This window comes from Camelus ferus, chromosome 21 (genome assembly GCF_009834535.1).
Source record: "Camelus ferus isolate YT-003-E chromosome 21, BCGSAC_Cfer_1.0, whole genome shotgun sequence".
Lineage (NCBI taxonomy): Eukaryota > Metazoa > Chordata > Mammalia > Artiodactyla > Camelidae > Camelus > Camelus ferus.
The window spans coordinates 26,950,099-27,005,268 of NC_045716.1; the positions used below are offsets into that span (position 1 = coordinate 26,950,099).

General features: G+C 51.8%; 2 protein-coding genes and 1 long non-coding RNA gene across 3 annotated transcripts; 2 read left to right on the top strand and 1 right to left on the bottom strand.

The window, feature by feature from the left end:
• The first annotated feature begins 6,791 nt into the window (after positions 1 to 6,791).
• LOC116658774 lies at positions 6,792 to 10,705 on the top strand. The gene is made up of 3 exons (XR_004314077.1): positions 6,792 to 8,357; positions 8,497 to 8,958; positions 10,133 to 10,705. It is a non-coding gene; the product is annotated as an uncharacterized LOC116658774 (long non-coding RNA).
• An 815-nt stretch (positions 10,706 to 11,520) lies between these two features.
• On the bottom strand, positions 11,521 to 26,537 carry EMC8 (ER membrane protein complex subunit 8). The gene is made up of 5 exons (XM_006181993.3): positions 26,056 to 26,537; positions 18,961 to 19,037; positions 13,304 to 13,373; positions 12,485 to 12,579; positions 11,521 to 11,993 (listed from the first exon to the last, which is right to left on the bottom strand). Exons 1-5 carry the CDS (start codon positions 26,284 to 26,286, stop codon positions 11,834 to 11,836), a joined length of 633 nt encoding a protein of 210 aa, XP_006182055.1. The 5' UTR covers positions 26,287 to 26,537; the 3' UTR covers positions 11,521 to 11,833.
• A 91-nt stretch (positions 26,538 to 26,628) lies between these two features.
• LOC102506135 lies at positions 26,629 to 33,905 on the top strand. The gene is made up of 5 exons (XM_032464502.1): positions 26,629 to 26,761; positions 27,911 to 27,984; positions 31,930 to 32,097; positions 32,674 to 32,805; positions 33,651 to 33,905. Exons 2-5 carry the CDS (start codon positions 27,912 to 27,914, stop codon positions 33,785 to 33,787), a joined length of 510 nt encoding a protein of 169 aa, XP_032320393.1. The 5' UTR covers positions 26,629 to 26,761; position 27,911; the 3' UTR covers positions 33,788 to 33,905.
• Positions 33,906 to 55,170: the final 21,265 nt, after the last annotated feature.

A 55,170-nucleotide genomic window follows, 5' to 3' on the forward strand; every position in this document is an offset into this window, starting at 1 on the left:
CCCTCCACCAGGAGCAAAGGATGCTCCTGGAATCAAAGCCTGGAGCCTGGGAGGCAGAGGCGGTGCAGCTGGGCGTAGAGGGTACAGTGTGTATGGGTTCCCACGCTGAGAACACAGCGGCCCCGAGTGGGAGAACCAGAGGCCTTGGCGTTGTTGGCGACTGGGCTGGAGAGGCAGCCACACCCAGGGGCTGCTGCTCGCACCAGGAGCCTCCCTTCCAGGTCCCAGTGCAGGCCATGGGGCGCTCTGTCGCCGCTGTGGGGCAAACTTAGAAATTTTCTTCCTAGAGCTGCGTGGGGCTCTGAGAGCTGGAATGCTTCAGGAAGCCACGTGTGGGGCTGCGCAGTCCTCGGGGGTAACTAAACCCTGGTGGCCGAGCCTGGCCTCTGCCCCAGTATCTCCACTCCAACCACTTCCGATAGATACCACGTCACTCTTGTAACAGAGCTGCTCTAATGCCTGGAGCGGAGGCGGAGCTGAACCCGAGGAGGGAGCCCCAAGGCGCAGCTGGAAGTCGGGAGGGAGATGGCCGTGGTGGCAGTTTTCCCAGACTTATCCTGGCTTCTAGAATTCTGTTGTCACCACACGCATCAAAGCGCCAGGACAGTCCTGGCACTGGCCCAGCTCCGCTGCTCCTCTGGCCCCTCTGCTTGGGGTGGGAAGGGCCAAGTAAGGACACGGCTCTCTCCTCGGCCTCTCCAGTGGCCGGCAGTCTAAGTCTCTGGGGCCAGCAGTCTGGGGCCAAGCCATGAGTGTCACCGCAGGCCTGGCCGAGCCCCGAGCTGGCGAACCAGTGGCTGTGCTGCTTCCTGCCGCAGGCGCCCCTGGAGAAAGGAGGCCCCTCAGCTTGGGGGTTTTGTACCGTCAGAGCCTGGGTTGGCAGGTGGTCCAGTGGGGTCGGTAGGTCCCAGGGAAGGGCCCCGTGGCCACACCTCCTCTTCTGTAGTTGACTGGGGAGGCTTTGCTTGTCCTAGGGCCATGGAAGCTTCTGGCTGGTGAAAGTTAAGGGTGCCACATGGTTCTCCTGGCCCTGAGAGGGTGCGTGGGGCAGGTGGATGGCGAAGGCTGCCTCTCCGAGGGGTGGAGAGGTGATGAGGTGCGGTGGGACCCACCCAGGTGGTGGCGCCAGGACCCACCCAGCCCTGTGACACTCCTTTCCAACGACTCAGCAAACAGCAGTCCGGGCGGGACCGTCTGCGGAGCTGGGAGGTCTTGCCCCAGCTGATTGCTCCCTGTGGAGTGGGGACCATAAATGACAAGATTTATTCAACTCCAGGCTTAGCCAGTGACCCTCAGTCTCCAAGTCAGCCAAGGGCAGTGAGACAGACGGCCGGGCTCTGTTAGAGGCGCTTGTCAGAGGCCTGTATTTCCAGGGCTTTCCCCTCAGCGTCTGCCTCCGGGGGGTCTGGTGTGGGTCCGACAGGTTCCCCCCGGGTGGTGCAGGGAGCCGCAGCCGTCAGAGGTGTCTCGTGGGAGCTTCTGGGCGAGGTGGGAAGTGGGCGGGCACGTGCTCCCAAATCCACGGCCTCTCTTGTCACGGGGAGCCCGTGCCTGTTGGCACAGAGGAGGGAGACCGGCACGGAGAGCACTTCCCTTCCCTCGAGTCACTGGGCTGCTCCCTCTCTTCCTGAACTCCTCTCCTGCCCCGTGGAGCCTGGACAGACAGCACCCGCACTTCCTGCGTGCTGCACGTGGGGGACGCTGCCTGGTCTGGATGTCCAGGTTCGTGAATCACAGATGCACACAAACGCTGAGCCAGCTCTCACGCTGGCTCCCAGGCCTGATCCCTCGCGCTGACGGTTCCCACACCCGCTGCCAGGCCCCGACACCGACCCAAACCCCAGACCCACAGGGATGGGGCAGTGGCGCTGTCGGGAAAGCCCAGCAGTGGAGAGAGGCAGCGGCCAGGGGTACCTGCCCAACCCACTGGGGGCTGGTCCCTCCGTGCTGCCACGCCCTGGCTTTCTTGTGCCCTGACTTCCGTGCTCCCCGGTGTTTCCACCAGGTGGACGGCCCTCACCTGGGGACTCAGGCTCATCCTACCCGTGCGCCTGCTCTGGCACTGAGAGCCTGTGGGCAGGCCTGCAGCTCACTCTTCTCTGTGCCTTCTGCTCCCTGCACAGCGTCCAGAGGCCTGAGTAAAGGAAGGACCAGCAGGAGTCAGCTGGGTTAGAGGCTGCGGTGGGGGGAGTGGCTCCGAGCACTCACCCCTGATCTTTCTGCAGGCCGAGGGAAGGGGTGGGGCCCACAGGGTGTCTGAGGCCGTGCCCACATGGGCCTGGTGCCCAAGATGGGCTGCTTGGGAGACACATTTGGGAGGACCGCCAAGGGATCCCTTGCTGAAAACAGAAACATATTTAACCTCCTTTGTGTCCCAGGCTTCTCCCCATCTGCTTTGCCTCCCAGCCTCCCCAACCAAAATGCACTCCCCTTTTCTCTGCTGCCAGCTTGCCCCACTTTCTCAGGTTCAGCCCTGCCTCAGTTTCCCTCTCCCACATAAGAGTGACAGCCCGGCGCGTGGCTTTGTCTGCAGGTGCATCAGCTCACCTAGGTAATCACGCTCCTATAATTGTGAACACTGTCCCTTCTGGATAATCCCGTAATGCCTGGACGAATTGTGCCTTTTTTCTGGGGCTCCAGCCAGCACAGAGCCTGCTGGTAAAGGCACCCCAGGTCTCGGTGAGTTTTGAGAACTGCCTCTTTGCCCAGAAGTAATTTAGCAGAGAGCTCAGCTGACCACGGGACAGCCATTATACCAGCAGGATCTGCAAATGGCTTTGAGCTCCTCAGAAGCAGGTGCTGAGTAAATTCCAGGCATTAGGGGTGACTGACAGAACAATTCAGCTCTGGCAGGACCGGCTCTGAGCTGCAGGGCAGGATGAGGAGGGAGGCCAGGATGGCAGGGGCAGCCAGTGACATCGATAGTTTTCCTTAAAAGTCTCACAGAGGGACACGTCCTTAGCCACAGCTGAGCGTCTCAAACCAAGCACTGCAGCTCCCTGTTTGTGGAGCCCAGGGATAAAGCCGAGTCTCAAGAACACGCCGCCCCAGCACCAAAGGAGCTGCGGAGGCTGCCGTGTCGGGTGCCCCTGGCGCCACCACGGCGTGTGGGGCTGTTCTGGGAGGCCTGGGACCTGTGAGCTGCGGGCATGGAGGGCGCTGAAATTCTGCTTCGTCACACTGTCTTCCCGTGACAAAACAGACTCTCAGGTTTTCAGTGTGTTTCTCCTGATGACATTAGTTGAACACATTTTCATATGCTTACTGGCCATTTGGAAACCTTCTTTTGGGAAGTGCCTGATCAATTGGGCTGTCTTTTAAAAAATCTGACCTGTAATTTTTAATATATTTGGATGGATATTGGATAGAAGTCTTTTGTTGGGTGACTGTATTATAAATATCATCTCTTGCTTTGACCTCCCTTCTCCTAGTCATAAATTTTTTTTAACGAACAAATGTTCTTGACTTTAATGTAGTATAATCGATCACATCTTTATGTGTCTTGTTTAAAAATCTATGCCAAGCCCAAGGACATGAGTGTGTTCTCTTGTTATTTTCCGGAAGACTTATTTTACTTTTCCTATTTAGACCAATATTCCACGATACCACTACACACCACCGAAACGTCTAAAATTAAAAAGACTGACCACACAGGGTTGTTGAAGACATGGAGGAACTGGAGCTCTTACAACTGCGGGCAGGTGTTCAACTGGTACAACCCACTGGTTCAACTGGCAATGTGCCCTAAAGAGCTGAACGCACAGCCCCCAACGAGATCACTTGTGCACATAATCCTGAAAGAAACGTGCACCTATGTACAGAAAAAGGCACATACAGGAATGTTAACTGCAGCAACATCTGTATCTGCCCAAGTCTGGAAAACATCCGGATGTCTATCAACAGTGAAATGGATAAACTGGGGTACGCTGATACAACGAAATAACACACAGCAATGAAAATGCACAGAAAACTGCTACAGGTAACACCATGAATGAATCTCACACAGTTCGAGTACATGCTATATACTTCCATTCATATAAAGCTCAAAAGCCAGGCAGAACTAGCCAAGGGCTTGGGTACGAGGGCACTCCTGGGTGCTGGCAGGGTTCTAGTGTTCTGTATTTTGAACCTGGTGGTGGTTACAAGAGCCTGAGCCCACCCGCTTCATTCACTCTGTGAAAATTCACTGAGCTACTTACTTGTGCTTTGTGTGCTTTGTGTATACATGTTGTACCTCAGTAAGTAAGTATTTAAAAAAAAAAACCTCTTGGGGGAGGGTATAGCTCAGTGGTAGAGAGCGTGCTTAGCATGCACAAGGTCCTGGGTTCAATCCCCAGTGCCTCCTCTAAAAACAAACAAACAAATAAACCTAATTACCCCCCCCACACCAAACAAAAATCCTCTTGCAAAATATGCCTGAGATGGGAACACAGAGAACATAGGATGTGAATACAAAAGGCAAATGTAATGGTTCTGGAAATGAAGTGATTAAATAATCCAGAAAATATAAATTACAGTTCTTTCAAAAAATTTAAATCTAGGACTTCAAAATTCACAAATGAAGAATTCTAACATGTAGGGGAGAGAGGACCAGGATGTTCAGCGAGTGGGGAGATCCCAGATGATTCTGCATCGTAGCTTTGACCAACGGCAGGGCCCTGGGAGCATGTCCTGCACTCATGGGGGCAGCTGGACAGAGAGCTCCTGCCAGAGCGCCTCCGGAAGTGGGGAGTACTGACAGGGCCGAGGTGGAAAAAAAAAACAAGAATAGGCCTTCCTAGGCGTTAAGGAGCCAGACATCGTCCTCGCCCTGCAGTCCCGGGTCCGGGGCCATGAGCCTGCTCAGAAGCTGGCAGTCTGGTGTCAACCTGTCTGCTTCCCGTTGCTCAAATGTTAAAGGCGCGTTTGTGCATTTTGTGCGAACACACTTTAAAAGAGAAAAAAAAGAGCTTCCTGCTGAGACTGAGTTCACTCAGGAGACCTGACTCCTGCCAGGCTGAACCCTATGGAACCGTGATGCTTGAGCTGTTAACCTGCTGACTTGTTGACCTAGCAGTTTCCCAGGGGTCAGCCTAATGGTCGGAGTCCTCTGGCCAGATACATACATTGGGGAATTGCTTCAGTTCTGAGGATCTTAAATTCTTAATAATAAAGCATGGGTTTTGGTCAGAGATCTGGGTTTTTTAAAGTATAGGCTGAGTCCACCTGCTGAAAACTGACTTTTGGGCCCAGAATCTCAATGAACTTGGATTCTCAGGGCCTGAGCCCAGGAATCTGCACAAATTTTCTAACGTTTACTTGTAGTTATGCCTTTTACCTCTTCATTTGTAGTGTAAGCTGCTCAGATGTAGGCCCCATGCTTCCCACTTCCTTGCATTTCAGTATTTGAGACATTACAGGTCTCAGGAGATCTTGACAGAGGCGACAGCTTTCCCCCTTGTCTTCGTGAAGAGGGCGCCAGGAGGACGGTGGGACAGGGGAGTCTTCAGTTTCTTTTTGCTTGTCCACCATGATCACACGCTGACATTGTGGTTTGTAGTTAGGAAGAAAATGCATTAGGACTGGGGTGGGGGGCAGGAATGAGGACGGGGGGTGTGGAAAGAGGAGGAATCCTTTGCTCCTTGTCTCCCAGGGGAGGCCATACCTTCTGGTCTGGTCGTGTGAGCCCTCAGGAAGCCACTTCTGCAGTCCAGGCCTTGGTTCCCCACCTGTAAAATGCAGACCATAATACCCTGACACACCCCCGGCTGGTTGGGAAGGCCAGTGTAAGTGAAGGGTAAAAGAAATGTCAGCTCCTGTTACTTCTGAGAACAAATGCTTTCATTCATTCACTTATATTTCGATAAACATCCACTGAGTGGTCACTATGAATAAGCACTTAGGTCTTTCTTAGCAAAGGACTAAGCAGTCCTTCGCCGTGGGGGTCAGCCCGGCAGACAGTACTTTCTAGACCCGTTAAAACATTAGTAGCTAAGGACCTTTCTCAGTGTAGCCCAAACACATCCTACTAGGAGCTGGCACACGTATTGCTCCCTCTGGTCTTCAGGATGTCCCTGCAAGTAGGTGTTATCACCCTGCTTTTCAGATGAGACATGAGAACCCCAGCTGGGGTTCACCACACACACCTACTCCTGCTGGGGGACACCAGGCATGGCTGCAGTGTGGCGGAGCTGAGGCGGGGGATGAGCACTACCGCGGGCAACAGGAAGACTAATTTTTGAGAATGTCCAACTCTGAGGAATGATCACGTCTTCAATAATGAGGTGAACACAGCAGAGGAGGGAAGCCGGGGGCACTACAACTGGATCCATTTCACACACTTCACTTAATCCTCAGCGCCCAGGTGTACCCAGGGCTCTTGGCAAACTTGGCTAAGTGTCTTGACTCGGGGCAGATTCCCCAACTATGCGGGCTGTGCCAGGCCAGCAGCCTTGACCGGAGAACTTGACGACTACAGGCAGATCTCATTTGATTGCACTTTGGAGATACTGCATTTTTTTTTAAAATGGCAGGTTTGTGGCAACTCTGTGTTGAGTCTATCAGTGCCATATTCCCAACAGCATCTGCTCGCCTCAGTCACATTTTGGTAATTCTCACAGTATTTCGAACCTTTCTGTTATTGTTATGGTGATCTTAGATTTTACTTTTGTAACTGTTCTGGGGCACCAGGAACCACACCCACATAAGACAGCAAAGCTAATCAATAAACCGTGTGTGTCCCGACTGCTCCTCCGACCAGCCGTCCCCCCATCTCTCCTCCTCGGGCCTCCCTGCTCCCTGAGACACAACGATATTGAAATTAGGCCAATCAATGACCCCGCAATGGCCTCTAAGTGTCCAAGTGAAAGGACGCGATGGACGCTTCTCACTGAGAGTCAAGAGCTGGAGACGACGGTGCTCAGCGAGGAGGCGCGTCGGACGCCATGGCGCCTGCCGCCCAGGAGGAGTCCTCGAAGGGGGTAAGCGCTGCGCCGGCGGGCGCGCTGCAGGAAGGGGGTCCGAGGGGCCGGGACACAGCTCCCCCTTAAGCCGGCGCCCCGCCCAGCGCCGGGCCCCGCTCGCTCCGCTCCGGGAAGGCCGCGGGAGGGGAGGCCGCCGCAGACGGGCGTGGGGCTGCCGGCGCCCGCCTCCCGAGGCGGCAGGGAGGCCGCCGCCCCGACGCGCGGCCGAGGCTCCGGCGCCGAGCCCGCTCGGCTCGTCCGCTAAGGGGCTGGGGCAGCACAGCACCCACACCCACCCCCACCCCCACCGCAGGAAGACGCCCCCGGGGCTCCGGCGACAAGAGGAGGGGTCGGGGCCTGGCTTCGGAGCGCCCCGGGCCAGGCGGCCCTCCCGCTGGCGCTGCCGCCGCCGGTGACCGGAAGCTGAAGCCAGTGCCCGCGGACCCTTCCGAGACCCCCAGGGCCCTGAAGAAGGGCGCTGAATCTACCCTGCCTGTGCCCCAGAAATGGACCCACGAAGCCTGGACGACAGCGTGTCTGTTTACAACATGGTTTAGTGCAAGGTTTTGGTTCCACTGTTGAGACCCGAGGCTCAAATAAAAGAGATCTTTTCAAAATATTACTGCTCACTGACAACACGCCTGGTCACCCAGGAGCTGATGGAGACGTACGAGGCTCATGCTGTTTTCATGCCTGCGACACAGCAGCCCCGCAGCGCCCAGGGATCGGGGAGCGGCTCTGCCTTTCCTGTCTTAACACTTAAGGGACACACCTCGTGAGGCTGCAGCTGCCACAGCCAGTGATCCCTCTGATGGATCTGGACAAAGTAAATCGAAAGCCCCTGGAAGAGGATTCACCGTTCTAGATGACATTAAGAACATTTGTGATTATGGGAAAAAGTCCAATTATCTACAAAGGAATCTGGAAGTTGACTCCAACCCTCAGATAACTTTGAGGGGTTCAAGACTTCAGTGGAGAAAGTAACAGCAAACGTGAACATACTGAGAGAGCTGAGAGAACAAAGAAATTGGTTTCTTGAGATGAAATCTACTCTTGATGAAGATGCTGTGAAGACTGCTGAAATGACAACAAAGGATGTAGAACATTACATCAACTTAGTTGATAAAGCAGGGTTTGAAAGGACTGACTCCAGTTTTGAAAGTTCAACTGTGGGTAAAATGCTGTATCACACAGCACTTCGTGGAGAAGAGAGATTGTTTATGAAGTCAGTCCATGCAGCAAACGTCACTGTCGTCCCATTTTAAGAAACTGCTGCAGCCACCCGAACATTCAGGAGGCACCCTGATCAGCTGGCCACCAACACTGAAACAAGAACCCTCCACCAGTAAAAAGATTATGACTCGCTGAAGGCTCAGAAGATAGTATGTTTCAGCAATGAAGTATTTTAAAATTAAGGTACGTACACCGTTCTTTTCAGGTACAATGTGTTGCAGACTTAACAGACCACAGTATAGTGTAAACATAACTTCCGTATGCATTGGGAAACCAAAAAATTCACGTGACTCACTTTATTGTGGTATGTGCTTTATTTCAGGGGCCTGGATCTGGACCCACAACATCTCCGAGGTGTGCCTGTATTGTGAGACACACTTGTTTACTATAGCCTTACTGATAGTATCTGGAACTTTTTTCAGACAGCACCAAATAAACGATGCTCATCTGCCTTATTTGGCAACACAAGTTCAAGCCGAAGGTTCCCTCCAGGCAAGCTGACGTGGATGTTCTGCTGGCACTTGTCACATACTTTGAAAGCAGAAGACCAAGGAGAACACAGCTTTTGGCAGTTCTAAAGCTGGACTAGATCCCAAGAAGTTATAAATCTTTAAGGAAAAAAAAAAGCTCTGTAGAAGAATGGGGATTTATTTCAGAGAAACGCAAAACCTGATCAGACTTTGTATCCCATTCAAGGATATCTTAAGCATTTCAAGGAGTAACATGTCAACATTACGAGGACACAAATATTTAAGTTATGCCCTAGATTCTGAAGTGTCTGGAGGTAAGTTAGAGTAACAAACCACCTCTCTGAGAGTTGTCAGGGGGAACACAAACTGACATTTGCTGCCAAGCTTTCTAATGAACTGAAGGAAAAACCCAGTGCTTGAGAGGCACTGAGTTGATGGGAAGTCTCAAGAAATGTCAATTAACAAAACCAAAGTCTACTTTAAAATTCAGCTCTTTTCATTAAAAGGGCTAAAGATGTCTGCAGGGCATGGAGATTAATGTGCAGGCGATTTTTCTTGCTTCCACTCACCACGATGTCATAAAGCAGCTACTATGTTAAGACAGACATGAAACTAAAAAGGGGCAGTTTTAGAAGCAAGTATTTTTCTTTTGAAGGCAAAACAAAAAAGGTAGGTCAGAAAAGCTGAAAATTACTACATGTAGGAACAATAGCTTTCCAAGTACATCAATCAGAAAAATAAGCTATCAAATCAAAGCTAATTATACAGAACTTTTTACACTGAGGAGGCTTAAAAATACCAGATCCCTGGAAGATTTAAATTGCTCAAGATAGTTCTAAGTCGTTTTTTATTCTAGGTCAATCTAATTTCATTAGAATTAACAAGATCAACTTTTCCTTAAGACGCACACTGCTTTTCTGTTCTTTATGAAGTCACGGCCTACTTTTTCATGTTTAGTATTCTCAGTTCTTAAAGGCAACCACGATTAGACATGGAAAATGGCATCTTTATGTAAATCGGTAATTCACTTGTCCTACTCACTCGTGACGGATGAATGCCATGGGAGAAAAATGACCACCAGTATGACTTTAAGCACATAGCTGGTTCTAAGGGGAGGGGCATCTCAACACCCCCCCACCCCTGGCCCTCCAATCCCTTCAGAGTTTAAGTACGGAAGAAATATTTAGGAACATTTTGATTGACAAAGATTTCTTCAATGCACAAATGTACTTTGTGCTGTCCCTTTTTAAGTCTTTTCTATGAAAAGGCAGAGTATGAATCCATTCCAGTGGCTATCTGACAGGCTCTCATTTTTATTCTGGGTGGGGAAAGTGAAGACTGTCTCAGGGCCAAGGAGACTGCAGGTCCAGTGCCCACACAGCAAAGCTCGGGAAGAGGGCTGGGGGCTCGGCAGAGGCTTTTGCTATTTTTACAAGCATCCAGGAGCAGGTATCTGCACTTTGGAAATCTGCTTTTGTTTTTTCACAGATGCATTCTTCCCTCTGGAGTACTTAATATGCTTTCTTCTGAAAATGTTAAGCCTGACTCAGCCATAGAAAGGGCACCCGGTTCCAGGCTGAAATCCAAACTGGAGAAGGACACATGTTCCTGGGAAGCTGGTGGGAGAATCAAGAACAAGAATTCCACAAAGAGATGAAAATGAGGGAAAATAATACTCTATGTTTGCAATGCCTCCAAAACTAGCCTTGGCCACACCTTTGATTCCAGATAGCTCTGCCAGTTCCCTTTGACCCTGAACTGGAGGGAGCCCATGTTTGTTTTAAATCCAGGAAAAGACAGCCTTCTCTGTGGTAAATGCTGGAGATGATTCTTCTCTTGTTTGAAACAAACACAAACCCATCTGGAATGAGACTGTCCACCGCACTCCATCTGTGGTGGTCCTGGCACCCACAGCGAGGAGAGTGAAAAAGATAAAGTGCACTGACCCACCACCCTTCACATGTGTTCCCCACGTGAAATATAGTCAGTTTACAAAGTTAAAGGTAAGAGGTATTTGAAGAAAGAGAATTTGGTGGATCAAATAAAGTGCATGTATTATAACCAATGTCTGAAATGTTTTTCCTACTTGTTAAGAAAAAATAATGAATGCTGTCATAAACCCTTTCAACAGATCACGCCAATTGTTACAAGACAGCAGCAAAGGTATGGTTCTGTGAACTCTGCACAAAATAATTCATATAAAAGAAAAAGCTGCAACGGAACCATAACATTTCCCCATCAATTTCCTATGACTGGGTTAAAAAGCCTGACCAAATGTGTCAAGTACAGTTCCCGACAGCGTGCTGTGAAACTCATGGAGCCTAAGTTCTGTTTTGCTTCTGTTGCTTCAAATACAAAACAACTGTTTTGAAGACATAAATTAGAACCATTTGGATAATCATGCAAGTCAGTTGGGAGTTAGGACTGAGTCTTGCCTTTTTAAGATAATCTTAGCGCAGTTCCATTTTTCCTTTCTGGTTCCGAAGGTTTCCCAACTTTCTGGTTGAGAAGCATTATACTGGGCTCCTATCCAAGCTGCCTTCTCAACGATGTTGGTTTTTACCCTGAACGATGAAGGTTTCTCAGGCAACAGTGGCATTATTCCCACGTGTAGAGTTGCAGCAGCTACGAGAGCCTGGCACCGGGTGGGGCAGTGCTGTCTGTGGCTGCAGCCTCTGACACCAGCACACGGGTTCTCAGGCACAGCTCAGCACCGGCGCACCACGCGCCGGCCCGATCCCAGGACTGGATGATGTTAACTCAAACAGGATGAAAACTCACAATCTCATTTGGGTATAAGACGTGGGTTTTTTGTTTGTTTGTTTAGGTTTTTTAAAAGATAGTTCATAAGCTTAAAAAGTATTCTCTCCAGATTATAAAAGGTTAGTTAAAATTGTTTAATAGGAACAATCTTGGACAAGCAGAAATAGCTTTGATTTGGAGAATTTTAGCAACGTACAGCTGGGAAGGACTCCACAGGGATGGTCAGATTGGAGACTCTGTACCTGTTCTAGAGACTGCATTAGAAAGATGACTGATGGGACATTCTCCCCTCTTTCAAGGCACAGGCCACTTCTGAGAACTGTCAGCTTTCCACACAGGCTATGAGATACTTTATTTACATTTAAAAATAGCTTTTCTTCTTCAGTGTAGTGGAAGTGCCTAGAGACCAGTCACTGAAACCCCTCCCTAACACAGATGCAGAACAGCTTTATTGATCTCTGGGTTTGTCCAGTCATTCCGAATGTCATCCAGGTGGTTATCAAAATCCACGAGCGTTTCGTAGGACCGGCTGTCCAGGAGCGATGCTGAGATCCTCTGGGCCTCCGGCCAGTCTTCACAGTAATCACTACGAGGTGAAACAGGAGAAATCAACCCCTTAATGAAAACAGGCGGCTTTCAAAAGAGTACCACACCCAGAGTGGTGCAAAGGAAGACAACAAAGAACATGAGCAAACATGTCCAGTTAAACACATGAAGATGTACATAGAGATATAAACATGAGATGCCCTCCAAGTGAAATTCTGAAAAAAAAAAAAGATGACTGATGCCTCCTGACTGATTACAAATAAACCAAACCAAATGCCTGGAAGGAGGTATGGCTTGGGGAGAGGCGCCCTGGGGTTGGGGAGGGAAGACCCTTGAGTAACACTCATTTTCTCTTTACCGCTTGGAAACCCTACAGGCCTGTCTCCCAGGAGCCGGGGAACATGCATAGTTTCTGTGTCAGTTTGCACACTCCTCTAGAGAACACATTAACTTAAAAACCCAGGAGGCTGGGACCAGCTTTCCCGCGCGAGATGGGTGCCTGAGCGGCCATTCCAGGCGCGCGGCACTCACTAGTGCGGGTCTCTGCAGCGCCATTTGTTTTCGTGGTGTTCGTACACGTGGATCGTAGGTACCACGCAGTCCATCGTAAACTTAGTGTTGTCTACCTGTGACAAGACAAAGGACATGCTTGTGAACAGAGGAGGCACCTTTCTGCAAGTCGCAGGCACCTCCTTGTGGCTCTCCCAGAGCAATGTCAACACTGCCCACGGCGCAAACCTCGGCTCAGTGCCCGGCGCTGCGAACCTGACGCCACGGCGCGCCAGCGGGGCCTGCCGCACAGGGTGCTGGGCAGGATAAACGCTAAGTACTTTATTGCTGTTTCACAAACGTGAAGCTTCCATGCGTTACTTTGCTTCCCTGTTAGAATTCCACCTGAATGGAGATGGACAAGGCTCTGACATCCATTACCCACCCACCCGACTCCCCTCCTCCCACCACTGTGCCGGCCCATCTAATCCGACAGTCCTCACACTGGAGCATGCATCAGAATCACCGGGTCGCCTATTAGAACAGGCCCAAGGCCCTAGAATCTCCATTTCCAACAAATCTCCAGGCGGTGCTGACTCTGCCGGCGTGGGGACCTCGCCTGGAGAGCTGCTGGGGTCGAATGACCCCCACCTTTGGAAATCCGTGTGCTGTGGCTACAGTGGCCTATGTCCCAGCAGCTTTAAGCCTGCAGCCGGGAGGGGACGCAGGACACAGTACGCCGAGTGGGCCACGGTCTGAAGTCCCCGCAGAAAGGAAGACCACTCACATGATAAAGCCTCCTGCTGGCAAGGGGCCGCTCAGCAGCGCCCCGCACACGGAAGCCCGGGGGGAGGGACTCACCATGATGAGAGCTGTATCGCTGAAGCCCTCGGCGATCCTGGAGGCCACCTTCTCTGCAACCTGGTTTGGACTGTGAAAGAGGAATCAGCGAGTTTACCGTGTTCTAGTTAAGGCTGCTCAGCTGTCTGCCTGGCAGAGTTAGCAAGGATACAAAGACCAACAGCGCCGATAAACTGCCTGTGCTTGTTACACCCATTTGAGTAGCTTTTGGTGACCTCGGTCCTGCCGCAGTGACTTGTGGGGGCAGGGGACGCTGGGAGGGCAAGCACAGTGTAGCAGCTCCCTTGCCCTCCCTCACCAGGAAGCTGAGGTGGAGCGGATCTTGAAAGGGCGGCTTCTAAACAGAAAGGCTCCCTGGAACCTGGTGGAGAGCGCCCCCAGGGCACACGGCCCTAACCTCGGAGCCCTCGGCCCCCCACCTCCACCTGCGCTCACATTCACTTCTTACTGTGTCACTTGCTTTTTAAAAAAAATTTTTTAAATTCCTAAGCCATTCCAAAACTTCTCTGTGCTTGTCAGCCCTGGCCCTGTCCCCATCCCAACCCTGACAAATGACAACTTTCCACCATAAGGCAAGTTGACAAAGTGACCTGGAGACTGGCTCCCACATCACCCCCGCACGACCCTCCCGACACAAAGTTCTGTCTCTGTCCTGTCCAGGAAGAGGCCTCCTCTCCCCAGAGGCCCATCCACACTCAGCCTCCCCCTCGGGGGCCTTTTTTATACCCCACCTTGTCCTCCGCCGTGGGCCCAGCTGCTGTCACATCTAAGCCTTTTCCTCTTTAGGACAAAAAAAAAATGTAACTAGTTCTCTCCAAGCCAATGTCTCTTCTCCCTTTCAACCATACTTCTTCAACTTAATAAGCTGGCATCTTGTCCCTCTCACTCCATTTCCTCACCACACATGCAACCTGGTGTCCGACCTGCCCGGTCAGCTGAGGGTCAGCGCCCCTGAAGCCCCCCTACCACCCGCCACGCCCCCAAGGCCTCCCAGCTGGAATCCGCTGCAGGCAGGTCTGCTTACTTCCAGTCTCCCTGATCGAGGAGACGACCCACTTTCCGCCAGCCCCCCAGCAGGTGCTGCAGATTCTCCCCCTGCCTCTGTTGCCTTCATTCTCCCTGCCACCCGTTTCCTCCAGGCTGTCACCATAGGCAGGGGTTTCTAAAGTTGCTTCCTACCTGCTCTCAATTTCTAGGCTCTTCTTACATGAGGTATTCTGAAAACTGTCTCTAGAATCATTTTCTTGAAATGAAACTTCCATCATGTTCCCCTGGCTCTCACCATCAGCTTCTAAGATAAAAGCCCACTGTCCTCAGCCCGGCAGATCTGGCCTCTCTCACCACTGGACCAGCCACTGTTCCTACTCCCAGGAGCAATGCTCTGTGTGCCTTCAATTTCAGTAAACAGTTTACACAGCATCTCCCTCACACACCCTTCCCTCCCTCATCACTCATACTGTTCCCTGTTTGGAATGCACTTCTGTGCCAGTCTCTGCTCACTGAATTCCTTCCACCTTTAATGCCCAGAAAACACCATCCTCTCTGGATGTCTTGCCAAGCTATCCCAGATGGGGTCCATTTGTCCCTTCTCTAAACACTTACTCCTTGGTATGCAGTTGTCTTTTGTGTGCATCTTATTTTCCATGTACAAGCAGAGTCTTGGCTTTTTGAAGCAGGACTGAGCCATATGTATTTTCGTGGCCATAAAAATACATTGATTATTCGAGTTTATTTAAGGAAACACACTATATAATTATAATCCTTTCCTTGTGGTTGAGGTGAAAAAAAAAAGCAGGTTTAATGCTTTATAAAAATAAATTATCCATTATTCTATTTTCAATTTCAAAATTGAGAACTTACAGAGAGAGATGTGTGAATATATATTTGCAGTACCAGTTTAATATAGGAAGGGCCCCAGGGATTCGTGTCCCTCAGGTCACCCTAGAAAGCTCTCAAAGTGGAGGCACCCCTTCCTGGAGTCGGCACAGCTGCGTCCCCACAGCTCAGACGGCTGGCAGCGAGGAGCAGAAACAGAGCTGTGGGAAGAGACCTGCTTATTCGTCCGCCAATGGTGGAAAAGGCACACCCCGACCGCTCCTGCATCGCTGTGGGTCCTCACTCACTCACATCTCAGGTGCAAAGGGAAACAAAGCCGGCATTTGCTGAGAGCACGCTCTTCCCCCTAGAGGCATCTGCCATGAAGAACCTTGCAAAACTACTATCCTAACATTATAATTATCACAGTACATGGTGATTTTATTGGGAAGAGGATCAAAAAACATTTATTAAAAACAACCACCATTTCAGATGCCCCCCAAACTCAAATTTAACATGTATTCCTTTGAAAGAAGTTAAAACTTATAGCTAATGACTTGCCAAAGTATTTCAAAGAATTACTAATTCTGTTTACTCTTTGTGTTACACGCTTAGTCTCAAACACCAACCTGCTCTATTCCTAACGCACGCTCCTCACGTTATGGTACTCAGGTCAGAACTTGGCTTCCTCCTAGGCTGGACAGAGCCTTGTTCACTGAAGAGTCAGCTCCCAAGTAAGACTGTGGGGACCCTGGAGAGGGAAACCTCTTTGCCAGTCCCCTTCCCAACCAGCACAAACCCAGGCATTAACTTGTGATTGAGACCTCACGTTGACATCTAAAAGCTCTGTGCTGAGTGTCTTCTTCAGGCCAGGGTACTGCACCTGTCAGGGACATCTACCCACATGAAATGCCAGCTGTGAAGCAAAGCACTAGCAATTCTGAAATGACACAATAAAACTTGATGGGATGACCTGAAGCTTAGGAAATGAGTACAACTTTAAACACCTTACATTTCTTTTTATCAGATTAAAACACTGAGTGATCCTTTCTTTGAAAAAAAGTAATCACAGGACTAGGACTAGTCTCAGCCTCTACTCTGAACCAAGCCCAAAGCTGAGCACGCTGCGTGTGGCTGCAGTCTCCCTCCTCACGACCACTCTCTGAGGGAGGAACTCGTGGTTCCATTTTACAGACAAGACGACTGAGGCCCAAGGAGGTGAATCAGTAAGTCACCTAGGACTTGAATCCAAGTCCACCTGGCTCCAAAGCTTATGCTATGAGACAATGTTAATTAGCTGTTATTCCTAGAAGAGGAACAAAATTTTAGCTCGGAGTGGCTGGAGACAGAAGGCAAGGTTTGCAGATAGAAGCAAAGAGTGCTGAAGAAGAAAGCTGGCTTGATCCCAGCTCCTGAGCTTCCAAGCTGGGTGGCTTTTGTGCAGGGAGCGACTCTGGCTGGGGTTTCTTCAGCTGAGTGTCCTTGTGAGGATTCAGAAGGATGACACCAGTAAAGCCTGAGGCTGGGCGCGGTATTAGGGACTCGAGGTTCCCTCCAGACACACTGGAGGGGCGAGCTAGGTCCTGAAGTGTGGCACAGGCTCCCGGTCAGCAGGGATGTCAGGGTTACTGGGCACACCTCTTACCACCCAAGCATCCTCTACAGCTCGACTCCCCTACGGCTGGTAGGTACTTAAACACTGACTTCAGTGACAGAACGAAGACATACTAAGCAGAGCAGGTGAGGGAATTGGGAAGTTCTAGAAGGTGTGACTAGTGTGAAAATGGTGTCTGAGTAAGGTAATTCCAGGCTGGGCTGGAATGAGGTCCAAACAGAAGAGGGAAGATGAAGAGGCCATGAGCCAATTGAGGCACGTGGACCAGACAGCCTGCGCAGGTGCACTCGGGGCGACCAGGTGAGGCGTGGATCTGGGGCTGGGGGAATGGAGGAAAGGGAGGCGTCCACACTCACTCGACAAGCAGTGCTATCACCTCTCGCCTGGGCTCCTCTCCCTGCGCGAACAGCTACGGGGAAGTACTTGCTGGGTTCAGGAAAACCTACTGGGACGACTCCCCACCACTTACAGAATCACGTGGAAGGCCTCCCTCGGATCACCCCCTCCCGCCGTGCCCCACTCCGGCCAGTTTCCAGCCAGCGTCTTCATCACGCCGCCCCCTCCCCAGGCACTCTTCCCTCCTCATCTCTACGTCTGCCCTCGACCAGGCCCTGCCCACCCTCAAGCGCCCAGTTCAAATGACACCCTTCCTTGAAGGCTTGTCTGGTCACCCCAATGAATTTAATTCTTTCCTGTTCCTGCGGGCACAGCCCTCCACACTACCCTCACGGCACAGGGCCCCTGTCCCGCACCACAGTCCTGAGTTTCAGTGCCTTTCATACACAATCTGGCAAATTGGAGGTCAGGGCCAAGCCTCTAGCTTGGCTCAGCACAGTGCCCGGCCAATCTCTTTCATGTAACAAAGACCAAGCCCGACATGGCTATGAACAGGCCCAAGCGCATCACCACACGGGAGGCAGGTGGGATCAAAAGGAGAGAAGGTCCCAGAAGGAGAAGTTAATAAGAGACGCGCCAGAGGGGAAATTAGCGGCCCCTGGGGTGCAGACGGAGAAGAGCCAGAGAGGGAGTGGGAGAAGCTGGAGACCCGGGCTCCAGAGGGCACCGCCGCTGCGGCCCAGCAGAGGCTGTGAGCGGGGGCTGCGCTGCGCCCAGCTCAGTGCTGGTGGCCCCGCTGCCCCGAGTCCTGACTGGGCCCAGTCCTCCAAGGGTAACATGGCTTACATCCCGGAAGGGCTTCGTCACTTTCTGTACTGTTTCCAAAAATGCCACTGAGCCCCATCTCTTGCCCAGGCTGAGCAGGGGGACACGACCCCAGGAGGCACTGGGGTCTGGGCTCCTTCACTGCACGCCCTCACCGCCTGGACACGGGACTCAGGCAGCTCTGGCTGACAGCGGGAGGGTGTCTAGGCGCGGGCCTCTGGCTGGAGAAAACCAGAGGGCGGCCGGGGTGCCGATTCCCCTGGGACCCTCCCCGCGGGAGGGCACGTCAGGCTGGCTGCTGGCCGTGTCCCTCGACCGAAGGGCACCGCTCTTCCTGAGGTGGCTGCTTGCCCCGCCCCCTCCTCACCCCACCAGGCCAGGGCAGGCCCCGGCTTTGGGCCGTGGCTTTGGGCAGCACGCCGGCCTCTCCCAAGTCCTTCCGCGCCCTTTACACCTTTGGAAGCCATCGGCTTATCAAGCCCTCTTCGAATTATCCTTGCTCCAGTGTCCCACGTGTCTTCCTGCTGGGACTTTGACAAAGTTCTCAGCTTGGCTCATTAGTGAGACCCACAGTGGAGGCAAACAGCTGGGTAAAAGAAACCAGGACCTAGCACGAAAGAAGCAGCAAACACCGTATTTTCATCCAAGCATCAGACCCTAAGAGCACCACACCTAAAAGTTGCTTTATTTACCCCAAAAGAGAGTGGTGTTCTTTCCTAATGCTCTGCCCTGCAGGAGGCCTAGTTTGGGAATGGGAAGCATGCACAGCTGAGTGGGGACAGAAACTGGAGGACCTGATTGTTGTTTTCACTGTACGAATTCCCTTCAAGCAAAATAAAGAAGATACAGAACAGAATACCAACATTAATATAAATGTTCAGAATTTGCTGTTCTGGAATCACCCACACCCTAGTCCCCCTTGAACACTGTAAGTAAGCTCAGGGGCTAGGAGGGGTTCTGTTCTCAGATTCACACCCTGAGCCTACAGAGGTTGAAAAGCACATCAGAGATCGTCTCGGTCACAGGATCACCGTGTCAGACCACAGAGGGTTCTGCATGGACATACCTGGCATCCTTTACTCGTTCATTAGCTTGATAATAACCAGCAATCACATAGCTATTATCTTTGCACCATGAATCAATCTGAAAGAAGAACAAAATTTGAGAAGAAAAGATGAATGATCTTCCCTTAAATATCAAGTCTCAATAAATACAGAGCACCCCCTCCCCAACCCTCACCCCAATGCCGGGACAAGACATAATACAATCCCTGCAAGAAAGGCTACAAGAATGAAATGGGTGTTCACGGGGAAGATGGTCACCCCAATCTGCTTTCCACAGTCCACGTGAGACCAGAGAAAGCACAGAAGAGCACGGGCCCCTCACTCGCACTGAGGTGGGACGTCTTCCCAGACGAGGATGCCAACGGCCAGAAGGGGTGGTGTTGGACACGAGGAGGACCTCCTCCCCCTGTCCCAGCAGAAGGCACCAGTGTCAACACATTAAATGGGTGCAGTGCCATGGGTGAGGGGACAACAGCGTAACCCACATTTTCTTACAACAGGAAGCACTGAGGCACTGGGGCTCGAACAAGCCTCAGGACCATTTAAATCCATCCTTCACAGACAGGCAAACTAAAGCTACGAGAGGTTCTGAGTTTGCACAGCCAGGCAGCAGAGCCAGGACAGGAGTCTAAGTCTCTTTCGAAGCCAAGTCCTTTAATACTATACTTGAGGATTCCTAGCAGCATAGCATGAAAAACGTGCCACGCCGGGACACGGGGCAAACAGGCACACGCACGCAGGCGGGCAGGTGCGGGCAGGGGTGCACCTGGCACACCCACACCTCTCTGCAGCCTGCTTTTAAGTGGGAGCATGGCGGCAGACTTTGAGAGTTTTTTGTTTTATAATGCCACTCTTCTCTCATCAGATTTAGCTTCCTGCAGGTCTAATGCTATTATTAAAAACAACAAAAGGTCATCCTGTTTTTGCCATAATGGAATTTTAATAATACACTGAAATAAATTCTATTCTGTCTGCAGAAGAGGAAATAAAATTGATCCTTGATTTTTTTCAGAGTGAATAAACTGGTTAAAAATGTTCTTCCTTTCTTTTCCCTTCTTAAAGCATAGCTCTATTGCTCTTTTTCTCAAATTCTGGTTTGGGCCTCCAGCAGCCTCCTTTATGACTAAAGGCAGACATTACAAAATAGTTTCAGTCCAAGGTTCCCTGGCTCACACAAGGATTAGAATAATAATTCTGGTCTCCTAAGAGCCCACAAATTACCATATTGGGACAAAACCAAGACTCATTGAACCAATTAGATGTTTTGGTCAAAAGATGAGGACTATGTCTCCAAAATATTTCTAATAGCTGTTTCACTGTCACTTTGATGAAAATTATTTCACAATTACTTACATTTTGTTTCTATCACTTCTTTTTTTTCATTTTTTTTGGATTTATAATCATTTTACAATGTTGTGTCAAATTCCAGTATAGAGCACAATTTTTCAATTATACATGAACATATATATAGTCACACTTTTTTCTCTGTGAGCTACCGTAAGATCTTGTATATATTTCCCTGTGCTATATAGTATAATCTAGTTTATCTATTCTACAATTTTGAAATCCCAGTCTGTCCCTTCCCACCCCCCCATCACCTCTTAAAGAAATGGGTTCTAGAAACTTTTACTGCTGCTTACTGCAGCAAATTCTTTCATTTTTTTCTAAATTTATCTCTATGTGGTATCAAAGGGCATAGCCTAGTTCTAAAATTTGGCATGTGGCCCCATTCCCTGAACTCCAACCTGTATGTTTATTTAGTGTAGCCTTCTCGGCCTTTGTTTCTGATCAAAGACCAGCCTCCGGAGTGCGTCCTCACTCGGGCGACCTCACCTCTGAGCACTTCAGCGCTCCTCTCCCAGCTCTTCAGTGTGGGCTACTCTTACAGCCAGAGTCAACTACAGCTTGTAGCCTGAGTTTGGCTACTGTCTTAGCAGCCTAGTGCCCTCCTTGTAACAAGTTACAAAAACATAGTGGCTTAACAGTACAGGTCAGAAGCCTAACATGGGTCCACAGGGCTCATTCCTTCTTCAGGAAGGAATTTCTCCCTTGCCTTTTCCAGCGCCGAGAGGTCTCCACACTCCTTGGCTGGTGGCTGCATCGCTCTGACTCTGCTTCTGTTGTCACAATCTTCTCTGACTCACCCTGCTGCCTCTTACAAGAACCTTCTGGGCCTATCAGATAATCCAGGATAATCTCCACGTCTCAAGATCCTTAACTTAATCTCATCTGCAAAGTGCCTTTTGCCCTGTGAGGTTACATGTTCAGAGGCTCCAAGGAGTAGGATGTGGACATGGAGTGGAGGGCACTTTTTGGCTCACCACAGCCACTGTTAATACAAAGACAATAAAACTGTTTGCTCATGATGATGCCCTGACAACCCCAAGCAGTAGTCTTTAGTAAACAAATGTCAATGGAACCAGACATCCTGAGTGGGAGTGACCTGGTGTGGAGTAAGTCGGTGTGTGGAAGGAGACAAGCAGTGTGGACAGCAGGTGGGGATGGGACAGGGCAGGCAGCCCAAAAGGCTTGCTAACGAAAAGCCCTAGTGGATTTAAGTGGCAGCTTATACAGTAAAGGCAACTCGCTCCCTTCCCAGTGGGGCAGGACAAGGCCAAAGAACTGCAAAGCTGTCTGACCTCTGTTCTCAGTGAATCCATTTCCACCTCCCTTACCTTGCTGCTATGACACCTTCCTCCCCGGACGCATCTTGTGAACAATCAAAATGAGTAAGCTCAGGACAACACTCTGAAACTTGATGTCAACTTAGTAAAACTGATTCTGAACACAGGGTCCAAACTGCTTTTGCTTATGCAGTTTTCCTTTGGAGAGGGAAAGGAGGTCACTTTGTCCTTGGCAGGAGCCCACTCCTCTGCTCAGTGCCCTTTCAGGCTCATTCCATTCCAGGCACGTGGAGAACTACGAAAGGCTCGGGCCCAGCTCACCTGTTCCCAGTTGGACTGCACGCAGACGGTGGCTGCTCTTGGCAAACTTGCTCCTATCTGCATGTGTGCGGCACTTGTAATTTTCAAAGCTCTATCACCTACCTCCCGGGACTGTACAACAGCCGTAAAGCAGGCGAGGAGGGGAGCTGATAAGAGCCCCCTGAGGAGGGCACCGCTCCCATGCCTGCCACTGACAAGCTGGGGGTACCCGTGAGCCTCCAGGCTGCAGCAACACGCAGGCCTCGGTGTCTAAAAGTAGAAGAGGTGTTCGTTTTGCTGAGAAGAAAAGCTCCTCCTCAAGCCGGCCGCTGGGCTGCTGGCTTTTCTACGGCATGGAAAGGGCTGGCTCCATGGGGGAAGAGCTCTGGAGGAAGTGGCATGGGGACAGAGGGTGAAGGTCGGGGGAAGAACTGAAAGGAGAACCCAGAGTGGCCACCTCCCCCTCCCTTATGGTCTGGAGACAAAAGAGGCAGAAGGAAGCAGGGAGCTTAGCAAAGAGCCAGAGGACAGCAGCCTGTGTAAACGAGCACCAAGAAGGCTCCCACGGAGGCAGCAGAGAGAGAGTCCCAGGTCAAAGTCACGGTGACTAAACCAACTGGCGAATAAGGAAGTCATCTGAGCAGAATGTAATGGAAAGCTGCTTCACAGCACTAGGAAACCAACGAGGGGAAAAGGACAAAGAGGGCTTAGAGACAGCAGGTTTATGCTAATTTCCCTACTAACATTTTATGGGTTTTTGCTTTTAGAAATAATTCCATCACTACCTACGTCAAAGGGCTATAAGGATAAATTAAGATAACAGGCATAAGCACTTAAAAAATAGAAAGCACCTACAAATGCAAGGCCTTTTTAAAATGGAAAATTATAATGAAAAGCCTTTCAAAGGAATCCGATGCTGCCCTTTGACAGACTGCATAAAAGTCAGTCTTTCCCACTTACCAACGATACCTCAATACAAAATTCCCTGAATAGAAACAAAGTCATAAGAATCAGGTCTCATGTATACTGTTTCATGGATTTGATGCTTTATTAAAACTACATCTTCTACAGCTGATAAACTATGGCTCTGTACACTGAGATTTTTCATTGCCTTCAGATTATAAAGTTGCTAAGCCAAAAGTTGAATGATGTAATCATAGAAATCTTAATTGTAATACAAAATTTGCAGATAGACTCAAATTGCAAATCTTCCTTTATAACTTTATTCTGAAAGTTATTTAATCTGTATTCAACTGATGCCTTTCTCATATTTGTCAAATGCTAAGTCTATGGTTCAAAGTTTGGGTCAATGTAAGCGAGAACAAACCATCACTGCTTGGCAAGGACAGAACTTTGGCTGTTTGTTTGCAGTGCCCCTGTCTTGAGAGTCAAGGTCTCCCCTGGGCATCTTCCCTCCCCAGGTTAATGGTGGAAGCAGCCCTGCTCCTTGGGGAAAATTCATGTAAAGTGACTCCAATGCAGTTGTTTATAGTTAGTATATTTAAATCACAAGTACTGCATTCATATCTTATAATAGGAACATAATCCTTTAACTCTGTAAAGGTTACTTAAGAGTGAGAAGAATTAGTCCTATTTTGACAAGTCCAAGCGAGTTTCAAGTTCTTTTAAGATGCTCCTAGATATTTCTGATAGGATTTTCCATGGATTTAAAGCAACACACCTTTTCCCTCCTACCCTCTGTGGCTACACCTCGGTTAGTCTGCTGACTCCCCTTCTTCCACCCACTCTGTAAAAGCTGGAGTTCCTCAGGCTTCTGCTCATGGTTCTCTACTTATTACACACAGCCCCAGCCAATATGATCTGCTTTCATGGCTTCAAAAATCATTGAGAAGCTACTGGTTCCCAATCTATATCTCCAGCCCATCCATTCTCTAAGTTCCAGACCCATTTTCCAACTTTCAACAATAGGTCGTCTTCATTTTCCCTCAATGAATGGTACTATTGTCCTCCTAATGCATAAGTCAGAAACCAAGGTATCTGTCACCCTTGTGTCCTTTCCCTATGTCCACACAGGATTAGTCACTGAATGCTGCGGATTCTCCCTCCTGGCCCTGTCTGTCTCCTCTGCATCTACAGTGCACTCAGTTTAGGCCACCTCTCTGCCTCTAGTGTTACAGACACTCCTGTTTCCAACATCCTCTTTGGTGCAGGCTGGAGCAATCACACCAAGACACAAATCTGACCGCACAACTCTCCTCCAGTGGCTTCCTTTTGTCCTCATGACGGAGCCCAAACTCCTCTGTGTGATCTGCAAGGCCCTCTACAATGCATCAGGCCACTGCTCACCTCTCTCTACACTCTAGCTTTTCCCTAAACACCCCTCCCCCTATTTTCTTCTGGTCTTTGCACATGTGGGTCCCTTTGCCTTGAGTGCTGTGCTCTTCCTCCATCCCCACCCCTTGGGTTAATATGGCTGGCCTCCTGCATGTCCCTTTCTCTGGGCGGCCTGCGTTCCCTTACTCTACAAGCCTGGGTTAGCGGACCTCTCACCACTTTCTGCTTAACCCCACGTGCGGCACTTTCTCTTCAGTATCGTACTTGTCCACCTGGTACAGTTGCAACTTCACAGCCATACCCCTCCCGCAGCAGCGGCCTGGCACTGTTGGAGAACTGAATAATCCTGCATTAATGCTACTGGTTAATCTAGTTCCCTGCAAATAAATGCACTTCACATATCCAGTCACCCTGCAAGTCCCTTGATAACAGAATAATCAAGACAGTTGGTTGAAAAGACGTGCATTAAGTGGGGAGGGTATAGCTCAGTAGTTGAATGCGTACCTAGCATGCACCAGGTCCTGGGTTCAATCCCCATTACTTCCATAAAAAATAAACAAACCAACAAACAAATAAATAAACCTTCCCCTCTCCTCTGCCTAAGAAAAAAAGAGAAAAGACATGCATGAAAACATACGTGCATGCCCCAGTGATATTTTGGTACCAACAGTACATTCCTTCAGGAGCTACAATGGTTTACTTCATAAATATCATCTACTTCTTATCTATCTCCTGCCCCAAGATGATATGAAGAAATTCACACAATGACTCAGTTTAACAGGCACTCAAAGATGTGCCCTGTAAGCTTAGGCCAGGACCATCTGTCTAAAGATACTTCTTGTTTACCAAGAATTTACATGGGTGTCATAAACAGCTAAATTATGAAATAGATTCATTTAACTTGTTCATGGGTACAGAGAAGGATTCCTCCCTACATCTTCTCAAACTTACCTATTTTTTTGCAGAGATAAACTAACTTTTTTCCCCCCAGTATTAGAGTTTACATGTCTATGAAAAACAGTACCTCAGCCCAGGTACTGAGGCAGGTCCAAAGCTATAGTTTATTTCTCCCTAAGGTTTTAACTTAAATTTATAGGTGGTCTTTTTTCCTTCATTGGTTACCAGACCTCAAAAACCACTGCCTAGAATTCAATGACCAGCCAGTCTACCCTTATGCGACATCTTTTCCCACTGTACTTCATTAACGTAGTCGAAAGCAGACACAGCAGTGTGCGGGCTGGAAGTCATGTCTGCTCCAGCTTTAAAATTCCAGTCTTTAGCTCTTAAAACCAAGGGTGCGTTCTAGATAAGTTACCAAGGAGAACAGGCAAGTTCTCCATACATAGCGCTCACGCGCGTTCTAGAGCAGCAGTGTCCTTGATGCCAACGCTGCCTTTCTAAACGTGTCTCGAAACTGGGATTCTGGAGCACTAACATTGGAAGAACCACAGCCTTTACACCCACGGCCCTGGGAAGGTATGAAAGAGCCAAACCGCAGTATCAGAACTTCCCGCGACTCAAAATCCCACATACAGTGTCGAATCATCACTCAGTTAACGACGGCTTGTTTCTATGAAGACTACCGGTCTGAGGAAATTAATGTATAATGCGTCGCCTGAAGCACCTCTAAAAACACCCAGGACGTTAAGGTCGCTCCTTCGGCCGCTGCGTGTACGAGCTGCCATCTGCGGGGCGCTTGCCAAGTGCAGGAAAAGACCCACGCGCCCTCGCGGGTCATCAGTCCATGATCACCGCGACCTGGCGGTGGGTCTAGACTCCGGCTGGACCACTGTGAGTCCAGTTGGGACTGCTTGAAAGCCGATCGCCAGCCCGTCTCCTGTCCCGCCGATTCGCAAGGAGGCCCCTTCCCGCGCTTACCAGGGTGAGGGCCACCTCCAGCATGGGGGCGAGGGCCAGGGTGCCGTGGAAGAGGGGGATACAGTCCACGAAGAGGGTGTGGTGGGCGCCTGGGCCGCCCAGGGGGAGATGCTCCTTGCGCGGCTTCTGCTTCTCGGCTACCAGCAGTCCGTTGACGGCGCAATGCGGGTACTTGGCGCCATGCAGCACCATCTTACAGTACGCCTGGGTGGTCAGCTTCACCCCGGGCATGCTGAGCCCGGGAGGGCCCCGGAGGCCCGGCGCCGGCCGAGGCCTGGATCTGCTGCCTGGCTGCGGGGCGCCTCAGCTGAGAAGCGGGACGAGGCGGCGACTGCCTGGCGCAGCCTCGCGGCTGGCGTAAGCCCCACAGACCCGGCCCCTCCGGGAGCGGCTCCTCGGACGCCGGATATTGCCCGGGAGAGGCGACAGGCCCGCCTCAGACTCGACTAGCGCTTCTCCCCGGTCGCCGCCGGAAAACGGTCTCCCAGCATCCGCCGGAAAGCAGCCCGGCCCGGCATTTTACGACGTTCGCCGCACACCCCACTTCCGGTCCTGTGACCTCCGGCTCAGCTGGGCGCGGGGTGGAGTCCTCTTCGATCCCGTGGTGCTCCGCGGCGCGGCTTCGTTCTCTTCCGGTCGCGGGCAGCCGGGGCGTAGAGGGCGGTCGTGGCGGGCACGGTGCGCAGCGGCTGGGAGGCTGCGACAGGTGAGGCAGGCGGAGGCTAGTCCGCACCGCGAGGCTGGGGAGGGGTCGGGCGCCGGGAGCTATCGAGTCTGCGTGCCCACCGCCTAACGCCCGCAGGAAGCGGCGGCTGGGCCTCAGAGCCGGGTGACATTGAGGCCGGCCCCCGAGGCTCCGGTTTTGGGGGCAGGCGCATCGTGGCCTGTGTGCCGTCAGGACGCACCCGGCTTATCCCATCTGCCCTGCCGCGCCCGCAGGCTGCCGTCGGGCTCTGACCTTGGAGTGCCCGCTGGTCGAGGGCGCGGGCCCGAGGGCAGGCCGCTTTTCAGGCTCCCGATCACCCTTTCAAACGGTGTCTGCGCCACCGTCTAGGATGTAACGGGGCTCCCAGGGGAGGCATCCGCTTCCAGGACTGGAAGAGGCTCGGTGTCTGCCCACAACACGGTACAGGCTGAGGGAGAAAAACACGGGAAACGGGGGCGAGTTCAGCCCTGACATCATGCTTCTGTTTATTCTGCCCCTAATGGGAGTATTTTCCGAATGCATTCGTGGTCTTTTTCATCGTCAACAGTCCCCTGAAAGTCTCAGTTTTAAGGGAGGGGGAGGTGGGGGAGATGGGCCTGACTCAGGAAAGGCCCAGGTGAGAGGTCGGTCATCCCGGTCATCCGTTGCCCTGCAGGGATTGGAAGTGGACCTAGGCCGTGTTTGCAGCCTTTCTCCCGTATTTTCTCTTCCTGTCCCATGCACATATTAGGTGTTTAACCAAATAGTGGGTGCAGTGCATGACGCAGTCCCTTTGAGTCGTTTACGTTTTTCCTCTAAACAGTGGAGGCCATCAAGGCAGCACAGTCTTGCTTTTCCAGTCTCCTTTAGAATTTTTTTCTCTTTGCTTTATAAGAAAGCCCGTTTTCTACGAATTGCCTTAAGCGTATACATACTATGGCGCTTGGTTTATAATGAAGCTCCATTAAAATGTACTGACTACTGAGAAGAAAACCTCGTCCTGGGTGGTTTTGTGAATTCAGAGCTGGTAACGAAGAACGAATCAATTATGTTGGGGAGAAGAAAAACAAATTGCATTGACTTCCAAAATGCACTGGGGCAAAAAGAAGAATCATTCCTAATAGACGTTAACCCACATTCATAGAGAAGGGGTACATTTTTATCTTTCAGAATGTTGGCTACCAGAGTATTCAGCCTAATTGGCAGGCGAGCAATTTCCACCTCGGTGTGTGTACGAGCACACGGTAAGTGTAACTTTTCTTTTTGTTCCTGCTGTGTGGAAGACCCTGTGCTGGATTTCAAACACAGAGGGCTCAGATGGTTAAGGTCCTGATCATGTTGAGGTACTTTAGGAGAGGCGTAAATGTTTTAACAGGGCGTAGTTCTAGATTAAAGAGTATTTTTGAATCATACTGAGTACTAGTCTGGATGTTTGCTTATACTGACATTTTCTTCCTTTTCCTTCTTTCCCATGTTTTCAGATTCAAGTTAAAGTTCCGTCGCTTTTAAGAACTCTCCCCCTCCAAAAAACTCCCAACCACTTACCTTGAATACCATTTACATTATTGATTCAGTGGAAGAGAAGGAGCTTGACTTTCTAGCCTGAACTGGGTTTAATCTCATTTCTGTCTTGGACTAGCTACTTAAGTTTAAGAATCTGTTTTCTCACCTGAAATATCTGCAAAGAGCTTAGTTCAGTCCCTGGTGCATAGCAGGTTTATTTTGCGTTTATCAAGCATTTTCTTTGTACCTGACACTTAGGCACTTACAATGAAAAGAATATGAAATATGGAATCTTTCCACAAGAATGTTTGCAGTCGGGAGAGGGACAGATACCTGAGGACAGTGTTTCAGTAAGAGATGGACCCTCAGGAGAAGTATTTGGCCTGGCCTGGGGTACAGGGGAGGCTTCTGGAGGAGAGGCCTTTATACTGAAGGAGCAGCGGGGTTAACTTCACATTCAAGAGGGGAATGGCATTCCAGGCAGAGGGAAAGTAAGCAAAAGGAGGAAATGGCAATCGGCTTGGCAAGTTGTGTTACCGAGGGGTCAAGTGCAAGGCTGGACTGGTGGGTGATGGAGTCGGGGACCACGCTTATGTACCCAGGGACTCAAGAGCTGTTACCTGAACTGCTTTATGTGTGAGTTTCCCCTTGAAATTGTGTCCTTTAATTGGTGATACTGTTGTCTTAGTTTTCTCTATATTCCTTATATTGCAGGGTAACACTATGGACACAGACTCTAAAACAAATCATTATAGTAAGAGTGTTACTGAAATATGTTATTTAAATGAGTAGATAATAAAGAAAAATTAGTTGTTTGCTTAATACATACAGAAACATTCCTTCACTAAAAGTTTAGGAAGTCACCACAAAGGATAAATTTTGTTTCCATTTTGGCCTTGCTAATGTATTTCCTTAGCTCTTTATTTGGTTAATTTAGTTTGAAGTATAATTTACAGAAAGTAAAATTTATCTTTTCTAGGTGTAACGTTCTGTGGATTTAGATAGACTCATACAGTTGTACAACAGCGACCCCATTCACAACATACAGCATATCCATCACCCCAAAAAGTTTCTTCCTGTCCCTTTGGTCGTTCTGATCTGTAAGAAGCCAACTTCTATTTCCTTTAGTGGCTCTGGCCATGACTTATTCTTAGGTATTGATTTTGGCATAGGAAGTAAGAGCTTGTCAGTCCCTTCTTAAAACCCTAGAATAAGAACAGCAACTGGCCTCTCTGATTTCATCACATTGTACTCAGAAGGGCAGATAGCAGCCCAGACCAGCCCTCCCTGTTTGCTCACCGTCCCAGCCCTGCTGGTGTTTTGTTCCTCAGATACACCAGGCTCGTCCTCCTGTCTCAGAGCTGCAGAGTTGTGGATGGTTGCTGCTCTGTAATCACGCTTGGCTCTGACCACTGGTTCTAAAGATGCTCCCTCCTTACCCCACCCTGCCTTGTTTTCCTTAGAGCACCAACTGGTGTGCTGTGGGTTTCTGTGTAGCTCGTCCTCTGTCTCTGTCTCTAGAATGCAAGCTTTTGGAGACCAGGACCTTACCTGGTTCATTCACTGCTGTGTCTCCAGCACACAGTAGGCAGGTGGAGAAAACTGCAGTCCACTAGATGAGTCTTGTCCTTTCGTTTTAAACGTCTGATTGTTCAAGTCTTATCTGAGTACGTGAAGCAGTTCACAAGTAAAACAGGAACACAATATACCGAGTGCTGTTGGTAGCCACTGTCGGCAGCTTGGATGTTTGTGCGGTGATGCGTCTAATGAGGGGGATGCTGTAATTCACCAGGTTTCCTCAGCAGAGACTCCCGAGTCCATCGAGGTTGAGGATAGAACTGGTAAAACATTCAGCAGAATGCTGTCTTTGCTCTTCTCTTTTTAAAAGGAATAGGTGGTGCATTAGCCACTATGTGCCTGTGGTTCTCCCCCCACCAGTTTGCTGGGGGCCAGGCCCAAGGTACTGAAGAGTCCATGGCAGCCCTGAGATTGCGAGTTGGCCACTCTTGGTCTAGAAAATGCAGTCTTGTGCTTAGAGTGCTTTAAGGAGATGAGCATTCATATCTTTATAACAGCTTTATCGAGATGTGATTCACGTAACACATTGATTCACCCATTTAAAGGGTACACTCCAGTGGTTTTTATGTCTTCACTGAGTTGTGCTGTTATCAGTCAATTTTAAAACATTCTCATCACCCTAATTAACATCTATTTTTAATAACATGCATAAACTTGAGTGCTTTTTAGTCCACTCATCATTTTAATAGAATATTAGAATCTTAAAATTGTAATTCTAGTCATTTTCATCTCAGATCCTTTAGGGATAAGGTTGGGTATGAACGTACAAGTGTGCTAGTCATTTGCATGGCACAGATAAGCATCTGGAGAAATTATACTGCTTTGTTTAAGACTTAATGTTTGATTTCAGTACTGTTAACGTGATTTGGGAGATGTTAATCGTTGGGACTAAGCTAATGGAGGTGAAGCATTTTTGTAGGACTTCATACCTCCAGACCAGTTTGGAACACAGTTCTCTTGCAGGCACAGGGTAGAACCAAACACAACTTAGGAGGGAAAGCCCTAAATAAAATTTAAGACATTCCTTTTGTTGTCTGCACCTTTTCCCTCTTTACTGGAGTAATCCATGGATATGTACTCATTTTAAGGCATGAAAATTTCTATCTTTTTGAGCAGAAGTCCCCATTTCATCCTGTCTTCTTTCTACTGATAATGTAGGGTTTACTTTGCCAGGAGTTTTATGTGTTTAGTTACATATACATGTGAGTATGTGTAAGTAACATCTTTAAAAAGAAAACAACCCTGATCACGTTCTGTGACTTGGTGGGCACACACACAACTGTCCTTCCATTTTGAGCACACGGCTCTCCCTCATTCATTTTACTGTTGTAACTTGTTTCCTGACACACGTATACCCTTCATTCCCTTTCTCTGCCCTGCTTTTTCTTTTTTTCCAGAGCCTTCATTTCCCAACACAGTGTCATTTATTGTTTGATTCTCACTCCTAGCCTGTAGACACCGGCAGGAACCGTTGCTGTGCTCACTGATGATCCTAGACTCCAGAACCACACTTGGCATACAGCAGGTGCTCGGTCAGCGTTTGTTGACCAGACGAACGAATGGTTCCGTGATACCCCTTTCTAAGGAGCGCAGTTTCTAAGTCCAGCCTCTAGTGGACATAGCTTATTTGACATTTTGCCGTAGTAAGTAGTGCTGCAGTAGCCATCTTGTGCGTCTTTCTTTCTGAAGTTTGAGCCCTTGTATGTTTTTTGAGTTTATATTGCGCTGGTTCTTCCTCATTAGTTGGAGTCACTTGCAGAAGGGACTTCATTTGGTCCGGCCTCCAGTCTGGGGTGGGGACCTGAGAGCTGTGTCTGACCTCTGCACGAACGCGGTCGGTTACAGCAAGTGCTGCCTCGTTAGCCGTGCCCTGGAGGCTTCTGGTTGGCCGTGGAGAGGGTGCTGCGCCGCTAGCCGGCCCCCGGCGGCCCAGCCTGCTCCCTGTTTCACGCTGCAGCCCTGCAGCTGTTTGGAGTGGTGGCCGCAGCCCCTAGGCGACTGAGGATTTTGGGGTGCACATACTTGTACTTGGGGTTTTAGAAGTGCCACCTTGTGTGTAACTCTGAACCTATGTGAATTTTCAAGTCTTTATCCAATGTGTTTTTTAGGAAGCGTTGTGAAGAGTGAAGACTATGCTCTCCCGAGTTACGTCGACCGGCGTGACTACCCCTTGCCCGACGTGGCCCACGTCAAGACCCTCTCTGCCAGCCAGAAGGCCTTGAAGGAGAAGGAGAAGGCCTCCTGGAGCAGCCTCTCCATTGATGAGAAAGTTGAACGTGGGTATTGCAGGGAGGCGCAGGCAAAGCCTGGGTCAGGAGAGAATCCTCCTGGGTCTGGGCTGCGAGCTCTGGGCTGCTGCCTGGAGAGCGGTGTGCTGGGGAGCGGGGCGGGGGTCCTGGTTCTGTGGGGCTGTTCTGGGCCTGGTCCCTTTGTCTGTGCTTGTGGGCTCCAGCCCCGGGAGGAGCATGAACGCGGATGCAGAGGCGCTGAGTGCATAGCGTGTGAGTGCACCTCCTCGGGGCTCTGCTGGGTAGGCCTGGGCGTACTGTAGGTTATCGGTGGAAGACCAGGGAGCACCGTCAGGTAGGAAAGAGGCATGAAAACACGGTGCTTAAACAGACCCTTCTGCCTCAACTTAGAGAAGAAAGAATGTTTTTCTTTTTTGCACCCAGAGCCAACTCCATGCATTGCCTTCCTTCCCTCACCCCTTGCATGTGTGTGCGTGTGCATGGGTATGTCAGGGCCTTAGGCATGTATTGTGTTCCTGGCTCCATGTGTGCCCCGTGTCATGGGGAGGGAAGTTGGGGCAAGGAGGGGCTCCGGGCCTGCGAGCGCTGTTCGTCTGTCCCCAGTGTATCGCCTTAAGTTCAAGGAGAGCTTCGCAGAAATGAACAGGAGCACCAATGAGTGGAAGACGGTTGTGGGCACAGCCATGCTTTTCATTGGCTTCACTGGCCTCGTTATCATCTGGGAGAAGTGCTACGGTGAGCGGAGCGGGAGGAGGGGCTGGCGCTCGGAGCCTGGAGTTAGCCAGCATGGCTCCATCTCAGTGCTGGGGTGGCCGGCGGGGTGGCCATCACACACCTTGGCCACCTCTGTTCTGGGCTCCATCCAGGGGTGGTTTGCCAGGTTTGGGAAACTGGCTGACGTGGACTGAAGTGGTGTTAAGCCAGAATCTTGAGTTATTCAGAGTGGGCCTTGCTTGGTAGTGAATGACTTAACTCTGGACCACACACCGCATTTCCAGTAGTGGTTTATCACTCAGAAGAAGGCGTAGTGAAGGTTCAGTTGTGGCGAAGGGAACTCTTACTCATCTAAGGGACGTTTCAGCTGTTCAGGACTGTAGCTCAGTAACCAGAGTTCTGGGTATTGAGACCTAACAGTTACTGCATAGCCAGGGTTGGGGTGGCCTGCCAGTTCTGGTGCTGCCTGTCCCAGGTTCTTTGTTTCCAGGTGGAGTAGGTCCAGTCCCCTCTGAGAGGTATAATGTGTCCTCGTGGTCTCCCGTGGACGGGGCTCAGGAGCAGACCCGGGCCTGTCTGACCTCCCCCAAGTACCCTGTGGTTGTGTGTGCTCTCCACTGGCCTGTAGACCCATTATCTGTATCCTAGAGAGATGTTCTGCTTTTAGCTGAAGTATTTTATTGCTAACTTTTACAAACAAAGGAATAATTTGGAAATATCAAGAGCTGTCAGTGCATTTGTGTGGCTGAGGGTGTCGAGTGGCGGGTGACTTCACCACTCGGGTGCCAGGGAGACGGGGAAGACCTAACCCATGTAGCTTGTTGGCTTAGAAACAACTTGCCTCATGAAGTTGTTTTGGACTGTAGTGTACGGCCCCATCCCGCGCACCTTTGACGAGGAGTGGGTGGCCAAGCAGACCCAGAGGATGCTGGACATGAAGGGCAACCCAGTCCAGGGCTTCTCGGCCAAGTGGGACTACGACAAGAACGAGTGGAAGAAGTAAGAACCTGCCACTCGTGCTCCTGGCCTCCCCGTGTTCTGTCACCTCCGTGCAGCTCGGCCTGCTTACTGGGAGCCGTCCTCACAGCGTCAGTGCCAATAAACGAGCCGTTTGCGTGAAATCCTTGTGATCCGTTCTTTGATAACTGAGTGAAATGAAAGTGTCATCTAAACACAATGGGTTTCTCCCAAGTGTCCGTAGTAAATACATTTCGGGTATAAGTGGAATGGCAAAAGTAAACTACAAGGTGATGTATGAAAACTAAAAATACAGAGTCCTGTGGTACGGTAAGTTTTAGATTTTTGACAAGAGGTTTTTATGGGCATTGAATCCCATTGTAGTAGCCAGACCGACAGATGTCACCGTGGCCACCTTTCTCTTGGGATTGTCTCTGTCCCCTTGGAATTGTCAGTGTTGGGGTGTGCGGCCCCGAGACTGGGGAAGGCAGGCGGAGTTCTGAGCTCCCCAAGGAGGTCCGGGTGATGGACTCTTCCCTGGGCCTGCTTGTGGCCGGCCCTGTCCCCTGGGTACTCAGCCTTTTTATCTAGAAGGCAACAAGGAAGTCGGTGCCAGGTCGGGCAGTGGTTGAAGGGTCCCTACCCTGCCCCTGGCAGGCTCCCCGTGGGGCTCGTCCCACTGTCCTGTCCCCTACCCTGCTCGCTCTCCAGTCTCTGCCCCTCACTGGCCGTGGGCCGCAGCATTGGTACAGGAGCGACACCAGGACGGGGGCTGTATGGGAGGAAGTTGGCCCCTAGAGCAGGACCAGTGGAGTGTCACAGGAGGCCTTCGGGAGGTCGTGGGACGACTTGAGCTAACCCACTCAAAATCCAGAGCAGGTTAAATACTGTCTCTGATGGTAGTGTCTTCCTGCGGCCTTAGAAATGCCCTTGACCGTTTGTTCTCAGAGGGCCAGCTGACTCCCGTCGGAGGCCCTCTGGTGGGGACAGAAGATGCTGGGAGCTGCGGGGCAGGAGTCTGCCTGTGAGGCCCAGTGTGCCCCTGCATGGCTTTGCCTACGAAACTGGGGCCTCCCACTGGGTGATGCCATTTTGGCTCCTTCCCAGGGTGGGTTCCTGGGGACCTGGCTCAAGGTTGCCCCAGCCCATCACCTGGCTCTTCCAACCCTTTGATGATCGTGAGTGGGGCCCTAGTCTGGGCCAGGGGCCCCAGTACCACTGTCATTCCTCAGAGGACCCGTAAGAGGAAGGGGCCCTGCCTAGGATGGATGGTGGGACTGAACTCCGCTGGAGGCAGAGGGCTCTGCCTGAGTGGAAGTGAGAGGTGGGGACTGCAGGTCCCTCTGACCCCTAGACTCGGCTTCTACCCACACGGAGTCTCCCTGAGCCGGGGGCTTCCTGTGGGGGGATCAGGCTCTTCTGGCCTCACCACCGCGCAGGAACCACCCTCTTGCACTTGCTAAGAGGACTGCTGCCACCTGTGTCCGTGTCAGATTCCAAGCTGTGACTGTTGTCCTGTCATCTCTGTTTTTGTGTGTGTATGCCTTCAAAAAAATCCCTCTACTGCCATTTTAGTGGGAATTCAGGAGGGAACAGAGTTAGTGCTGGGCCTAAGCCCCTCTATCCTCCATCCTCAAGCTGGAGGCCCGCTGACCATTTACGGGTCATCTGCATGTCATGGGGACATAACGGTGAAAAGGACCCTGGGGACCACAGGAGCGCCGAGGACAAGGGAAACAATGGAGAAAATAAGTTTTAAGGGCACTCTGAGGGGCCGATGGAGGGGCGTTTTGGGTGGGGATGGGCGGCCTCACCAAGGAGGCGGCACGTGAGCTGAGCCTTGACTCACACCCAGGCTCGGCAGAGGCAGGGACAGTGGGGTGCAGGCGTGGGTGGTTCACACTCACAGGACTGTGGGAAAGGCCAGGAGGAGGAGAGAGCTTGCTCTGTTCAAGGACCTGAACGATGACCAAGGGGGCTGTGAGGGAGAGGAAGGGTGTGGGGGCAGGTGGAGAGCTCAGATGCCCAAGCACAGGGGCCTCATGGGCCCCGGAAAGAGGGCAGGCTGAGTCCTCTTGAGGGGCACGTTCTCGTAGCCCCTGATGCCCCCCACCCAAGGGTGTTCTAGGAGAACCTCGTCGTTCCTTTTGTAGCATGAAGTTGGGGGCAGGACTTTGAGAAACACCAAGAAGGCTGATGGTGCAGCCCAGAAGGCTCCCTGGCCCCCTAGGAGTGGTCCTTAATGGGGGTCCTCAGAGTGGGGGTCCCTGCCCGGCCCCGGCACTACACCTCTACCTGGGACCATTGCAGAGCCCTGTAGGCTGCTCCTCACCTCGACATGCAGCTGGCCTGTGGGAGGGCCTTCTGAGCACTCAGGTGGGCCCTTGGGTGAGAACGGGCTCGAGGGGAGGGAGGGTGTCTTACAGGGTGCAGTGTATGACTTCTTTATGTCAGTTTTTTATTGTGGGAGAATCTATGTAACAGGAAGTTTACCATTTTAGCCATTTTTAAGTGTACAACTCTGTGACATTAAGTATTTTCACGGTGCACAGATCACTATCCATCTCCAGAACCTTCTCATCGTCCCAAACTGAGAACTCCGTACCTGTTACACAGTAACTGCCCGTGCTTCCTTCCCCAGCCCTGGTAACCACTCTTCCCCTCTCCGTCCCTGTGAATTCGATGACTCTGGGGAGTTGTACTGTGTGTGACCTCGTGTGTGACCTCATGTATGACTTACTCCACGCAACTTGACCTCCGTGTTTGTTCATGTTGTAGCATATGTGTCAGAATTTCCTCCCTCCTTTTTCAAGGTTGAATAGTTTTCCGTTGTATGCATATGCCTCATTCTGTTTACCCCTCTGTCCACTGATGGACCTTTGGGCTGTTTCCTTTGGCTACTGAGAATAGTGCTGATATGAACACGAGGATACAGATAACTGTTTGAGTCTCAACTTTGAGTTCTTTTGGGTCTATACCTAGAAGTGGGAAAACTTTCTTTCCTTTCAAACAAACCTGTGCTTTTAATCAGGGACGAATATGTGGTTTTCTCTTTCCCTTAGACTGAAAACAGGGGTCAGAGACCTGGGGTGGGAGGGGGACTGGCTCCTTTCACTTTCAAATCTAATAAACACCACACTGCAGCGTCTCTGTTTCCCACTTCTGAACATGCTCTAGGTTGGGAGGTCTGATGCCCTAGGGAAGCAGTGATTCCACCAGGAGACACAACAGTGGCTCCAGGGGACTGGAGATTGAGTCCCCCGAGATGGGGAGGGGCTCCTCATGCCTCAGACCAGCAGAGGTAGGGCTCCTCGTCCTGTGGGATGAGTGGTCCTGACTTTAAACGGGAGACGGCTTTGTGTTTCACAGCTGGCTCGAGGAAGGCTGTGTCTGGAACCCTGGGGATGCTCTTGGGGGCCTCTTAGAACTTCCAAGTCCAACAGTAAAAGTTAACAGAAAACAATAGGACCACCAAGGGTTCAGATCCTATGTGAACGAAGGTCGCTCCAAGAGGTGAAGAACTTCAGCCCACTGAGGCCTGGGGAGGGGAAAGGAAATACAGAGTGGGTGGTGGGTGAAGGAGGCGACAAATGCCGGCCGGGGCTCCACGACTGCCCCGGAAGTGAGGGCTGTAGCAGCGATGCCGTTCTTTTTCCCTGCTTGTCGTGTGTGGCCGTGTGCATACTAACTTTCTCTTTCCTGCCTTCCTGTCCCTTACTATTTTATACAAGTTTGTTGGAGGTTGATTTGCCTTTTTAGTCCCTAGGTGACAGAGTATTCAGATGGCACGGTGACTGAATTTGAGGAGCAAGTCACATGGCTCAGGGATACCCCTCCACACGGACTTCTGGGACTTACTGAGTCCTCATTTTGGGGTGAGGGTCAGAGCGTCTTCCTTTGTATGAAGGATGTCTGCGTCTCGTCTGGTCAGGTCGTAGAGTAGTTTTGATGCTGTCTGGAGGTGCCTAACTGTGCATGATTGCAGAGCAGCCTCTGAGATGGACTGTGCCAGGTGAGTTACTGGCTCTCAGCCTCAAAGCCCCCTTCCGTACCGGCTGACGGGTGCTGGGGCCGGGGTGCTGCACCCCCCGCCTGGGCTTGGCCAGCTGCAGTAGCCTTTGCTCTCGGGGCCCTCAGGGAGCCGGAAGGCTGGAGGAGAAAGGAGCTCTTCCCATCTGCCGCTGCTTCCTGTCTGCCTGCTGCCTGCCTCCTCTCACTTCCTGGGAGCGTCCCCTCAGCACGCCCCTTCACGCCAGCAGCGGCAGCTCCTTCCACAGCAGCCGCGGAGCCTGGCTTTCAGTAGCTCCCGCTCCTGCAGGACCGGCCTAAGCGTGTTTCTTCGAGAAGCCCTGGCACAGGTGCAGAGCTGCGTGCAGCAAGTCCTGGCGTGTGGGGGAGTTTCTGGGGGACCTACAGGCCGTCAGGTGGGGCTGGAAGCCTGAGGTACCCCCGGGCCCCACGGATGTCACAGAGCACTCTCCGGAAGGGACTGTCACCATGGGAGACATGGTTAATTATTATTTTGAAAAGAACAGTTGAATAAGTTGAACACTGAACACTTATTTTTAATTTACTCTCGAGATTGGTGTCTAAGGGGAAAAGCTGTTACTTAGGAGGAGGTCCGCATGTGCGCTCTTCTCCTTCCCTGTGTGACATGCAGCTGAGTGAGTTCCAGGCCCCGCGCAGCGCCTCACGAGCCTCGCACTTAGCGGTCTCCCACCTGGCAGTCTGTGCCTCTGACCCCCTTCCTCCAGCCCCCTCACCCAACTCTGGTAACCCCCTGCCTCTGGTAACCACAAGTCGCACCTCTTTTTTATGAGCTTGTTTTTGTTTTGTTTTTCAAGTCCACATATAATCGAGATCATACAGTGTTGTCTTCTCTGTCTGACTTACTTTGCTCGCATAATACTTTCAGGTCCAATCATATTGCAAACGGTGGGATTTCTTCATTGTCTACGGCTGAGTAGTATGTATACCACCTACTTCTTTATACGTTCATCTGTCGATGGACACTTAGGTTATTTCCATGTCTTGGCTTCTGTAAACAATGCTGCTTTGAACATGGGGGTGCATGTATCTTTCTGAGTTAGAGATTTCGTTTCTTTTGGATATCTTTCCAGAAGCAGAATTGCTGGGTCACATGGGAGTTCTATTTCTAATTTTTTGAGAATCCTGCATACTGTTTGCCCCAGTGGCTTCACCAATTTATACTCCCGCCAGCAATGCACAGGGGGCCCTTTTTCCCCTCCCTTCCCGCATTTGTTGTCTTTTTTAATGATGGACATTCTAACAGGGGAGAGGTGATACCTCATTGTGGTTTTAATTTGCATTTCCTTAATGATTAGTAATTTTGAGCATCGTTTCATGTACCCATTGGCCTCTTGTGTATCTTCTTTGGTCCTTGGCTCATTTGAGGTTCGCTGACTTGGGCTCACGTCCTTTATCACCCCTGAGCTGAAGTTCCCGCCCCAGAGATGGGGCTCACGTGCCTTCTAAAGGGCTGTCTTCAGCTTGCAGGCATCTCAAATTGAGCACTTGGGTCTGTGTCTTTGAGAGGGAGACTTAGTATTTCAGTGGGCTGCCTTCGCAGGTCTGCGCAGCAGAGGGGGAGCTGAGGCCTCGTCCGCCCTGTCTGACGGGTGGGGCATACGGAAAGTGGTCCTGGCAGAGTGAGCGGGGCTTTCTCCTGGGCTTCCTTCAGGGTCAGGGCACAGAGGCTGAGGGTGGGCAGCATATGTGTGCGCACACCCTTCCCTGTCTCTGCTTCTCCCACAGGCAGGGCACTTGCAGGGTGGCTCTGGCCAAACCTGTCAAAACCAGGCCATGTCCCCATGTCCCCATGTCCCCATGGGCGGCGATATTCTCTCCTCCAGCTGCCCTTTCTCTGTCCTGCAGAATCCTCTGGCCCGTGGGGACATCCTGCTGTGGGTGCCAGCTCTGCAGGCTGGAAACTTCATTTCACTGCCAGGGATGCTTTGTGTGGCCTCTGACTTGGCACAGACCCCAAAAGAAAAATGCAGTTTACAAGGGTGTCGACTTACAATGACCAAGACCCAGGTGCTTCTGGCACTGCTGCTCCCTGGGTTGAAATACCTAAGGGCTTCATCTTTGAAGTAGGCTGGCGAAGAGTGGTGTACCGTCCCCAACTCAGGCTGCCTGGGGCCCAGCTCTGGCTTACTGCCCTATGTGCATTATTTCCTCTTTACAGATGTGAGGTTATTCTCCCATTTTACAAGTTAAGGGTTGGGGCACAGAGAGGTTAAGTGACTTGTTTAAGGGCACATGGCCAGTGAAGGCAGGGCTGGGATTTGAATTACAGTTGGCCTCCTCCAGAGCCCACTCAATGCCTCCTGTGTTGATGTTTTGGCTCGAGTACCTTGTACAACTCCTGGCATATAGTAGGTGCTCAGTAAATGTTTATTGAGTAAACAAACATGTCCAAACCCTACGAATGGGTCAATCTCTAAGGGTCTTGCCAGCCGATTTCCTCATCTTCTGCCCTGTAACAGTGATTTCTCCCCACCCGCCAAACCAAAGCAGAAGTCAACAGCAAAACCAGCTACACGCAGCCGTCCACTGCTGTCCGGCCGACCGACAACCTCCTGAGCCTTCCCTTCTGGACCTGCCCTGTGGGCAGCACCTGGTCTCGAGGTGGATGGTAGGAATCCTGTTTCCTCCGTTAAGCACAGTTATGCCAGTGCCAGATTCAGTCTGGCACACGGATGGGGCGTGCATTGTGGATAAGCGACGAAGGCAGGCTTGCCGTCCTTGGGGATCACAGACCCTTCGCAAACCTGGGGCCGCTCTGGCTGCTGCTCTCACAAATGCACACAGCAAGGCCCAGCCCCAGTTACTGCCGGCCTGAGGCAGGTCTGAGGGTGAAGGTGACACTCTTAGTACCTTGTTTTCCCGGGATTGTCCCGGTTTTAGTGCACAAGCCCTGCATCGCTGCTGTTGTCATTTACCCACCAGTTACTGTGGCAGAAAATAGCTCAAACTGTGCAATTTCTGTGATTTACTGAAAAAAGCTGAAAACAGGACACTTAGAGTGTCCTGACCAAGTCCCAACAGGAGCAGGATATAATCCCCAATTACAGGACAAGTCCACACAGTCAGTCTACACATCCCTGGACCCCTTGGTCCCAGGATAACCAGAAATGCTGCCACCTGACCGAGGAGTGGGTTCACTGCTCGGCATCCCTCCCAAGGGCGCTGGAATCTTACGGAAAATTCGTGGAATGCAAGCCTTCGTCCCAGTCTTTCTCAGCCCAAGCTGCACGTAGGACCCCCTGGGGCACTACAGAAAGGTGCGAGACGTGGGGCTTACCCTAGGTGCAGGGGCAGGGTTTAAACTCTGCCCCAGGGGGTTCAAGTGCAGGTTCAAACCGCTGCATTCATTCCCAAATTGCCTGGAAAACCAGCTGAAAACACAGACCTCTCTGCCCTCTCCCCGGGCTGCAGGATCAGGATCTCCAGGGGGGCGAGGCTGGGGTTAGTTAACAAGTCCTCAGGTGCTCTTGAGGCCGGGCTCAGGGGAGGCTCCCTCTCACCCAGCCTATTAACTAGAGGGGACCCCAACTGCTGAAGTGGCTGAGAGGGGAGGGGTGGGGAGGTCAGTAAATGCGAGGTTCCTCTAGGAACCACCTTCCCTCACAAACACTTGAATCTGACACCTTCACAAAGCTGGGTGTCATATCCCAAGTGAACACGAGGTGGCGTCCAGTCTCCATGCTTGTCCTGGAGCCCCCAGAGACTAGCTCTGCATTAAAAAAATTTTCCCCTTGTCAAACTTGTGTACTGAAAAGTTGGCAGGAGTTTGTGCAATCTGGATTACAGGGCAGTGACCTGAATTGTCCTTGAGTGTGCGTGACGTCCCCTGAGAAGCCTCGTATTTGATCATGAAAATCCATGGAAATTTTGTATTCTGCTTCATGATATGGCTACATTTGTTTTAATATAGAAATAATGATTTCCACAAATTACGAGTAAAACTGGCCCCCCAGGAAGATACACTGGCTTTTGCAGGCTTCTTGGCACCACACACCTCAGATCTGGGTGATGGGCTGCAGATCTGCCCCCTGACATGCAGTGGGTGGTGGGGAGCGAGACAGACTGTCTCCCCCTTTGTCCGTTTCCTGCTGTGGGAAGGAGAGGACCTCCATCCTCAGGGATCAGGTGACAAGCATTTCCGTCTGCTCTGTAAAGTCCTGTTTACTTCCAAATGTGTCATTATCAAATCGCTCAGGAGCTTTCCCCCTCCATGCTCCGGAGGATGCATGTTATGTAACAGAACCAAAAAACATCTGACAGATGGTGTCGAAGATGCACTTCAGAAATGGGGAGCTAGCAACTTAGGGAGCTGGGAGGCAGTGAGGAGGCAGGGCGGTAGGGAGGGGGAGCCAGGCCCTGAGTCAGGTTCTGGTCGGCTGAGTAGCCTGGCAGAAGGTCCTGGCCTCTTCTTGCCTGTTTTTATGGTGGGAAAGGCTGTCCCTGGGGAGTTGTGAGGCGCCCTGAGCAAATCCTGAACTCTGGCCACACGGAGTAGCCGCCCCCTAAATGCCCCGACTCCCAGCACCCAAGTTGCCACTTTGTCATCCAGAGTCCGCCTGGTGGCTATGTGGCCCTGCGAGGGAAGCACCAGGTTTTATGGGGAAAACAGTTCCCAGAGACCTTTTCAGAGCCTTCGGCTCTCAGCACAGTGTCCTCACCGTGGGGAGCGCAGAGCAGTGCTGAGCTGCTCCAGAGCCAGCGCCCTGCCTGCTCTGCCCAAGAGACACGTTTTCTCAGAGGCCTGACAGCGCGGTGCTTCTGGCCCTGCGCTCGGCCCAGGGCGGTGTGTGAGTGTGTGTGTGTGTGTGTGTGTGGTTAGTGTCTCAAGAGCCACAGGAGTAAACAGGGCATGTTTTCTTGGGGTATCATTTTCACTCAAAGTTTTGGAAAAAGGTCCTTGTTGTTTACAAGTACAACAAACATGGACATACCACAGAGTGGAAGGAGAGGTTCAAGCCCATTTTAGAGCTAAAACACACGATCCTAAAAGGACTCGCGCGGTGGCTGGTTTGAGCTGCCCTTGGAGGAGCTCTCCTCTGCCTAGAGCACCTTGACGAGTAAGTCCGCCAACAGCACCTACTTCTGGAGCGCCTGCTGTGTGCGAGGTGCCGCGGGCCTGGAGGGGCGAGGGGCGGGTGACCGGCTCCTGCGCCTGAGGGCCTTGCGGTCTAGAGAGGGGTCTTGGCTCCATCTCCTGCACTCTCCTCCTCCTCCCCTTCCTCCTCCCCTTCCTCCCCTTCCTCCTCCTCCTCCTCCCCTTCCTCCTCCTCCTCCCCTTCCTCTTCCCCCTCCTCCCCTTCCTCCTCCTCCTCCCCTTCCTCCTCCCTTCCTCCTCCTCCTCCCCTTCCTCCTCCTCCTCCCCTTCCTCCTCCCCTTCCTCCTCCCCTTCCTCCTCCTCCTCCCCTTCCTCCCCTTCCTCCCTCCTCCCCTTCCTCCTCCTCCTCCTCCCCTTCCTCCTCCTCCTCCTCCTCCTCCTTCCTCCTCCTCCCCTTCCTCCTCCTCCTCCTCCTCCCCTTCCTCCTCCTCCTCCTCCCTTCCTCCTCCTCCCCTTCCTCCTCTTCCTCCTCCTCCCCTTCCTCCTCCTCCCCTTCCTCCTCCTCCTCCTCTTCCTCCTCTTCCCCCGCATCACCACTATCTCCAGCTTCAGCATCATCACCATCCTCATCACCATTATCCCCACTGCCACCGTCTCCTCCTCCTTCACCTTCATAAACTCCAAAACATGTGTGTCTGCTCTGCTCCCTATGGTGACCCTAGTTTCTGGGATATCACCTGGCATGTATTAGGTACTCAATAAATATTTACGGAACGAGGGCCTTGTCATCATGTAGTCACGCTAACAGCTGTGTTATTTGTTATCTCAGGGACTGCTTACTGTAACCCTAGGATAGGGACCCCAGGTGGGGACACTGAGAGGCTGAATGACTTCCAAAGGCTGTACGCCAAGGAGGTGTTAGGGTCAGGATCTGACCCCCAGTCTGTCCACCTTCAGCCCTGGTGGCCTGAGGCTCCTGGCACAGCCGTCAGGTCAGACTCCAGCCCAGAGGGCATGAGCCCTTGGGGATGGCTTTGGTTTAGTTTCTCCTTTGGATACTGAGATGATTCAGTGTTCAGAAACCAGAGAGCACGAGCTGGAGGTGACCACTTGTGTCCAGGAGGTGTGACCAGCAGGGGATTTGGGCATCATGGTCAGTGGCCGCGCTGGCCTCTGGTGCTTCCCAGGTACTCCTGTACATGCTGTGGCCACGCTAGCTGGAGGGGGCGTTGAGGGGCTTTCCCTTTGATCAGGAGCCTGCTGGGGTCACCTGGCAAAACAAGTCACAAGGCTGCCCCAGAGGACTTTCCCAGCCACTGGGGCCACCACTTCCTCAAATCTCCCTGAGGCCCTGCTGGAAAACACCAGGTTGGGATGTTCATGAGTGTGGGAGAACCACTGTGCTGGGGCTGTAGGGGAGACAGGCTGGAGAGGCTGAGGACCCATGTCGGGGCTGGGTGCACTCTTAGGTCATAGCCAGATGGCAGAGTTGGGCGGTGTCCTGTGTTTATCAGAACGAATTATGCCAAACTGGGGGCTTAAAACAATAGGAATTTTCTTCCAGTTCTGGAGTCCAGAAGTCCACACTTGCACACAGGGATGCGTGTACACCTGCGCACGCATGCATGCACGCATGCGCAAACACACGCCCTGAATACTGACAGCTTCATTTAAATCTCTAGACCCCTTCACACCAGAGCTGCCCAGGATTCCCAGTTACGTGTTTCCATAAACTCCTTTTCCTTTTGCCCACTGGGGGTGGTGGTGGGCTTCTGTCACCTTCAGTACATTTCATGGTCTTGCCTGGGGGACCGTGCGGATCTGATCCCCTCCATCCCGAGTCGTAGACAGAAAGCTCAGGTTCAGAGAGGTGAGCTGTAGAGCTAAACGCTCTCCCGCCCCTGTGCAGGCACCTTGTTTTATTGTACTTTATTGTGCTTCAAAGATAGTTTTTTTTTTTTTTTTTTTTTTTTTTACAAATTGAAGGTTTGTGGCAATCCTGCTTCAAGCCAGTCCATTAGTCCATTGGTTCCATTTTTTCAACAGCATTTGCTCACTTTGTGTCCGTGTGTCACATGTTGAGAATTCCCACAATATTTCAAACTTCTTCATTATCATATTTGTTGTGGTGATCTGTGATCAGTGAACTTGGATGTTACTGTTGTAATTGCTTTTTGTCTTGCTTTTTAAATTAAGGTATGCACAGTCTTTAGACATAATACTGTTGCACACTTAATAGGCTCAGTATGGTGCAAACATAACTCTTACATACACTGAGAAATGAAAAAAATTCATGTGACTCGCTTTATTGTGGTGCTCTGGAACCAAATCTGCAGTATCTCTGAGGTCTGCCCATAAAAGTGTTTTCAACTCGAGGCAATCCCAGGAAAAAACCCTCGGAATCCAGCTGTACCGCAACACCTTTGGCACAAAAGGGAGCCAGTGGGCAGGCGCTGGGATGTGGACCCTTGGGGCCCCGTGTCCTGGCCCCGCGTCCAGGCTGTCCCTCGTTTACTCCACACACCGCCTGTCATCGCCAGGCTTCTGCTCATGGTGACTGAGCTTTGGTCACTGGCCACAAAACCCTCCACGAGTTTTTTGAAATAATATGTAACCAGGCACTGGAGCAGTGGAATGCTGAGCTATTTATGTTGCAAGTGAATTATGTATTTTTGTCCATTTGCAGAGAACAGATCCTTCAGATGTTTACGTAATAATATCCCTGTGAGTCTCAGAATCAGAAAAGCCAATGTTTGTTTCAGATGTCTGAGCAGCCTGAATTTTTCTTTCCTTGGGCTTGAAAAATACAGCAGGTTCCTCAGAGGCCAGGAGGCTGTGTGAGCACGGTCGGTGGTCTCCCTTGGGGTTCTTATAAAGGAGGCAGGGGACCGCCTGGGCAGGCCTGTTGCAGGGGCTGGGTCAGGGGGCCTCCCTGGGAGTCGGAGGAGCTGTGGGCAGCCCCCACCAAAGCCACGACCCCACGGTCACGGAGGGCTTGCTCTGCTCTTGTTCTGTCTGCAGGACGATTCAATCCCGAGGGTCCGTCTTGGGACAAATGGTGGAGCGTCACGTCTGCTGCAAAGACCACCAGCCTTTGCTAGAATTCTTCAGCGTGTTGATGAGTCCGTGTAGTGGGCTTGTTTGCCTTTTGCTTTACAGTGATTATAAAACATTTCAGACCCAGAAATGTGTGTGCAGGACAGCACAGTGAGCCCTGAGGACCTGTCACGTGGTGTGAGCCAGTGTCACCGGGGACCCCTCCTCAGCCGCCCCCACCCCCCGCAGCTCTGGTGCCTTCCTTGGCGCAGGTCTTCCCTTGTGGGCACTTTTCTCTGCCCCTTGAAATCTCCTTCCAAAAGAGGAGACCTCGGGGTGCTTATTCACTTTTCCAAAGGACCCCTGAGGCCTCGTGGGGCTGCAGCCTTCAAGTGGCCTTGGGGGCCACTGGGTGGACCTGGGACAGTGCAGGTGACCCACAAGGGTGAGCGGCTGAGTCCTGTTCTGGTCGGCCCCCACCTGCCTGGCCCAGGGCAGCTGTGTCACCGCCCTGAGACTCCGCAGCTTCCTGCTCTGAACAGGGGGGTCACAGGGGTTCGCCTCAGAAGGGCTGTCGGGAGGATGGAGTGGGCCAGTCCCCTCTGCTGGTTGACCTTGAAGCCTCGGTTGGTATCAGCTATTAGTATTATGCAGCCTCTGGACACATCTGGCCCCATTTCTCAGGGAGCTGGAGAAGGGGGAGCTGTCCCCCCCTGTCCTTGGGGTGCACCAGCACCTGTTCCGCCATACTGGCAGGATGTCACCGCCTCTCGGCAAACAGACAGTGCTGGATTCCTTCCCCAAAATAAAAAAGCAAAAGAAAGGGGTTTCATCATAAGCTGTTTAGCAACCCAGGGAGGGAAAAAACAATCAGAGACGTGGAAACAGTTTCTGGGGGGGCCCGCCGTGCAGGGAGCGTGCTTCCCTGCGGTGAGCCCGCAGAGCCGCCGGACCACACGCTGCAGGGGCCGCCGCTCGGGAAAGGGGAACAGGAAAAGCATGGCGGGTTGAGCAACTGGAGCCCAGATTGGGGCCGGACAACCACAGCCCCTAGATGCCGCAGCCACCGGGGGTTTGCACAGGAAGTGCCCCCAGCCCAAGACCCTTGGGCCCTTCCGTGCAGGCGGCGCCTTGGGGTCAGGCCTGGGCTGCCACCGTCCTGCCCACGGGCCACTGCACACCTCAGAGGAGGGGGCGCCGGGGGAGGCCCAGCTTCTAACACGAGGGTCAGAGAGGCAGGGGCCCAGGGCTGGGGGCTCTCTCCTAAATCCTCAGGCCACACCTCTGCCGGCCTCTCCCAGGGAGCCCCCGGAACTCTCCAGAAGGATTGTTACCTAATTAGTTGGCCCCTTCTCATAGCTTGCTTCTTAACAACCTCTCCCCTATGACTGCCTTGGGGTATATGTTGTTTATGTCCAAAAACTAGACCAAAAACTCCATTAGAGAAAGTTTAGGAAAAGAAAATAGAATTTACCTCTGATCCCACATCTGCACACTATAGCGACTGCAATTTTGCTGTATTGCCTTCCAGACTTTTCCCCCTTAATTCCTATTTTTGCCTATGATTTAAACACAGTGTAGACATAGTTGGAGAGTCAGCTTAGACCTGACAACCCCCCCCCCCGAGCATTTCCCCATGCTGCCCTGGCTTTCATACATATCCTCATCAGCACCGTGAGTACGTGGGCTGTTGTTTTATTTGTAAATTTTCAAGAAAGCGTTTCAGTAGGGAAGAATTTCAAACATATGTAAAAGTCCAGTGAGTAGGAAAAGGAAATCTCCAGGTTCTCATCATCCAGTTTCAACAACTCCCAGCACGTGGCTCGCCCTCTGGTATTTTTTTTTTTTTTTAATTATGGTAGAACATACACGTAACATAAAACTTAGCATTTTTAGCCATTCAGAGTACTCGGTTCAGGGTCAGTAAGGCCATTGAGATTGTCCTGCAGTCGTCACCACCATCTCCAGGAATTTTTTATCATCCCAAGTGGAAACTCTGTCCCCATTAAACACTCGCTACCCACCCGCCCCCACAACCTCTATTCCACTTTCTGTGTCTATGAATTTGGCTGTCTAGGTGCCTCATTTAAGTGAAATAAAAGTATTTGGCCTTTTGTGTCTGACTTCTTTCACTCAGCTTGTTTTCAAGAGTCATTCACGTGGTGGCAGGTGTCAGCCCTCCATTCCTTTTTAAAGCTGCGTAATATTCCTTTTTAAGGCTGGGTAATATTCCGTTGGACATGTATACCACATTTTGTTTATCCATTCATCTGTCGACACACATTTGTGCAGGTGTTTTTAAGCAAGCTCCAGACATCATCTTGTTTTTCCTCCGGACATGTCTAAGTGCTCTTAAAGATGAAGAATTTAAAAATAATTATAGCAATAGCTTGATTCCATGCAGACAACTTGATATTTCCTTATATTGTCCAATATCCAAGCAGTGTCTACACTGCTTGGGTTTTCTCATGAACGTCTTTCTGAAGTTGGTTCGCTTGAATTAGAATCCAAAAAAGCCTGCTGCACCTTTTAAATCTCCTTTGATCCTTTTTCCTCTCTCTGGCCATGTGTTCATTGAAGAAACCAGGTCGTCGTCCTGGGGAATGTCTCCCCTGCTGACGTGGGTGGTGTGTCCCCGTGCCTCCCTCTGTCCCCTGGCTGGACCCAACTTGGGCTCAGTTTTTGGCAGGAAGGCTTCCGAGTGCACCGAGTCCTTCTTATGACATTGACTCGAGTGGGAGGCATGGGCGCCAGCTCCGTCACTTTGTGTTTTGCTTGTTTTTGTTTTTTCTCCTTTACGTGTATTATTACTCTATTTTGAAACCTTTTCAAACTTATAGAAACAAAAGAATATTTCAAGGAATCCTGTGCACCCTTCACCCAGAGACCCCATTCGGGTTTCCCAACAGATGGGACCCCCAGTCTCCTGCTCTCTGGGGCAGGACCCCATCTAGGGTCACATGATGACCCGTCTTCAGTCTGGATCTGTTCTTGAGCCTTTCCTTGGTGTTCACAGCCTTGACATGTTTGAACATCACAAACTAGTCCATCAAATGCCTCTCAGTTTGGATTTGTCTGATGTTTCCTCTCAATGAGATGCGAGTTTATTCATTTTGGCTGGAAAATCAAAGAAATAATGCTGTGTTCTCCAGGAATCCTATTGAGGGGGAGAGGTGTGCATGATGGAGGTGTGTCTGTGTTTATTCACTGACATCAGTGTGCTTTCAAGGATTCCTATTTTATTCAAAGCCAAACCCTGTTACTGTCATTTATTTTCATCCTCAAGCACACATGCATTTCTAACATTGTTTTTGTCACTGAACTGTACAACCGAGCTTGTCCCATAGCAGGACCTCGAACCCCCAGTTCTTACTGACTATGCCTAGTTACTCCATGAGACGACAGTTCTATTGATGGTTCCTTAACTGCCTCCACTTTCCCCCGAGGACACTGCAGTGAGTATTCTTATGCAGGGACCCTGTTCCCTTGTGGGAGGCATTCCATTTGAGAAAGCATGAATTGCTAGAAATTTCTTCCTCCTTTTGAACCCAAATCCACCTCCTTGCAGCTTCCACCCGCCACTGGCAGAAGCCATGAAGCTCTAAAGCACATGTTGTGCCTGATAATTCTGTGCTGGGTGCTGTCGAGAGCCCTCTGGGCTTGCCCAGGCCTTCAAGCCTCTGCACCCACAACCCAGCAAGCAGAAGCCAGCAGTGGCCCGTCAGCTGCCCCGAGTCCCAGGCCTGCGGGACAGAGCCTTGACCTGGACTGGCATGTCCACCTGCAGACCAGACCGGAGCAGAGATGCGCAGGCCAAGAGTCAGACGTGTCCATCCTGCGCAGACTGACTGGCGCCATGGCGGGTGCTGGCATAGCAGAGGAAGACCAGCTTTCATGGTGGATGGAGGGACTCGGCCTGCTGTGGGAGTCTGGAGAAGGGAGAGTCCCAGAGGCCACTGCCCCTCCAGGCGGTGCCCAGGGCAGTGGGTATCAGCTCTGCCCCAAAGGGGCTCCAGGCCCACTGGTTGCGGATGCTTGTCCACCGAGGGACGGGCCCAGACATCGCAGCCGGGGCTGGGGAGCGTCTGCTTCGTGCAGACCTGGCTGTCTGGCCCAGAGCCCACTAGAACATGCGTGTTTATGACTCGGCTTCCTATGCAGATCCATCTGGGGGCGGAGACTACAGGGAATGCTGACAAGAGGATGCCGCTCCCCCACTCAGAATTTAGCGACAATTAGTGCGGCAGCCTTCTGGTTCTCCTTCTGGTGCTAGTCTAGCAAGTTGGGGTCTGCATTAACTCTGCATCTTTGAGACCGACAGACCCCGGGGAGCAGGATTAACGGGACAAGGGGATGGATGCCGCCTCATGAGGCCTCCTGGAGAGGGCCCCCTGGTCTTTTCATGTTTTCCAGTGAGCAGGGCAAGATTGGAATATAAGAAGTGGTTCTCAGAGAAGCACTGCTCTACAGAACGAAGCCTTTGAAGCCACTACAAAATGACACTTTGCTGTCAAAACTCGGGCTTTAGAAACATCAGCGGGCGCAGCAGCCTGGGTAGGGCTAATGATGTGTGTGGGCTTGGTCCCTCGCACGTGACATAGCTCTGCCTGGAAGCGTTTGAAAGGCAGGTAGGTCCCTGAGCCTCAGCTGACTCTTTGGTCATTTAGGGATCATAACCCTCAGCCTCAGATTTGTTGGGAGAATCAAACAGAATCAAATGCCAGTGAAACACTCAACATTAAAGTTTATTTAAAAGGTCACCATTAAAAGCAGGCTGAAAGGCTGCGAGTGGTAGCACGAAGCTTATGTGGTCAAAGTCATTTACAAAAACAAGTTCCTGGCTTTTGAGGTCAGTTGAGTTTCTATCCTCAGAAAAAAATAGTGACAAGGTCAGAAACGATTCTGTTTTCAACTCTGGAGTCCAAGCTCCTTTGACAGGTAGGAGTGAATGTTCTAAGAATTCATAATGAAGTAAAACGTCAAATAAGGGAATTATAAAAATTCCGTATTTTGGAGAAAGAGGCAAATTATAAGAAAGTTGGATGACATAAGGCGTTAGAAGTGGCCGAAGAAAGCTCAGCTTCCGGGGCCGTCCTGGGGCTGGTGTGGGTCCACCCCCATCGCAGACACCTACATGGGCTGGTTCTTGACGTTTCTAGAAGCGGACGTGCTTCAGGGTCCTAGGAAGGCCTCCGGCTCAGATGAGGAAACGGCTGCAGAGCTTATGTGAGTGAGAACTGTCCATCTCAGCGCCCAGGCACTCGGGAGACCTTCAGCTCCCCTCTGCCCTCCCCGGCGAGGAGGCCTCAGTCCCCCAGCTCCATGGCTCAGCCTCCGAGCCACAGGGCTGACTCACCCAGGTGACAGCTGATGAATCACCGGCTGGATGCAGGTGTTCAGTGTCTTAACACGGCCTGGGGTCCCTCCTGGAGGCCGTCGGCAGCCCTTCCACCCCCTTGACACTCAGAGACCACTGAGCTAGGCTCACATGTGGCTTCCAGGCAGGGAATGGGGGCAAATCCCTAGAGAATAGTGGTCAAACTAGATTAAAGCCAGCATCAGGTCGGGGAAGCAGCTCAAAACACATCGGCTGCCCTGGGGCTCAAGCATTGCCCTGCAAACCCTGTTCCTGACAAGAAGACCCATTCCCTCTCCCGTCTATGCAGGAAGGAATGTCACAGCTGGAGCGGATCCAGAAACGTGCTGAGAAGATGAGAACGCAGTTGGCGTGGTGTTAAATGTTCCAGCGAGACCAGCTGGCAGAGATTTCGCAGTTATGAGGTGGGGGCGAGGCATGGATGGAAATCTCGGGACGGGGAGGTCAAATGTGACTCAGGGAACACCTGAGATGCAGAGCGCAGGGCAAGGGAAGCCTCGCGAGAGCACGGGCCGCACAGGCGGGAGCAGGCGCGGCATTTCCCGCGGCGCCCCGCACTTAGGCACCGAGGCTCGGTGCGGAGGATGGGTGAGCCGCTGGGCCTGTCCCGGTGCCCCGGCTCTCCCTCCGCCCTCTCCGGGCGATGACCCCGTCAATGGGCTCAGTCTCCCTCTCGGTGGCGGCGCACCCCAGCTCCAGCGTGTCGGTGGATGAGGCAGCCGGCTGTCTGCTGCTGGCGGAGCTCCGCATGGAGCCCGGGGACGGGCAGGTGGGTGCACCGCGGAAACGAGGAGGCAGTTGGTGGTCCAGAAGTGAACACCGAACAGAGCAAACCCAGTGTGGTCTTGCCCTTGTCCTGGCCTGGGCCCTGGGAACCGGGATCGTGCCCCAGCTGGGTCAGGCCGTGCTTTTTCAGTTCCCCATCCGCCCTCATTCCCAGGGCCACTGCCGCCCAGTGCAGCTGGGAGCCTGGCCACGGGGCTGCAGTCCCTCCCCTGCGGTGGGCCAGCAGCTGGGAGCGGGGCTCTGCGTGCCAGCGCCTGTCCCGCCCTGGATGGGGACGCAGGTGTGGGCCCGTCTGACTGTGTCAGCTCTCAGAGGGCCGTGAGGTGCAGGGGATGGCGGGGGTCACGGCCGCCCAGCCTGAGCTGGATGCTGTTTTTGGGCAAGTCACCAGCCCCCTGGAGCCCCTCTGTCAACTTGTGCGCTAAGATCTACAGTAGAGGGTCCCTGGGGGCTCACATGGGCCCCATGTGTAAATGCCATCAGGCTGCTTGGGACTCAGACATGGACTGCACCCACCTTCTCTTTGGAGGCCCCTCTCAGGACCTTGCTTTCCCATGAGGGACACCTCATCAGTCTCCCCACATCCAGGACAGTCCCTCCTCTTCACTTCTGAGGACACTGGTGTGGGTCCCTTTAGTTCTGCCCCCTCTCCTCTCTGGGGACACTGCGCCAGGTCAGACATGGAGGGTTTCCAGCTTTCTACACTGTCGTCCTAGAGCCCATGGCTGGGACCCCGTCTGGTGTCGGGTGGGGGGGCGCTCACTACATTAGCTGAATGAAGGGATCCCAGTGAGGCACCCTACTCAGGGCTTGTGGGTGGCCTGGGCTGGGGAGGGGCGGCGCCTTCCAGCAGAGTCAGTCTGGCCCGCCCCCTCCCCCTCCCCAACAGGAGGCCAGCAGCAGCCACACAGTGGGAGGTCAAAGCCAGCAGCTCCCTGCAGGTGTCCCTCCCTGCAGGTGTGAGCTCAGGGACAGTGCTTTTACCAACAGACTGGATGCAAAAACCAGCCCTGAGTCCCAGGGACAAGCCTCTCCTGCTGTTCTTCCCGAGCTGCTCTCTGTCGGAATCCGTTCTAGAAACTCCCAGCACCTCACAGTGTGGCGCCCAAAGCCCAGGAGCCCATCCCCGGGTGTGCAGAGGGGCTCAGGGAGGGGTGACCTCCCACGTGCACGTGTGGGTCAGGGCAGAGCCAGGACTCGTTCCACGTCCCGTCCCCTGGGTCCCCACAGAGAGGGGGAGCCTCTACTCCATGCCTTTGGAGTTCAAGGAGGCTTGGTGGTCCTGCGGTGCTCCTTGAATTCTCACGGGGCCCAGGAGCCGGGCCTTGGCCAGGCAAAGGCTAACATCTGGATAGCCAGGGCTGCTAGGGAGACCTGGCACCTCGCCCGGGTGTCCCCTTGCAGCCTTAAGGCTCTTAGTTCTTCCCCAAGGTGGCAGCTGGGGCGAGCCCCCCAGGCTGAAGGGCCCTGACACATGCCCCCAGTCCCCATACCTGCCCTGCCGCAGCGGTGAGTCCTTGGGGAGGGCTTTCTGGGTCTAGTTCATGAGACACGTTTCTTTTCCTTCTCTTCCCACTCACAGAGATGCCCTCCAACGCTTCAACCCAGCCACAGCCTCCCCACCCTCCAGAAATCAAGGAAAAGCTTTCTCTCACCCATTCCCCTGCCGCCAGCTGGATCAAGTCCTTCCCCCCAGAATCAGAGAGGTGGTGATGTACCAGGGGGTGGGGGCTGAGCGGGGCCTTTGTCCCAACCCCACCACTGGCTAGTGAGGATCCTGGGAACGTGGCTTTGCCTTGTCCAGCTCCTTTTCTCACCTGTCAGCTAGGTGACTGCAGACGTGCACAGGGCTCTCACGTGGATCACAGGGCCACTGGCCACGTGAGGGAGCCCCAAACTGGCCCTGCCTCTCCCTCCCTCCGTGGCACTCTGGGAGAGTGACTTCACTTCCCTGGGCACAGAATCTCCTGCCCCTTCAAGTGTGGGATTTGGAGACTCTCAAGTGGAAGGTCCCTGCTGGAAGGCGCCCGGAGTCTCTGAGGTCGCTCTTGCGGGGCTCTGGGTGCTGGATAAAGCGGCTCTTAGGCTGCGACCCCTCTGGCATTGATTGCTCCCTGCACGTGCCTCCTCCGCTTACCTGTCCAAGTCTCCAGCTTGGCCCAGGCCAGCGACCCTGTTGTGGCCTTTTTGGTCCTCCCAACATGCATGTGACTTAAAATCTGCTCTGGGGCGTTAAGATTCCAGTCTGTCTCTAAACTCTTAAGCACCCTGGACAAATGCTTTGAGGGAAAAGACTCTTCTTTCAATTCTAGCACAGAGAATCTAAACGTATTTTCCCCACGCACAGCCAGCCCCTTTCACAGCTCTCTGAGTGTGATTGATCCCTCCCCACGGCCAGAAGGCTGTGTTCTTACAGGCTTCCCTGTCCCCAGCCTCTGGGGACCATGACTGAGAACAAACCCACCTGTCAGGGAAGGGTGTCCTTTCACCATCTACTGGGACTTGATTTGAGCCACCTGCCTTCGACTGAGAAGCTGGGTGTCAGAGGCTCTGCCTCCCCAGAGCAGAAGGGGCTGATTGATGCATGGATTTGAAAGCTGTGACTCATGCCGTTGTTCACTGCCCGGTTCTCTGCTGCACAGGGTGAACAATTTTGAGGTGTGTATAAAATACCTCTGGTGTGGGTAAAACTTTGGCTCATATTGGGTGATACAAGATACGTTGCACTCGCGCTGCTTAGCTCAGTGAGTGTGTTAGTCCCCTGGGGCCACAGTAGCGAAGTACTGAATACTGGGTGGCGTAACACAGTGGAAGTGTATGGGCTCGCCGTTCTGGGGACCAGAAGTCTGAAGTTAAGGGCAGCGAGGCTCTGGGGAGGGCACCTTCCTTGCCTTTTTCTCCTCTTCTGGTGGTTCCCGCAGTCCTTGGCTTTCCTTGTCTCGCAGAAGCACGCCTCTGACCCCGATCTCCATCACCACGTGGCCTTGTCCCTGTGTCTGTGTCCAGACCCTTTCAGCACCAGGTAACGCATTAGGGCCACCCTAACCCAGTCTGACCGCGTCTCCACTTGATCACATCTGCAAAGACCCTATTTTCAAATAAGGCCATGTTCACAGGTCCCAGAGGTTAGGACTTCATGTATCTT

What these genes read in the sequence shown, in the direction of transcription:
- LOC102506135 (XM_032464502.1), top strand. Translation starts at nt 27,912, where the DNA reads ATGTTGGCTACCAGAGTATTCAGCCTAATTGGCAGGCGAGCAATTTCC. An exon ending in GGTGTGTGTACGAGCACACG is followed by an intron (nt 27,985 to 31,929) that starts GTAAGTGTAACT and finishes TGTGTTTTTTAG; the next exon opens with GAAGCGTTGTGAAGAGTGAA. An exon ending in CATTGATGAGAAAGTTGAAC is followed by an intron (nt 32,098 to 32,673) that starts GTGGGTATTGCA and finishes GTCTGTCCCCAG; the next exon opens with TGTATCGCCTTAAGTTCAAG.
- EMC8 (XM_006181993.3), bottom strand. Translation starts at nt 26,286, where the DNA reads ATGCCCGGGGTGAAGCTGACCACCCAGGCGTACTGTAAGATGGTGCTG. An exon ending in GAACGAGTAAAGGATGCCAG is followed by an intron (nt 13,374 to 18,960) that starts GTATGTCCATGC and finishes CCTCTTTCACAG; the next exon opens with TCCAAACCAGGTTGCAGAGA. An exon ending in CGCTGCAGAGACCCGCACTA is followed by an intron (nt 11,994 to 12,484) that starts GTGAGTGCCGCG and finishes TTCACCTCGTAG; the next exon opens with TGATTACTGTGAAGACTGGC.